Source organism: Tamandua tetradactyla, chromosome 15, assembly GCF_023851605.1.
Source record: "Tamandua tetradactyla isolate mTamTet1 chromosome 15, mTamTet1.pri, whole genome shotgun sequence".
NCBI classification, from domain to species: Eukaryota; Metazoa; Chordata; class Mammalia; order Pilosa; family Myrmecophagidae; genus Tamandua; species Tamandua tetradactyla.
In genome coordinates this window covers 44,799,880-44,870,761 of record NC_135341.1, presented here as the reverse complement: position 1 = coordinate 44,870,761, position 70,882 = coordinate 44,799,880, and the positions used below count along the sequence as shown (strand labels likewise).

Here is a 70,882-nt window from a genome sequence, read left to right as displayed (position 1 = left end):
AATGAAAAAAATAAAAAGCAAAAGCGCCAAAATTGAAATCACTCTTGATTTCAAATCTCATTCTCTAATGGTTCATGTTTAAAATATATATATCTATTCATTTTTTTTTGGATAAATTTATCAAAGATCAAAAAGAAAAAAAAACTCTAGATTTTAAACGGCAAGATCAAGCTATATATACATTACAGTGGATTTCTTTTCAAACTGACCATGTTTGAGTTTTAAGCAAATAAAATATCAGTTAACATAAAACTCAATCATAAAGAGTTGAGATTTTTCCTTTACGAATAAAAAAGAATTGAAATTCTTTTATGCCAAAAAAGAAAAAAGGGAAATGAACTGCTGATACATGCTACAATTCGGATGGACCTTGAAAACATTATTCCAAGTAAAAGAAGCCAGTTCCAAAGGATCACAAATTGTATGATTCCATTTATGTGAAATGTCCAAAACAGGCAAATCAGTAGAGACAGAAAGTAGATTACTGACTGCCAAGGGCTGGGGGATTGGAGGGGAGTTGGGGAATGACTGCTCATGGGAATGAGGTTTCTCTTTAAGGTAAAGAAAATGTTCTAAAATCGATTGGGATAATGGCTGCACAGATCTGTGCCTATACTAAAAACCATCGAATTGTATGTTTTTAATAACTGAATTGTAGGGTACATGAACCATATCTCAATAAAGTTGTTATCTTAAGAGAAAGTTCTGCTGGGCTTCTCTGAAAGCACAGCCTTTGACCCAAGCAGGCCTGTGTCGAATACATGTACTAAGTTGTATGGCTGTAGGCAAGTTATTTATCCTTGCTAAACCTCCATTACCTCATCAATAAAATGGGAACATAAACACCTACTGCACAGACTGGTGGTGAGGATGGGATAAGATATCATTATTGGACAATAAACTTAAGAACGCTTATTAGAGCACAGGCTAGGCTCTCAATACGTGGATGCTGACTGCAGTGTTAATAGCAGTCATAGAAGATGTGTCTCGCATGGTCTCAAAGATCTTTTCATTCATTCTTTCTTCATTTAATGAATACATGCCATGGGCCCATCTTGTATCTGACAATTTCGAAGTGCTGAGGATACAGAACAATCAGACAAAATCCCTGCTCTTGCAGAGTTTACATTCTACTGGGGAGAGAAATAATAAACAAACAGAAAAGACCATGGGGAGAGACAGGGACCTCCTGTCTTCCTTTCCAGTGAAGCCCACTTTTATAGTTTATTTGGTTTTTAAATAATGTTTTGTTTGAATGCACTATCCTCAAGACTAAAAAAAAGTGTATGTCTGAAAGCCTCTGTCCATTCTATTCCCAAGAAATTCCAGGCCCACCTTGGGACAAATGTAGCATCTCTGGTGCAAATGTTCTTTGAGTGATCCCAGTTTGAACCTGATGACCTGACTTAAAACATGCTTTCTTCTCAAGCCCTTCAAAATTGAATTGCTAAAGCTTTCAGTGAAAGTTTATGCTTCCTAGCAAATGCAATTCCAACGAGTCATCAAGATTCGTGTCGCTTATAGGGCCTCATGTCTTTCTGATTCAATTTGGATCTTCTGAAAATGGCTTGATTAAATTTGGATCTTCTGAAAATGTCAGTGGCTTTGATTAAGGAAGTGTGAATTCATGCAAGTTTGCCAGGTTTAGGACGCTTCTCTTCATCACACGTTCACTTTCTTCTGTGACTAAGGCCCATGTCTTACCCAAATGGATACATTTTTAGCCTGAAACTGAGGAAAACACTTGACGGAATGAAATTCCCATTTCTCTTTGCGTCGCAGATTCGCTGTGCTGCGTAGGTCACGTCATGCCCGGATCCCCTGTGTCTCCGGAACGCATCTGCAGAGAGGAAGCTTTGCGCGCTCCAAGCTCATTCAGCAGCCATGCTGAGTTAGGAAGACAAGCGGACCTTGCAGCAATATCTGCTGAGGGTTTGCTTGGCTGTAACGAGGCATTTCTCAGTATTCAAAAGTCTCTGCAGCCTCTTCTCAAGCCCGATCACACGGCAGATGGATGGGCTGGGATTCTCTGATGCTGCGGGTCTGGCATCAGCTGTCAGAGCAGACACAACGACAGTGCCCTCCGGGGAAGCAGCGCAAAGAGCTGATTGCTGTATTTCCTGGCAGGTGATGAGGGAGGGTGATGTGAATGGGTCAGGTACGCCTGTCCTTTATTAGCCTGACACTGGTAACAAACACCACGCCCGTGGCCACGGAAATGAACCAGAGGATGGGGGTTGGGGCCAGGAATGATGACGGAGGTGGGGGAGAGTTAAATGAGAGCCTCCGTGTGGCGCTGGAAACGCTTGGAAATGTCAGCGGCACTTCCTCGCGCATCTGGGTTTTTCCTGAGCCCCAGCGGCTAAGCCTCCCACCACCCCTGCGGCAGGGAAGGGTCCGCACAGCGGGAATGGGAGGCCAAGACAGCGAAAATCTGGATCGTCTGTTAAATTTCAAAAGTCGATTTTGAGCTCTAAGCACCAGGAGGCCGGGAGTGAAATCTAAAACACTTTGTAAATCTGTAGACCTTGTAATAAGTCAGAGCCAGTTTGCCCTGCCCTGGAAGAGAGGAAGATTTCCAGGGCAGAGAAAGGGAGAGCAGGAGTCATGGGGGCAGCAAGAGAAGTGGGCACTGGGGGGTTTCCCTGAAAACAGCTCTGCTCCTGGACCCTCAGGCCAGACAGATCCGGCGTGGGGGTGGGGCTGGGGGGATGAAGAAGACAACAGAGACCCAGATGGCTGTCGGGTGCTAAGGGGGAAGGTCCCACGCCTAGGATTGCCAGATAAAATACAATATTTGGGGGCATACTTATACAAAAAAAATCATTAATGTCTATCTGAAATTCCAATTTAACTGAGGGTCCTGTCTTTTTATTTGCTAAATCTGACAAGGGCGCGGGGTGGGGGTGGAGGCCTAAAAAGTTTCCTCATCCCGCCCAGGATGAAGAAGCCAAAGACAAGGAAGGGCTGCAGGACAGAAGGGGTCTGGGACAGCACCCGGGCATCCCCACCCCATGACCTGGAGCAGGAGAAGGAAAATGTTTGCTCTGCATGCAAGAGAGCCCAGAGTCACTTCTGCTCGAGGTTAGAGTCAGAACAAGGAAGACCCAGCCCCACCTGCAGGGAGCATTCCCTGGGGGTGGGGAAGTGGCAGTCCTCTCACAGTCTACCTGTGCAGACTGACATCACCCAGACTGGAGTTCACACACACACAGCATGTGGCTCTGCACAAAAACAATAAAAGCCCATGCTCACTGAGCGCTCACTGTGTGCCAGGGACCATTTGCAGAGTGTGCTTAAAGTTTTCTAAATACACGATACTTCCCTTTGTCAGTTCTTATAATTCTTGCAACAAATGCAAGAGGTAGGTATGTTTATCTCTGTTTTCCTGATGAAGATACAGAGACAAAGAATTTAGGTAACTATCCCAGGGTCACCCAGCTGACAGATGGCAGAACTGGGACATGAGCCCTGCGCTATTTGGCTCCAGAACTTGCACTTTTAACCTCCTTACTCTACAACTCTTAGCACTTGGGGTTAGGTGTGACTCCAAATAATAGTAAATTCCATTAGCAATGGCTGAAACACACTGGTTTACTTTAGCATGCTTAAAAAAAAGAGAGTCTAGGGTGGGCAGGCCAGTACTGGAGTGTCAGCTCCACAAAGCTCCTTTCAGACTTTCCTCTGCCATCTCTAGGTTGCTTTCAAACTTGTAGTCCAAGAGGGCTGCTGGAGCCTCAGCCATCACATCTGCATTCCAAGCAACAGGGAGGAACTGGAGAGGGAAGGGTCGGTTCCCTCCCTTCCAAACGCGTCCACAAAGTCACATATATTACCTCTTATGTGGTCTCATCTTGCTGCAAGAGGAGCTGGGGCAAGTAATCTTTTGGTTGATCAGCAATGTGCCCAGCTACAATTATGAAAACAAGGAGAAGATGACTATTGAGGCACAATAGCAGTCTCTCCTACACTATTTCTGGAATTTTAAAGTCCCTGGAATCTTATGAGCCGTGAGTAGATTTCCCTGCTGCCCAAATCCCTCTCTCAGGCTCCTTTGAGGATGGAGCCAACAAAGTAGTGAGGTAGCTTCTCAAGCTGTCTGCAAAGAGCTGGCGAGTCTAGAGGCTGCGGTATAAAAAGTCCCCAGTGAACCTTCCTCACCCAGACACCTGGCACCACCCTTCACCATAAAGCAAACACAACCATAAGTTAGTTTTGTGTTTTCTAAGACCTCATATAAATGGAATCATTGAGTATGAAATCTTTCATGTCTGTGTTCTTTCACTCAGCATCATATCTTACAGACATGATCTTCCAGATTCATCCACGTAGTGTGTATCAGGAGCTCATTTCTTCTCACTGCATTTCAACCATTATATGAATATACCACCATTTGTTTAGCCATTCACCTGTTGACAGACATCTAGTCTATTTCCAGTTTTAAGCTATTGTGAATAAAGCTCCTATGAATATTCTTACACAAGACTTCTTGTAGACATAGCTTTTCATCGCTCTTGGTTAAATACCTAGGAGTGAAATTGCTGAATTATAGGATGGGTGGACATTTACCTTTTTATGAAACTGCAAACAATTCAGCAAAATCATTGCGGCATTTTACACATCCGCCAGCAATATATGAGTGTGCTCATTTTGCTGTCTTCCATACTCCACTTAGCAAGCATGGGACGCTCCAGCCTGGGGAGCTGTGGGCTGGGGCCTTCTGCAAGGCAACCACGGGGAGGGTTAGGTTGAGGATCCGCAGGGAGGAGGCCCATGCAGCTGGCCCTGAGACGTGAGGCCCGCTCTGGGCAGCGACATTCCCCAGACCATGGAGACGGCCAGCCCAGTACAGAAGATGCTCAGGACTCACCTGCCCTCCTGCCCAGCAGCATTGGCCTGTCAGCGATGCAGGGATCTGGGAAGGGGGAGAGGAGATGAGTTTTATACACTCAGGATGGGCACCAAAGGGGAGTAATGATCCAGCAATGCCTCTATCACCATACCAAGAAGCCAAGCGGCATGGGCCCCCTCATCTTGAATGGAAGTAATTTCCCGGGGTGGTGGAAGCTGTTTCTCTGAAGAATGGATGGAGAAAGCCATTAGCCACTTGCAGAAGACTCTCCCAACAGAATGTTTGGTCAGCAGGTCATAAACTTTGGAAAGTTGGCAAGGAGTTGGGGTGTCTGGATAAAGAAAAAATCATGAAACTTCTCTCTGTATTTCTTCTCATTTTTCCAGCTTCCATTTTCCTCCCAAAATACTTGTTTTCAGCCACAGGCCATAGGTCATGGGATCAGTGTGGAAATCAATTATAACACACTGGTGCTGGAGGTGTACAGCCAGTAGTTAGGTGAGAGGGGCTCTGCAGACAGCCTGCCTTTGTTCAAATTCCACCTCTGCCTGATATAAGCTCTGTGGCCTTGAGCAAGTTACTGAGCCTCAAATGAGGGTGATAATAGGACAAGCTTCACAGGCTTTTCTGGAAAGTACATGAATTAATATAACTGAAGACCTTAGAGCAGTCCTGAAATATAGTAACCCCTTGATAAAGTATAATTCTGTGAGTTTGGAGCTGAGCATGAAAGCTGCCTCAGCAACACAATTTCTTCTGACTCTGGGACTTCATCAGTGACACAACTACCATTGGATAGGAGAAGAAAATGAGGCACAAATCCAGCATGGTGACTAAGGCGTGGAGCAGCTAAGTATCAGAGCAGGGATTCCCAGCTCACTGGATGGCTCCAAAGCTGGGGTTCCATTCCTTCCACTCTCGCCTTACCTCAAGTAAAACTGGACCGAAAGCGGTCCTAAGAAGGCCTTAGTGCATGGCGCCACTGCCACCTGGTGGCCACACTGCTACATGGCCTGTGTCTAGGGATGCCACTGAAGACACAGACAAATACAAAGATGTCCTTGGATTGGAGCACCCACCCAGGTGCAACCCGACCAATAGAATACGGAAGGTTCCCAAAGCCTCTCTGGACACATTGTCCTCAGAAGGCTTAGAATTCCCATGATTTGAGTTGATCGTTGAAAAGGCACTTTGACGTAAAGGCTTGCCAGGGTCTGTATGATGCGTTACCATACATCAGTGTGTGAGCTGGCCAGATTGGGCCCCCTCTGGTGCAGGAGAAGGAAAGGTTGAGGGAATGGGACATAGGACAGGTGAGTTTTGATGCAGAAAACTTGAAGCATGGGGCATGCCCCAGGGGTGTCAGATTTGGGTGGGACGCTGAAAGAAGAACCCCTTCCTGTAATTCTTCCCCACTTGGCCTTTCTCTGCTGGCTTCCCGACTTGGGTGGAGGAATGTGGGTGAAATTCCTTAACCAGGAGTCCCAAGTCCTCCAAGCTTCGGGCCCTCTGTCAGTGTCCTGCCTCACGACTCGCCCTGGCCCGCCTCACACCCCCAGGCACTTCCACACTTTTGGTGGCTAGTTATTACTTAGGCTGCTCCCCTCAAATCTACTTCCTGACAATCCCTTCACCCCCTACCACTCAGATCCTTACAATGCCTCCTCCGAGGACACCTTGCACACTGCATTCTAGGTGAATACAGGACCCCACGATTTCCAATACAATTCGTTCCTCTGGGAGTACAACAGCCAGCTGCTGTCACTGCCACCCACGCTAGACCAAGTGTGCAGCCTCCTTCGTGACCGTGGCCTGCAGTGGGCTCCAGATCAAGCGCAGCTCACCGGAGACTCCCGGCCTTGAAGGACAGAATTGGTATATGAGTTGTAAGATCAGGTGAACTAGATTAGCGTCCCCAGTCCTAAACTATGTCTATGGTTGGTGTCAGGTCCGGTTTGCCAGGGTGGGGGCTCACATTCCAAAGCTGACCATTCTCTGGAAAATCACCTGCTGCCACTATCCATGCAGCCCTCTCCCACTGCTGACCCACGGAAATGTGCAAAAGGCCAGGCCGGGAGGCAGAATAACTCTGTAACGGATTTACATTCCAAAGGGCCCTGGAACAGATCACACCCTTGCTTAGCCCCTCCCCTTCCTTCCTCTGCTTCCTCCTCTCCTTCACAGGTTTTACCTGAGAGCACTACCCTCACAAATCACCCAACCAGGGGTGATTCTAGGGAACCCACCCAAGGCAGCCGTGTTCCACCACATGGTCTAGAAAGCAAAGGAAGCCGTTCCGTGGGGAGAGAGGAATGAGGCAATGAAGCAGGGAGAAGTAGGAGAGGAAATGTGAACAGATGTTGCCAGTGGCCAAGTCCCCTTATCCAGGTCATTCCAAGGCATTGCTTCAGCCCTGCCTTTAGGCCCCATGAGACACGTAATGACCTTATAATTAATCCCAACTTCTTGCTTAAGAAAATTCATCTTCAGTTTCCATTACTTGCAGGGAATTCAACTTTTGCTGATATGGCGCCTCCTCCTGGTGTGCCCTTCTCCTCCCTACTATCTGCCAGGTTTATACCTACTCGTGTTCTAGCACAACTTCAGTACCACCTCCTCCTTGAAGCCTGCCTTGATAACCTCCTCCCCACCCCTAGAGTGTGCTGTCACATCCAGAGTCTCTTTAACACTGCCCTGCGATTTTTGGTTGATAATTTTAGAAGTTCTTTGAGTTTCTATGGAAAACCCACTTCATCACTAGAACTGAAAAATGTGTGCTTCAGTGGAAAACCATGCATCGTTTAGAGCATACGGGCCTGGGTTATATAATTCTGATCTAATTCTAAGTCAGCCCTTGGAGCTGTCACAACTCTGTAAATTGTAGATAACTGATAGTAATGCAAAAGAAATTTTGTCCAAAGACATGTAAATAAATTCTGTGCAGTGACGGTACAATCCTCCCCGTGGAAATCAGTTTTTTTTTTTTTTCTATTTGAACATTCATTTCAATATTCCTGATCTATGAATGTATCTGTTCTTTAGATTCTCCTTTGAAGTGGTTGCGGCACTTTTACTACTTTTTCCACTAATGAACTAAACAGAAGCCTTACCATGTTCATTTTTTTTAACTTTTTAAAATTGTATGATGTAACATATATACAAAGCAAAGAAAGAAAAAAGCAATAATTTTCAAAGTGCTCTTCAACACGTAAGTTATAGGACAGATTTCAGAGTTTGTCATGACCATGTTAATTTTTATATCTGAATAAAAGCCATGAATTCACTGTTGTTGTTTTTTCTTTTTTTTTTTTTTTTTAATTTTCCTTTGACAGCCATGGGGGTAATCTCTGCTCTTAATAATCATAATAATGGCTTCATGAACTAAACGCTGGGTTATGGGCTTTACATTCATGGCCTCGTTTATAATGGAGATGTCGTCAGTTTTGTTCACTACTAGATTCCCCAGCTCCTAAAAGAGACACTAAGATATAGCCAGTGCTCAAAAAACTGTTTGTAACAAAATTAATAAATCTCCTCGACAATGGCAGACAAAGCTGTTATTGCTGTGAGGAAGCTGAGGCACACGGCTGGTAGACAGTAGAGTGAGAACATGATCCTTTGGGTCCTTCACCAAAACTGAGACAGAAAAAAAAAAAATCCCATTTAATTTCCTTTGGCAGAAGTATGGAGACTGTTCCAAGAGAGTTCCCAGCAGACTTCTCCTCACTTCTCATTGGTCCAGATTTTTTCACGTCACTTCTGAACCAATCTCCGACAAGGGGAATGAGGTAAAGCTTAAGCTTTCAGGGCCAGCCCTTGTCTTGACAATGGCATCAGACCCCTGGGGAGGGGTCTGACAAAACAGGTGAGTTCTCAGCCCACAGAGTCAGCTCCAGGCAGTTTTGCAGTTGTTCTCTGCAAAAGGACCCTCTGAACTCATCAGTTTAGAATCTGCTTTATTTTTGTCTTTTTAAATTAACTTTTTACTTTGTCATATTTTTATTGATGCATAATTTGTATGAATAAATATATATTATATTTTAAGTGTATAATATAATACGTTTTGCTCGATGTATGCACACATGTAACCACCATCCCAACAGATATTTATATCAATCACCCCAGAAGTGCCCCTGTGCAACTTCCTGGTCAAGACTCCATCCCCACCTCCTGGCCCACCCAGGGGCAGTCATTGATCTGATTTCTATCAGCACAGACTAGGTTTGCTTGTTCTAGAACTTCACATAAATGAAATCATGTAGTATGCACTCTTTTGTCTGAACTATTTTTCTTAACATGCTATTTGGGGGGATTCAGCCATGTTTTTGCATGTATCAGTAGTTTGTTCTTTTTTACTGCTAAGTAGAAAAGGTTGTCGATAAGATGAGATAGAAGCCTGGAACTGGCTGATCTCTGGAGAGGCTAGCCCCTCTGCATTTCAGGACTTATCTGGTCCAGGGACCCATCTGGAGGTTGTAGGTTTCTGGAAAGGTACATTAGTGCATGGGATCTTTGTAGAATCTTATATAATGCCCTAGGTGTTCTTTAGGATTGGCTGGAATGGTTTTGGTTGGCAAGTTATGATAGGTAGTAATGTCTAACTGAAGCTTGCATAACAGTGACCTCCAGGGTAGCCTCTCAGCTCTATTTGAACTCTCTCAGCCACTGATACCTTAATGTCAGTTCCAATAAGGGACTCTTGGCATGACTGTACTTCCAGTTTTGGAAGTCAACATCACTATTTTTATGGTCATCATTTGGGTACCAGGAAACTGTTTTTACACTGGACATAGGGTAAGTGCTGGGAGCTGAGCATCTCCACTAGTGAATTCCATTTCATCCACTGTGGTGGCCAGGGGGTGATTGCTTTCCCAAGGGAACTTCAACAGGGAAAGAGCACCTAGCACACCTTTCACCTGCACAGGGTGCCAAGCCCTCCCCTCCACTCCCAGCTGCAGTGGAAGTGCTGTCAGCCCCAGTGCTCCTGCTTATTCTATTTTTAATGTTGAAATAATCAACACAATGAAGATTATGCTTTTCATGTACACTGATGTTTAATTTTATTATTTAGAAAGAAATTTACATTTGAAATTAATTCTTGTATGGAAATCTTTTCTATGTCCACCAGTAAAATCAGTTGGTTATTCAATACATAAATATGTTTTACAATGTAACAACTTTTAAATATCCCCTTTTATCCCTGAAGTGTCCCCGTTTAGAAGAATTAGCCCACAAGCCTGAGAATTGAAGGCAAAGTTGTCCTTGAGATAGTTTAAGTCAAATATTCAGCTAAGGGTGGTAGAGATGGCTTCAGAGCAGCCTCAGCCTCCCTTCAGTCACCATTCATACACCAGCCCTTCAACCCATATGCTGAACATGAGAGCCCTGAGTTCCAGACAAGATATACCCCATTAATGAGCAAGGGTCTGCCCTCCCACCACAAATTGCAAAAGACTCAACCCAACAAATAACCAGAAGAATTTTGGTTCTTCCAAGCAGAGGTTCACCCTTCCTCTTCTTTCCTTCTGTCTCCTCCCTCTCTCCTCCTTCCCTTAAATCCCCTCCTTTCACAGAAGAGGAAACTGAGATCCAGAAAGGGAAGAGAGCGAATCAAAGTCCTTGTCAGGAGAGCCACAGATCCAGAGAGTTGTTCCTATAAATCCCAGAGTGATTTGAACAGTGAATAAAAAAGTATTTGCAAAGTTCCCTTGAGGGAATGGTGAGAAAAGGGGAAAATTCCCCCTTTCCCATTTGGAGAATCCCTGATTTTCGCAAGCAGTGGGAACAACCAAATCAATAGGCCGAGCCCTCAATCTTGGGTGTTGTTCATATGAAACTTAACCCTGCAAAGGATAGGCTAAGCCTACTTAAAATTAGGTCTCAGAGTCACCCCTAGGACAACCTCTTTTGTTGCTCAGAGGTGGCCTCTCTCTCTCAGCCAACATGACAAACAAACTCACTGCCCTCCCCCTGTGTACATGGGACATGACTCCCAGGGGTGTAAACCTCCCTGGCAATGTGGGACAGAAATCCTAGACTGAGCTGGGACTCAGCATCAAGGGATTGAGAAAACTTTCTTGACTGAAAGGGGGAAGAGAGAAAAGAGATGAAATAAAGTATCAGTGGCTGAGAGATTCCAAACAGAGTCAAGAGGTTATCCTGGAGGTTATTCTTATGCATTTTATAGATATCACCTTTTTAGTTTAAGGTGTAATGGAGAGTCTAGAGGGAAGTGCCTGAAAATGTAGAGCTGTGTTCTAGCAGCCATGTTTCTTGAAGATGAATGTATAATGATATCGCTTTCACAATATGACTATGTGATTGTGCAACAAAAAAAACTAAAATTGTGGAATTGTAACCCATGTCAAACTCTGAAATATGTTCTACAACTAATTGTGGTGCTGTGCCTTGAAATTTATAGCTTTTTTGTACATATGTTATTTTTTCACAAAATAAAAGAAGGAAAAAAGGTCAATTATGATGATAAAAATATATTTAAGCTCTCTAGCCTATATTCCAGAACAGCTAGAAGGAAAAATCTGAGATGATAGTATAGTAGCCCATGACGAACCCTGGGATCTGTCCTATAACTACTTGTTGAACAGTGCTTTGAAAACTATTGCTTTTTTATTTCTTTGCTTTGTATATATGTTATACTACACAATAAAAAAGTTAAAAAAAAAAAAAAAAAAGAGGGAGAGAGAGAGAAGCACAGAGCCAGGACCCAAGCCTCCCCGCTGGTTTCAGGTGAGTCCCTGCTCTGGGAAGGGAGGCAGGAATCTTGGACTCAGGATAGGCCTGCCCTGGCTTCCAACAGCCTTCTCCCTCCAGCTTGGAGGGGAGCCGCCCTGGCCACCTGTACTCCAGCCCACACAGTGCCAGCCTGGGCCCCAGGAGTGTGGGGCCTGGTCTGAGGGTCCCTGCCCCTGCAGTGCTGTGCCCCTGCGGAAAAGATCTCCCACCATGGAAATACCCCTTTCTAAGGATCCCAATCTCCTACTCAAAAAAAAAAATCACTCACTATGTTTCCCACTCAAGTACCCTAATAAAGTGGGTGAGAAGTTTAATATGAGTCGGTGTCTTGGTTTGGATTCACCAGAAGCAGAGCCTGAGATAGGGTTTGTTGAGAGAAGGGCTGACTAGAGGAGAGGAGTGACAGAAGCGGGATGGGGGAGAGGTGAGGGCTGAGCTAGGATGCGGGTCTCCATTGCGCTCTGGAGCACGCACTGCACCACGAGGTCCCGGGTAGAGGCAAGCAGCCAGCCTCCAGCCTTTTTTATAACGTCTGTAGCCAGCAGCCTTTGGCCCTGAGCTGCCATGGGGTGGGAAGGCGTAACCCCATGAGGGAGGTGGCTCCCGTTAATATAGGGCAGTCCTGCCGGGAAGAGGGAAGCTGTGAGCTGTTAGCAGCCACACTCAGAGGAACAGAGGTGGGAGTGCCACCCGGGGAGGGGGTGGGGGCGGGCCACCGCACCCTCCTTTGCAGTTGATTTTCAAGGCCCCTTGTCCCTCAGATCATCAGATCTCTGGATTAGGGTAAGATTAAGGCCAAGGTTGCTCACTGCTGGTCATCTCGCACAGCCATGTGGCCTTGCCCACCTGGGGACCAGCCACCTCCTCAGTTTCAGGAACCCCTAACCTCCTCTTCTCAGACCGCAGGAATTCGCACAGGAAGTCTGGTCACCAAGTCTCACTCTGGCCTTCAGAAGAGAGCCTCTCTCTTCCTGGACAATCCAGTTGCATCCTGTTTCCTCCAGGGGTCTGGTTGGAGACGGCAGCCAGTCCCTCCCGCTCCCACCCCGGAATACAAAGAGGCTGTTGACTCCTCCCTGGCCAGGAGAGGTACTGAGACCTGGGAGGGCAGGTTTGCCTCCTCTCCCTTCCTGATGGGTCTTTGGCACCAAGAAACAACGGTTTATCCCCTGACACGCCTCAATCGCTCCTGCCGCTTCCAGCCGGTTCTCTCTGACTCCCAGTGAGAGCAGTTAGTTATGCAACTCGGGCTGTGTGTGTGTTCGGTGGGTGATGCTGGACGTCAGAATAGCTGCCCGGCTGGGGCTGAATGAGTGCCCATTGTCCAGTGAGGACGGTACAGGCCTTGAGAGGAGGACAGGAGCTGGGTCCCCTCTGGTAAGAGAGACTGCGCTGCACGCTCACCAGGGCAGGAGGTGGTGGCACTCCAACAGCTCAGCCACCCTCCAGGGCAGCGAGGTTTTGTGGGGCCCCAAGTCCATCTTGGGGCACAAGTGATAGCTCTTTCTTAACCAGACATGGGATTACCTGGAACACACCCTACAGTGACTTCGGCAGGCAGCACGGAGAGCCTTCTTGTGGGAGACAGGGACAGGTGGGTGTGTCCAGGGCCCCTGTACCTGCACAGAGGCCATCAGAAGTGGGCAGAGAGCCCCAAGGTCCTACCTGGCTGTGTGGGCTGGGGAATCATCTGGGCCCTCTGGGGGTTTGAGCGTCCTCAGGAGTGGGCGGTCTCTCGGCTGCACAGCTCAGGGACGGCCCCTTGGCTCTAGCAGGTATGTCCCCCTGCTCTGTCCTCTGTGGTAGCATATTAACCCCCTCTTCTGAACTGCAAGGTGCCTTCCTGGGGCCTGAAGCCTCCAACCCTCCTCCAAACATAGATCCTTACAAATTCCAGAAGGTGACTGTGCTCCTCAGTCCCGGGGCTACCCGGATCACTCAGCAGCACCTCACCTTCCAAGGATGATGCAGAAACGGAAAGCACCCACAGGGCCTGAAGACTGTGACATCACTGAGCAGGGGTGGAGGCAAGGGCTGGGCTCTCTCCAGGGGCTCTGCACGGCCCTGAGGGAACAGTATGCCCTGACTCACTGTGGGACCTTCCTCAGGTCTCGTCCCCTCTTCTGGCCTCAGTTTCCTCATCAATACAATGGACATGCACACACACATACAGCCCAGAACTGGCCCAGACCCTCCTTAACATCCATTCTGTTCTGTTTCCTGCCCTGGCAGAGGGTACGTTACAGGTCACTGCTCTGCCGACACTCTGCTTACTCTCACGCCACCAGAAAAACCGAGCCCAGCTGCCCCTTTCTCAGGAGGAATTCCTATAATTCTGCCATTAAAGTGTGGGACCAAGCACAAACGCCAGCCTCTCCTAGGAAGGCGTGCTCCAGTAGGAATGGTGCACTCATTTTTCTATGCCAAAAGAGGGAGTGGGATTGAGCAGCCCCTAAATTCCCTCCTTTCTCCCAGATGAACAAAGAGGCTTTACTGAATATGAAAAATACACCCCTGCTGTCAGCTGACACCTCCAGCCCCTGGTGTACTTAGCAACTGTCTTATTTAATGGGGGAGAAGTCAGCGTAGTAATAGCTCTGAGCTCACAGCCGGTTCCGAAAAGGTGTGTGCAAGTCTCTGAAAACAAATTGTACGTTCTCATTGACTGAGCTGAAAAAAAGACCAGCCCTCTCTAGCATGTTCTCAGAGCTGTATTCTCATGCCCAGCCCAGGACCAAGGCCTGACCCTGCCTCAGACTCTGCCCTGAACTTGTACAGTCCAGGACCCCAAAGGAAGTCCAGACACAGTGAGAAAGAAGCATTTACGCAAATAATGGTACTGCAGGGGCTGATGGGACAAGTGCCACATTTATGTACAGATGAAAATGATGGGCCTTGAGGGAGAGCTTCTTGGAAGGGTGCTTCAGATTGAATTGTGTCCCCCAAAAAGACATGTTCATGTGCTGACCCCCGGTCCTGTGAATGTGAACTTATTTATAAATAGGATCTTTGAAAATGCCATTGGTTAAGATGAGGCCAAACTGGATTGGGAGAGGGAAGGGCTCATCCAATGTGACTGGTGTCCTTATAAGGAGAGGGCATTTGGACACAAACAGAAAGAGACAGCCAGAAAGACAATAGCCGTATGAGAGAAATAGAGTATGAGTTATGCCAGGGATTGCCGCAAACCTCTGCCAGACCTCCTCAGACTGCAGAGAAAAGATGTCTTTGCCGACATCTACAGATTTTGGATTTCTATCCTGTAGAAAAAGAGATACATTCCTCTCGTTTTAGGCTCTGTAGCTGTGGTGCTTGTTTCAGCAGCCCTGGCAAGCTAAGATGAAGGGAAAAACACGACGGGCTGGGCTGTCTTATTCATTCTGTTGCCCCGGGACCAAGCTCAAGGGCTGGCACAGAATAGCTGCTCAGGAAACACTGGGAAGGACGGAGAATGTTGGGGCTTGAAATACAGGAAGAAAGCTTCCCAGATCAAAGCTGCAATATAGCAGAAATAGATTTAGGGCCTATGGCCCCAGCACCCTTGCTTCCTGGTGTTGGCACATTTGTATGATCCCCTCTCCTTGAGGGTGGGCCGGGCCTGTGACGGCTGTGCTTGGCTATGTACGTAGTTACATAAGATTGTGGTGCCCATCTTGCTGGCTTTGAAGAAGCAGGTGGCCATGTAGGGGAGTCCCACATGGAGGTGACGGCCGGTGGCCTCCAGGAGCTGAGAGAGGCCTCAGACAACAGCCAGCAAGAAAATGAGGCCCTTAGTTCTACAACCACAATGAGTTTAATTCCGTCAATCTCCATGTGAGCCTGGAAGCCCATCGCTCCCCATCCAGCCTCAGAGGAGACTGCAGCCCTGGATGACATCAATGACGCCCTTGTGAGACCCTGAGCAGAGGACTCAGTTGAGCTGTGCTCAGGCTCCTGGCTCCCAAGACACTGAGCTAATAAATGTGTGCTATTTTAAGCCACCAAATCCATGGTAATTTGTCAAGCATCAATAGATAACTAATGCAGGACCATACTGGAAAATCTTCATGGAAATTCAGGTCATCGAGATAGCTGAAGGTGGCTCTCAGGTGACAAAATATTGGGTAGCAGTGGCGTTGGAAGCAGAGTGCAAGTCAGACACAATGGTTATTTTTTTACCAAGCATGTACTTTGTGCCATTAAGAGTGCTAAGTGCTTTACAGATATTGTCATGGTTAGGGACAGGTGTCAACTTGGCCAAGTTATGGTACCTGTTCATCTGATTGGGCAAGCGCTGGCCTGTCTGTTGCAATGAGGACATTTCATAGGATTAGGTCATGATCACGTCAGCTACATCCACAGCTGATTCCATTTGTAATCAGCCAAAAGGGAGTGTCTTCTGCAATTAGTGATGCTAAATGCAATCATGGGAAGCCTTTTAAGGAGGACTCAGAGGAGACAGGTGCCATTCCTGCTTTGGCTGGTGAGCCTCTCCTGTGGAGTTCATCCAGGCCATCCATCAGAGTCATCGGCTTCGCAGCCTGCCCTGTGGATTTTGGACTCTGCATTCCTACGGTCACGTGAGACACTTTCATAAACTTTATATTTGCAAGTGTTCCCTGTTGATTCTGTTTCTCTAGAGAACCCTAACTAATACAGATATGAATTTATTTAATCTTCATAAATTCTAGGATTTAGGGGCTCTTATGATCCCCATTTTACAGATGAGGAGATTGAGGCGCAGAGAAGTTAAGCACTTTGCCCAGGATCACATAGCTGATAAGAGGTAAAGCTGGAACTCAAGCCAAAAAGCCTAAACGCTCCATTTAAGCCACACCCCTTTAAGAATGAGGGAGCTGGGAGGTCGGTTTGAGGAACTGCATTCTTCAGAACAATGGGAGCCCTTGAAGGCGGTGGACAGGGCAGTGATGAATCCACTGTGTGTTTTGGAAACACACCCGCCCCCCCAACCACCCCCCCAACAGGACAGTGAGAGAGTGGAGAGCCAAGCTGTGGGGAGACTTGTAGGATGTGGGAACTTGGGCAGGTGCAGGACACGGGGCGGAGAGGGCCTTGGGGGATACCCAGAGCCTGGCACATGGGGATGAGCTGGGGGTCTGGAGGACTGAAGGTGGATTTGAGCTGCTGATAAAGCCACTGAGGCCAGCAGACATCTCCGGGGTCAGGGCTGGATTGAAATGAGCTGTGAGCCCTGAGGCTTGCTGCCTTCCCAGTTCTGCTCTGCACGTCCAAAGCCTGTTCCTCCCTCTCCCAGGGTGCAGTGGGGCCAGGGGAGACGGAGCCCCCAGTCCACAGCCCCAGCTAATCCCTGGGCACTTGGCCAGGACTCTCTTGCCAGAGCCTTCTGAGCAATGCCCTCAAAGGTGAATGTTACTCCCTGACCACAGCGGCCAGGGTATGTATCACCCAAGAAGCCACCATGGAGTTCAGACACCTGCCTTTCCAGGGCATAGCACCCTCCAGCCCATGAGGATCAGGCTTGCCCATGGCCCCATCGAGCCCATCTCTGCCACGTCCACAGCCCCCGCCAGAAAGTAAACAAAACTTGGGGTGAGCCAGAATCAGGGAAAACACAGCAATAAGTTTGTTTTATCTGGTGATTTATAAACCTTCAAAACATCTGGGGCGCTGAGCCTCAAAGCAGCTGATCCCACACTAGCTAATGAGAGAAGTAGCTTCCAGCTGGAGCTCCTGGCACTGGCACTTCTGGGTCAAGCTGCCCCCGAAGCCAAGATGCACACTGATGGCTGAACCAAGGTGCACACTGATGGCTGAGCCCACTCTGCAGGTGGCCCTGTAGGGAGGAAATGCCCCTGGGACTCAGCCAGCGGAGCAGCCCTGCTTCCCTGCCTGGCTTAAATCTCCTCTCCCGTGCCAGGGCTCCACCCATCTCCTTACCAGCCTCCACTTGGACACCTCATTTGCAGTTCCTTACTCTTTCTGTGCCTCCTCCTGGGAATGCCCTTGCTCTCCTCCCCAATCCTGCAAATTCCATCAACTTTCACAGGTCAGCATCTCCATGACACCTTTGTGAATCCCAACAGAAATTTTTTTGCCCTTCTCTAAGTGCTCCCCACACTTTTTGCACTCCCTCTGATGGCCCTGATAAGATTTTGCCTCATATAGTCTTAGTATTTCTGCCTAAGCACTCTGATTCAGAGCTGGGTCTGGTTCATCTTTGCACAGTCTCCCATCCAGGCTACTGAGCTCCATTCAAGGACCCCCAAAATACAGGCCCTGAGAGTGTGTGCTGGAGTAGGGGGCAACCCTGCAGGTAGTGCACAAGGGGATATTTTTAAACAAATTAGCAGTTATTTTCTCCCTTTGTTCTCAAACAGCCTGTGGATTTGTACCCGTATCTGGGAAGAGGATGGGAGGACATTCTACCTACATCCCCTTCATACCTGCCTCTCCCTGCTCCCAACACACCTGTAACTTTTCAGTGCAAGCACCTGCAATTTCCTGCGCAGAGGGTTTGAAGGCCTCAAGATAAAGGCTCCAAAGTCTGGATGTGCTGGGGAGGTACCATATCTGGGGGTAGCTTTCAACCCATGACAGAGGGCAGTGATGGATAAATACCCCACAGTCCTCAACCTGCAGAGGTGACAACTCTGAAGTCTGCTCTACAGTCTCCCAGAGGTCCCCAGCAAAAATAAGCTCCAGCTGCCCACAGCAGTAAACTGATTACTAACCATGCTGTATTGACTGCCTTCCCTTCCCTATTTCACCTCCTAATATTCCTACTAGTGTTTGCTGCAATCACCTCCCAAGTAAATTACTTGTGCTCAAATCCTGCACTCAGAGTTTATTTCTACAGGATTCCCACAGTGGGCAATGGGTTAGAAAGCAAAGAAACACCTGTGAATCCTCCTTGCTCACATAACATGACACCAGATGCCTCTGAGGACAATTCAAGGCTCACGGGGAAGTACTGACAGCAATAAAAGCTTATGAAACTCAAGAGCAAAGTGGTCTGGGCCCACTCCCCAGACAGAGCCCAGGGAGGCAGAAAGAACCCAGAGAGGGGATGGTCACGTGGGTGGTCCTGCAGAAAGGCCCCCCCAGGGATCCAGTCCCCCAAAGCAAAGCCAGAAGCCTCAGGCAGGTTCCTGACACCACAGACACAGCCAGGAAACAGCAGAGAGCCCCTAGCCCCAGGCTGCCACGGGAACCCCTCAATGCCCGCTTCCATAGCAACCACCCATCCTGCAAAAAAAAAGCAATAAACCTAGAATGACTGAAATTTCATTTTCTGCCCCTGCAACAGAGTAGAGGCTTAAAATCAGAAATAATTCGGTTACAGAACAGAAAGTACAGTTTCTTATACACTTGAGTTTAAGGACCCAGCAGTAGATACTGAATTAGTATCCCTTCCTCTTCTGGGTCCTCCGCAGGCCATCTAGTTCCCCTCAGGGTGCTGTAGAGTCAACATTGGAAAGGAAGCCCCATGTTAGCCCCAGGCCTTTCTACCTGGAAGACCCTACCCCTAATCCACAGGGTGAAGTCTGGCATCCAATGAGGCACCTTCTATATAGCTCGCCTTCTTTTGGGTCTTCTACGGTGCAGAGCTTCCCCGGAATCATCTCCAAGCCAGCCAGACCCTGCCAAGGAACAGTCAGAAGCCAAACCTCCCCATTCATCGAAAAGCCTCTTTAGAGGCAGTTGGGGAAAGGGTTTCCAGGCACTCCTCAAGAGATGACCAATACCTTCCAGCCCATTCTCCTCCCCGGCCCACCCCTCCCCTTTCCCGGGAGCCTTCGGGGTCATGATGTCTTAAGGCGGGAGATGGAAAGCCTGCACCAGCCACACCAAATGACAGGTCCCCCATCATCCCTGTCCTCGCTGGCTCAATAGCACCCATCCTAGGCAGCAGGCGAGCCTCCAGCCAGAGCCATGGGGCCAGAGAAGGCAGCAGAACTTGGTTGAGGTCCTTCTAGAACAGAGGATCTCACCCCATAGTCCACTGACCCCAACGGGATATGCAAACAGAAACCAGGATGTCCATGAATTTGGAAGGGGGAAAAATGACATTTTATTTTCAATAACTGAAGTTTAGCATCTTCTTCCACTATGAAAATAGGCAACAAAACACAGTGATATCAACAGGAACTATGGCTTTGTCTCCAAGAGAAAGCCTGGATATTTGTATCCCAAGTTACCGTTGGTAGAGATGTCTTGAAATATTTTTCACACTCAATACTTCTTTAAATCATGAAGTTACTCAACTGACCACTAAATTTTGTTATTTGACACACAAATAAAAAAATACGTGTACAGCTGTGACATAAATTTGTTTTTAGTATTTTGATAGTTGTATTTCATTTGATTTCCCTTATGATCCTTTTTAAAATTGTATTGTTTATGGATTTAAAATATCCCCCCGAGAAAGGTCCATAGACTTCACCAAGCTGCCAGAGAGACTGTAACAGAGAAAGGTCTGGACCCCTGCCATGCAGAGACCCCCAGGGAAGAGGCTGGGGTGGCCTCCCATTAGGAAGGGTCCTCATTCATTCCTTGCAGACGTGGGCCAGGAGTGTGTAGCAAAGACTGTCTGGGCCAGGAGCTGGAAAACAGCAAGAGCCTAGCAAAGGGTTTATTCCATCTCTTTTACTTTCTACTTAGTGTTTTTACCTTATATTGTTGGCTTCGCCTTCCGAACCTTTCCATTATGCTCCTCATGGAGCTCAGTCAGTAGGAGCAGTTTCTGGCAGGGTGGAATGGAAAGCCAGAGCCCTCAAGGCACCAACCTTTATTCCCTGGACCTGGGGCTGGACTGGCAACCAGGGACCCATGGGGGCAGCCCTTAGACTATCAGCCAGGGGTCCACGAGTGCTAGAGCACAAGTTCTGGGGGGTTCCTGGAGGCGGCTATTGCTGGTTGCCACTCAGGGTTGGTGAAACAGGGCTGAGCAGTGAACTCTGGAACACAAACTAAAATGAACCCTCAGCACCTGCCCTGGGCAGTCAGTGGTTAGCAGGAGACCCTTAGACTTCCAAGTCCTAGCCCGTCCTCAGGCAGTTCAGGTAGAGGGTGAGCAACACAGGCAAGCTATCTCTGTCAGAGCTGCTACGAGGTTCCCTAGTCTGTCTTCAGCTTCCTCTGCAGTGTAGCCGATGCTTCGGGGGTCCCTTGTCAGATTAGAGGCCTGGCTGTGGTGGACAGGTCCATGCAGGCTCTTAGCATCCCACCTCAAAAGCACATAGGGCCCTCCCTTTGTCTGCCTCAGAACTATCTCCAGGTCGCTGGCTGGGGGCAGGGTGGCACAGCCAAGGAAGGGCAGAGAAGTTAATTTCCCGAGCCGTGGGAAAATGCCCAACTTTGTGCCCTCAGCATGGACCATTCTGGGAGCTTTCTGAGGACTTGCTGAGTCAACACCCACCCCCCATCCCCCAGAACAGAGTAGACTCCCGGTTCCCTTCCTCCAGCCCCTTGGGGTCTCTTCCCAAATAAAATACTGGAACCCAAGTCCCTTCCCAGGCTCTACTTTCAGGGAAATTCAAACTAAGGCACATAGTGATAGGATTTTTAGTTAGGCATGTCGACTGCCTCCAAGTAAAGGCTACATTTCCCACCCTTTTGAGCTGGGTACGACAAGTGGGATATGAAACAAGATGACTAAATCTTCCAGGCTGCGTAGTTAAAGGAAGGACATACCCTTTCCTTCCCCTTTACCTCTTTCCACCGAATGAAATGCAAAAGCGGTGTGAGCCAACTTGTACCGAGTGACTAAGGCTCTTCACCTCCTGATAGCCATGCCTACATGGAATCAGGAGTGGCCTGTGCCCAACAGAATATGGTAGAAGGGCTAGTATGTGACTTCCAAGGCTGGTTATACAAGGCATTGTAGTTCCATCTTGGTCTCCTGGCACCCTCACACTGGGAGAAGCCAGCTACCACGTCATGAGGACACTCAAGCTGTTCCGTGGAAAGAAAATGAGGCCACCTGCCAATAGCCAGGTGAGTGAGCCACCTTGGAAATGGGGCTGTGAGTGAGCATTCTGGTGTTTGCAGCCCCAGCTGACTCACGAAAGACCCCACCCCTAAATGGCTGCTCCCAAATTCCTGACCCACAGAAACTGTGAGTGGTATTAAATGATTTATTCAAGCTACTAAATTTTAAGTTAATTGATAAAAGGTAACGTCCAGAGATGGCAGAGCAGTAAGATGGAAGGGACCTTTATATCATAGTGCAAGCTTCCACACCAGCGCTGACTTCTATGTGAAAAAGAAAGAAACTTCTATCTTATTTAAGCCACTGTTCCTTTGGTCTCAGCCACTGTGCTGGTTTGAAGTTGTCATGTACCCCAGAAAAAAGTCATGCTCTTTTTCATCTTTTTATAGTCATTTGTACTTTTTTGAAATAATTATTGATCTACAGAAAGCTACAAAGGTAGTAAAGAGAGGTCCCAGGTACCTTTCGCCCAGTTTCCCACAATGGTTTCATCTTATGTAATTATAGTAAACTATCAAAATGAAGAATTTGGCATTGGTCTATGATTTCCCTCTTGCTACCCCTTTATAGTAACACCCACCCCTCCCACCTCCAACATTCTTAGCCCCTGGCAGCCAATGACAAAATCTCTATAATTTGGTCATTTTGAGAATGTTATATAAATGGAATCATGCAGGATTGACCTTTAGAGATTGGCTTTTGTTTTTCACTCAGCATAATTCCCTTGAGAATCATCCAAGTTCCTGTATGTATCAATAGTTAGTTCCTTTTTATTCTTGAAATATTATATGATGTGGATGTACCAGTTTAACCATTCACTTATTGAGAGACATTTTGGTTGTTTCCAGTTTGTGACTATTAAAAAGAAAGTGGCCATGAAAAATCACATTTTTTGTGATTTGTGTGGACATAAGTTTTTAGATTTCGAGTCCAGGAGTGCAATTGTTGGGTCATATGGCACATGAATGCTTAGTTTTTCAACAAACTGCCAAACTATTTTCTAGAGTGGCTATACTTTTTTACATTCCTATCCAGAAATTTATGAGAGATTCAACTTTCTGCACATCCTCACCAGGATTGGTAGTGTCACTATTTCAGTAGTTCTAGTAGGTGTTTAGAAGGTATCTCAATGTGGTTTCAATGTGCATTGCCCTAATAACTAATAATTTTGAATATCTTTTCATGCACTTGTTTGCTATTGGTGAAAAATTTTTTACTCTTTTGTAATTGGATTTTTTTTTAATTATCAAGTTTTGAAAATCTTTATATATTCAAAGTATTAGTCCTTTGTCAGATGCTTGTTTGCAGATATTTTTTCCTAATCTGTAGCTTGTCTTTTCATCCTCTTTTTTAAAAAATTTATTTATTAATTAAAAAAATTAACAAACCAAATAAAACATTAACATATATAATCAGTAATTCACCATATCATCGCTTAGTTGCGTATTCATCATTTCTTAGACCATTTGCATTAATTCAGAAAAAAATAAAAAAACAATAGAAAAAGAAATAAAACGAAAACAGAAAAGAAAAAAAAATGATTATACCTACTATACCCCTTACCCCTTGCTTTCATTGATCACTAGCATTTCAAACTAAATCTATTTTAACATTTGTTCCCCCTATTATTTATTTTTATTCCATATGTTCTACTCGTTTGTTGACAAGTAGATAAAAGGAGCATCAGACACAAGGTTTTCACAATCACACAGTCACACTGTGAAAGCTATATCATTATATAATCATCCTCAAGAAACATGACTACTGGAACACAGCTCTACATTTTCAGGCAGTTCCCTCCAGCCTCTCCATTACATCTTGAATGACAAGGTGATATCTACTTAATGCGTAAGAATAACCTCCAGGATAACCTCTCGACTCTGTTTGGAATCTCTCAGCCATTGACACTTTGTCTCATTTCACTCTTCCTACTTTTGGTTGAGAACATCCTCTTTTTTTAAAACTTTGTTGTTGTTGTTGTGTAATATAGCATATACACAAAGCAAAGAAAGAAAAAAAGCAATGATTTTCAAAGCACTCTTCAACAAGTAGTTACAGAACAGATCCCAGAGTTTGTCATGGGCTACCATTCCATCACCTCAGATTTTTCCTTATAGCTGCTCCAAAATATAGGAGGCTACAAGGATTTTTTTATCACCACAATTGACTTTTTTTCTTTTTTGTGAAAACATAACATATATACAAAAAAAGCAATAAAGTTCAGACTACATCACAACAATTAGTTGTAGAACAGATTTCAGAGTTTGGTATGGGTTACAATTCTACAATTTTAGGTTTTTACTTCTAGCTGCTCTTAGACACTGGAGACTAAAAGAAATATCAATATAAAGATTCAGCAATCATACTCATTCATTAAACTCAACCTTCTCTGTATAACTCCACTATCACCTTTGATCTTTCTCCCACTCTTTAGGGGTATTTGGCTATGGCCATTCTAACTTTTTCATGTTGAGAGGGGCTGTCAATAATATTGGGTGAGGAAATGGAACTAGTTGATGTTCTGGACAGGCTGTCCCCCCTGCATTTCAGGGCTTATCTGGTCCAGGGACCCATCTGGAAGTTGTAGGTTTCTGGAAAGTTACCCTAGCACATGGAACCTTTGTAGAATTTTATGTAATGCCCTAGGTATTCTTTAGGATTGACTGGAATGCTTTGGTTTGGGTTTGGCAAGTTATGATAGGTAAGAAGGTCTAACTGAGGCTTGCGTAAGAGCAACCTCCAGAGTAGCCTTTCAACTCTATTTGAACTCTCTCTGCCACTGATACCTTATTAGTTACACTTCTTTTCCCCTTTTTGGTCAGGAAGGCATTGTTGATCCCATGGTACCAGGGCCAGACTCATCCTAGGAGTCATTTCCCAAGCCACCAGGGAGACTTTCACCCCTGGGTGTTCATGTCCCAAGTAGAAGGGAGGGCAATGAATTTGCTTGCAGAGTTGGACTTAGAGAGAATAAAAGACCATGTTCTTTTAATCCATTCCTGTGGGTGCAGATGTACTGTGAGTAGGACTTTTGATTAGGTTGCTTCAATTGAGATGTGACCCGCTCAATTCAAGGCAGGTCTGAAGTCCTTTATGAGGCGAAAAGACAGAAAAAGACCAGAGAGCGCAGAGAGAAGCACCCAGAGAAGTTTGGAGAGGGCTGAGAGAGAGAGAAGCCCCAAAGGAGCTAAGAGAGAGTCACAGAAGCTCAGAGAAGAGGCCACTGGAACCAGGAGCTGAAAGCAACAAAACCCAAAAGCAAAGGATCAGCAGACACCAGCCATGTGCCTTGCTATCTGAGAGAGGAACCCTGGATGCCTGCACCTTTCTTCAGAGAAGGTATTTTCCTCTTGATGTTTTAATCAAGCCTTAGAACTGTAAACTATAAGTTAATAAATTCTCATTGTAAAAACCAACCCATTCCTGGTACATTGCATTCAGGCAGCATTAGCAAATTGAAACAGTCACACATCACTGAAATTATATTCTAACTAATACAGTATTTAAAATTTCCTCCTCTACACCTCTTGTCCTGACATCATTCACACAGAAATCATCACCCCCAAAATAAATAAGGAAAGAAAGTAAAAGAGAGGGAAGAAAGAGGAAGAGATGGAGGGAGGGAGGGAGGAAGGCAGGGAGGGAGGGAGGAAAGAAAGAAGAATGGAAGAAAGGAAGAGAAAGAGGAGACCTGCATTATCATGGTGATCATGCAGACTGCCTTCCTTTCACAGAAGCTCAGGCTCTCTTCTGAATGGAAAGCAGGTGAGATTGGATTAGAGGAGAGCCAGCTCAAGACTCCTCACTGGAAATAGCAGCAAATCCTGGCTGGACTGATGGGAAGACCTGTGGAAACTCTCTGGGCTGGTTTAAAAGGATGCATGTACCCTAGAGAAGCCATGTTTTAATCCTAATCCCATTTTGTAAAGGCAGCCACTTCTTCTAATCCCTATTCAGCATTGCATGTTTGAAACTGTAATTAGATCATCTCCCTGGAGATGTGATTTAATCAAGAGTGGTTGCTAAACTGGATTAGCTGGAGGTGTGTCTTCATCCATTTGGGTCGGCCTTGATTAGTCTCTGAAGTCCTATAAAAGAGGAAACATTTTGGAGAATGAGAGAGATTCGGAGAGAGCAGAGAATGCTGTAGCACCAGGAAGCAGAGTCTGCCAGCCAGCAACCTTTGGAGATGAAGAAGGAGAACACCTTCTGGGGAGCTTCATGAAACAGGAAACCAGGAGAAGAAGCTAGCAGATGATGCCATGTGCCCTTTCAGATGAGAGAGGAACCCTGACCATATTCACCATGTGCCTTTCCAGATGAGAGAGAAACTCTGACTGTGTTCGCCATGTGCCCTTCCACTTGAGAAAGAAACCCTGAACTTCATTGGCCTTCTTGAACCAAGGTATCTTTCCCTGGATGCCTTAGATTGGACATTTCTATAGACTTGCTTTAATTGGGACATTTTCTCGGCCTTAGAACTGTAATCTAGCAACTTATTAAATTCCCCTTTTTAAAAGCCATTCTGTTTCTGGTATATTGTATTCCGATATTTGTATTTGTATTTGTTGTTTTGTATTTGTATTTGGTATTTGTTGCAGCTAGAAAACTAGAACATGCCCTAACTCTACCTCACAGAGAATCTTACTAAGGAAAAAGAAAAAGCACCAGGCCCAGGAGAAGAATCCACAGGTCAGGAGCAGAGGCTGCCATGAAGATTCAAAGGAAAAGCTGCCCTCTTCCATAGCCCTGAAAGAGCCACAGACACTTTCCCACTGCCCCCTAGCATGGACTCTTCCACGCTGCTGTCCCTGAACAAATTGGAAGTAGGAAGGGGACATACTATAACTCTTTCCACTTCAAGTGACCCATAGCCAGCATACAATGACTTAGCAGAGAAGGCGCTCACAGCTCCAGCACTGAGAAGTTGATGAGAAGGTGGTCTTTAGGTGCTGCTGTTGGGTTCAGGGACTCAAACACTGACATCAGAAATCTGTCTCTGACCACCTATTGGGACAGATTTCCTGAGTATTGGCTCAATCTTGGGCAGGTAAATTTGGCCACAAGCAGCAGCAGGCTTAGGTCTTCCTGCCATAACAGTGGAAAAGCATGCTTTGTTTTGTTTTTTTCCCACAGTCCTAGCGAAAGTTCCAGGGCTGATGCTCACGGGCCAGGCCTGGGACAAGTACCCATCTCTGGAGCCAGAGGGAGGATGAGCCCCACCCAGCCACTGAACCACATGGACTATGGATCCCCCCCAGCCATCGAGGTGGTGTTACCAAAGGGGTGCAGATGTGTTCTTGTGGGTGTGCTTTTCACACTGACATCAGAGGACTAAGGAAGTGACTCTGACCATTGAGGAGTGGCCAGCACATGCCAGGCTAGAGCCAAGGGGAGGCCAAGACCCCAACCTTGTTCTGACTTGATTAAGAGATCCTCAGACTGAAACTCTCCCATGAATTGGCCCTTTCTCTAGACCAGCAATGGACACTTTCAGGGCAGGGCATCTGAAAGCAAGAGTGCGACCCTCCTTGTGGTCCTCTGCAGGTGCCCATTTACCCTCAGATGTGGTTTTGGCTCTAGCCTGCAAGGCCTCCGCCCTCTGTCCCCTCCCCACCCCTTCACCGTAAGGCACACACACAGTCCTCCTCTGCCACCAGTTTAAGACCTCCCTTCCCTTCAGAACACAGCTCTGTGCCCTCTTCCAGTCCCCTCTGAGTTCTTTCTCTGCTTCATAGCACTGGGAGCAGTGTGTCATACCACTCAGCAACTTCCACTCAACCCTGCCTCATCCCTGTAGGGGATGCTGGTATCCATGGTGGCTCCCAGGGCAGGACCCAAGTATCCTCCCTGTCCCGCTCCCAGCTCCTCCCTCTTTGGAACAGAGGACAGAAAGACTTCAAGAGGGAATAAATAAGCTCATATTTGGAGCTACTATGAGGCAAGAGAAGCCAACTTCCAATCTAGGGTGGCTTCCTAGAGGTGGTGGCAGGTATCAGAGTTTACTTGGAAACAGAACTGCTGCCCAGGCTGTCAGGGCTCCTGCTTCTGTCTTTCTGGGTCCTGTGCCATCCCCAGAAAGAAGCCATAGGGCAGGGAGAGCTAGCAAGGATTCTGGCCTGGGAAGAATCCAGGTTAGGGAGGAAATAGGAATGGCTTACACACTAAGGCTATTTTTACCCAGACTTGTGCAAACAGAGTTATGGGCGGGTCCAGCCCGTTCCAGCCCCTTGCCAGGAAAAGTCAGGTAAGGAGAGCCCACAGGGTTGGGAGTCTGAGGGGAGGAATGGGTAAAGGAAGGGAAGGCGTAAGAATTGCTCCCAGGTCTCCCCTTCATCCCAAAATGTAAGGTACTAGCTCTCATCTCAGGAATTTGGACCCAGAGAAGGTGCCCTGCAGCTCACCTGCTGGAAGCCAGCCCACCCTCCCCCACATCCAGAGTGATCCTCACCCCTCCCCCATGCTGGATGGTAGCTAGGTCTGGAGTTGGGGTTGGAGGTCAGGCTGGAGTTAGGGGTCAGGGTGGGCTGGACTGAGGCCAGGGATCAGGATCAGGGGTCAGTCTGAACAGAGGCCATGATTAGGGACACAGCACTGGTGTGGAGGTCCATGATCAGGTTAGGGGTCTTCTGAGGGTCAGGGTTCATCCTTGGGTCAGAGGTCAGGCCTGGCCAAGGACTACTATCAAAGAGAGGTCCAATCCGGGAAGGCCTCCTAGAGGAGTTTTGTTTCTATTGCTTACCCAACCTTCACTGACACCCTCTCTGGGCCCATCATCCCCAGCAGAGACCCCAGAGGCTTCCCAGAGTGGAAAACGGGCGTGAGTCCAAGCCCCGAGGCAGGACAAAAGCTCCCCTGGCAGATGTGGGGAGGAAGGCTTTCTTGGCAAAGGGGACAGCCCTGGACAAGGCACAGATGCATGAAAGAGTACAGTGTGTGTGGCGAGTTCTGCAGGGCAGAGCCTAGGCTTGGGTGGGGCTGGGAGGGAGCCTCCTGCCCAGGTGAGGGCAGGCCCTGGAGGGGTGTCCCTCAGAGCTGAGCGCGAAGGCAGCTGCAGAAACCCGGAGTCCACGGAAGGGCAGCATGAACTCCGGGCTTTAGGAATAGTCATTCACTCATTCCACAAATATGAATAGAGAGAGGACCTACTGTGTGCCAGGCATCCTTCTGGGGACTTGAAATACTCTGAGGGGAAAGAAACCTATTGTCCTGGGGGAGCGTATATTCTTTAAGGGGAGGTAGACAACAAATGAAATTGTATAAATTTGCAAGTAGTTAAATGATGTGAATATGTAGAGGATGGTAACAGCTCTGGGGGGAGGGAGTTGGAGAGGATGAGGGGCCTCAGGAGCCTGAGGGGGGTGCAGTTTGCAGTATTAACTAGGGGGAGAGCAAGGGGAAGTGCATTCCAGGCAGAGGGAACAGCCAGTGCAAAGACCCTCAAATGGGAGGACGCTTGGCAAGTTCTGGGAAAAGCCAGGAGGCCAGCGCTGCTGGGGTGGGAGGAGATGAGAGGGGAGGAAAAGGGGAGGTGATGGGGGAGTCCCTCGGGCCCTGAAAGGACCTAGTCCTTTATTCTCAGTGAGCAAAACTGTGGACAAAGAAGAGACATGAGCTCACTCAGGTTTTAAAACAATCAACTTAGAGACCTATGTTAAATAACACCACAGAGGTGCAATCAGTGAACTCAGACAGTGGGGAGTCGTGTTCTGGACCCAAGACCCAGTTTCTTCAAAAGAGAACTTGCGGGCGGGCCGCGGTGGCTCAGCGGGCAAGAGTGCTTGCCTGCCGTGCCGGAGGACCCCGGTTCGATTCCCGGCCCCAGCCCATGTAAAAAACAAACAAACAAACAAAATATAATAAAACAAGAAAATGTTTAAAAATGTTTCCCTTTCTTCCATCCTTCCTTCCTTCTCTGTCTTTCCTTCCCTTCCTCCCTCTCTCTAAAAAAAAAAAAAAAAGAGAACTTGCAAGGAAGGGAGAGGCGTGGGCGGAGAGAGGGAGGAGCCAGTACAGTACATTCTAATGCGTGACACGGGTTAAATTTTACCTGGGCCTTATGATCCTGGAAAAAGTGAAGGTTAAGAAATCCCCATGCTCCATGCCCCCCACCCTCTGCATTCCAGAAAACAGCTTATGGCAAAAAAGCCTCCTCCCCCAGATGACTTAGACAGGACTCAGGGATGCCTCCTTGTTTATCTACAACAAGCCAGGCCCAGCCTCTCCAAGTTCCCATTCTTTGCCTCATAAATGACCAGCTGAACTGCTTGTCCCCACTGCTCAGTTGGAACAAAATGCTTGTTAACCCAACTTTGGTAAAATGTCTCTCCTTCCTCCAGGCCGCTGAAATTTAAGTGCACCTCCCAGAAAATAGGCTGCATCAGGGTAAAATATTCTCAGATCTGCTGTCTGATCTCACCAACCTTTTATCCTGCCTCCCTATCCCCCATTATTTCCTCTCCATAACAGAAAAACCCTTTTTTCTTTGGAGACACCTGTGGACCTGCTGATTAGCGCCTTCCCCTATGGCAATGGTCCAACCCCCACCCGCCACCACAGTCGCTCATTTCTCCCTTGCAATAAGTCCCCCTTACCAAGTTCAGCTTTGTTTTTCATTTGACATGTGTGAACCTTATTTAAGCAAACAACTGGTAAATAAACAAATAAATAGAAGCATTTATAACTCAAGGAGTGAAAATTAAGTAATAGCTGAATATTTCATTCTATTAAGAAATTTGAGGGGTTTTTTTTTTAGGCATGAAATAGTATTGTGTGATCGTGGCATTGTGGTTGTATCATCTTTTAGAGGTGCATACTAAAATAGTTTCAGATAAAATGATAGTTCTCCGACTTGATTCCAAATTATTGTGGTTGGGCTGGGAGCACAAAGGAAGTAGACTAAGTGATGTGTGCATGGGAGCTCATTTTTATTTTTATCTACTAGGTGTGTTTTGAAGCTCTTCTTTATTGTCTGAATAATAATACTCAGCCCAGCTGCTAAGATTGGAAAACAGGGACCCGGGGGAAGCCAGAGATTGTGAGGAAGTGATGGTGGAGGGCAGGTGAGGGGTGGGAGAAGACGACTCCCAGGAGCCCCAAGACAGGAGGAAAGTGAAAGGAGGAAGGGGACAGAGATGGGCTTACAAGAAGAGGCTTCCTCCTCCTCCTCGCCCCCCACCCCCACCCCCAGCCTTCAGTTTCATCTCTCATGTACCCATCACTTAGAGGTCAGAGCACCGGGCTGGGGCTCTGATAATAATCACAATAGAAAAGATGATAATAAGAAGCATTTCAAATGGTTGGTGGCCTGTGGGCACAGTCAGGCCATTAGAGACCCCAAAGGCTATTTTGCTGGACACCTGTGTCTGGAGTGGGGTGCCGAGGAGGAACCAGAGCTAGGTTTTTCCAATCCAGCCCAATCTCCTGCTCTGTCTGCTCAGTCTTGAAGCGACACGCTTGTCGCCTGTCCCCAGATACCTCCCTTCAGTCCAGGGAGTCACACAGTGGCTGCTGCAAAAGCCCCAGGACAGAGCCCAGGTCCTGTGGGGAAAAAAAGTTGCTGGATGCCCTAACTTCTGCCCTGCAAGGACCAGGGTAGGCATTTCCCAGGGCTGTGCTGTGCTCTACATTCTCTGCCCATGGGTGCCCAGACTTTGTCCTTTTTCAGGGACATCTGGTTTATCAAGAGCAGCCTCAATGCATCCAGCCAGGAGTCTCTCTTCCAGTCTCAGACCTGCCTCTGCAGACTCATTCCCTGAGCCCAGGTGTCCTCACCTCGCCAGGCAGTGGCTGGCAGTGCCCTGGCTGAAGCACGCTGGCAAATTACAGACCCATTCCGATCCTGAAGGCATGGCCTGTCTCACTTGATTCAGCTCAGGATGTGAGATGACTTTGTAGTTCATTGACCTTGTCGTTTATTGATTTTCACCTCTCTGCTCATGTATGAACATTACTTCATGTATTAATTTATAAATTTATTTATTGGCTTAATACCTTTAAATTATTTAAAAGAAGTTAAATATTTTTTTATTTGTGCTCTCTTTTCTTTTAAAGTTTTTCTTTATTTGTGCTCTCCTTACCTTATTTTAATATCAGCATTATAGTACCTCATATACTATGTTGGGAAACAAACCATCTTCTTCACTGCTCTGGAGCAGTTTAATCATAACATAGGAATTCATCGGTTCATAAAGGTTTGTAGAGTTCTCTCATAAAACAATTTGGGCCTGGTATCTTTTTAGGGGTAAATTTAACTATTTATATTTCTCTGGCAAAGATTCCATTGCACCTAGGTGTTCAAATAATATATTGACATAAAGTTGTATCTGGTATTCTTTTATAGTTTTTGACTCCTCTATTCCTGGAACTTGGCCCCTTTTTGTGTATGTTTCTGCTTCCAATCTTAGTCAGGCTTGATTAAACATAAACTTAAACCTTTGTTTATGTTTCAGTCTGTTCAAGGGGCCAATTTATTTCATTTATTGATTCCATATTTTATTTCTATTTCATTATCTAGCATTTCATTCTGTCCTTATATTTAGTAATTCCTTCTTTTTGGGGGGTGGTGGTGGCGTTATCTTGTTTTTCTAGTCAATGTAAGTGCAAATTTATTTCACTAATTTCATTTGTTTCTTGTTTCTAATATAGATAACGAAAGCTACACATTTTCCTCTAATTACTATAGTGTCCATATCACTGAGGTCTTAATTGTCCATTATTATTCATTATTTATCAATTTGTAGCTTGAATTTTAATTTCTTCAATAGGAGAATTACTTAAAAGCATATTTTTGGTGTTTTTAAAAAATCAATTCTGCTATGTGTGTGAAAGATTTCCAAAAGTACAGGAAAAAATAATAATAAAATCAACCCCAACACATCCATGACCCAGTTTTATTAGACTTTAACATAATGCCACCTCTGCTGCAGACGCTTTTTGAATGTTCAATTCAATTGCAGACATGCTTTGTATCCCTCCTCTGGTTGGCAGAATTCTAGGATGACACCCAAGACGCTGGCCCTGAGGTGCACACCCTGTATAATCCCCTCCTCTTAAGTGTGGGTCCGCCTGACCTAATCAGGAGAGCCCTTTTCTAAGACAGTCTAGAGGGCAGAGAAAGTAGAAGTCAGAGAGGATTGAAGCTTCAGTAGAGTCTCTTTTGCTGTTCTAGGAAAAAGCAAGCATCTTGTTGTGAACTGCCTGTAGAGAGGGTGACGTAGCCAGAACCTGAGGGAATCCTCTAGGAATTTAGGGTGACACACATCCCAACAGCCAGCAAAAAAAATGGAGACTTCAGTTCCACAGCTGCAAGGAACTGAATTCTGCTGACCATCTGAATGAACTTGGAAGCACCCTGAACTCCGAATGAGATCACTGTGCTGACCAACACCCTGATTTCATCAGAAGGCCCAGCTGACTTATAACCTATGTTGGTTTGAAAGGATGTATGTACCCTAGAAAAGCCATGTTTTAATCCTAATCCCATTTTGTAAAGGCAGCCATTTTTTCTAATCCCTATTCAGCACTGTATGGTTGAAACTGTATTTAGATCATCTCCCTGGACATGTGACTCAATCAAGAATGGTTGTTAAACTGGATTAGGTGGAGACGTGTCTCCACCCATTCTTAGGTGGGTCTTGATTACTTTACTGGAATCCTATAAAAAGAGGAAACATTTTGGAGAAAGAACAAGATTCAGAGACAGCAGAGAAGACCAACAGAGAATGCTGCAGAACCACGAAGCAGAGAGTCCACTGGCCAGCGACATTTGGAGATGAAGAAGGAAAATGCCTCCCAGGGAGCTGGAGAGGGAGCCAGCAGATGATGCCATGTTCGCCATGTGCCCTTCCAGCTGAGAGAAAAACCCTAACTCTTCGCCATGTGCCTTTCCACTTGAGAGAGAAACCCTGAACTTCATCGGCCTTCTCAGATCAAGGTATCATTCCCTGGATGCCTGAGATTGGACATTTCTATAGACTTGCTTTAATTGGGACATTTTCTTGGCCTTAGAACTGTAAACTAGCAACTTATGAAATTCCCCTTTTTTTTTATTCAAAATAAAAAATACAAATGAAATAATTTAATGAGAATACTGAAATCATATACAAATAGTTAAAGCTTGAATATTGACAAAACCTCATTATTAACCCAGGATAAACAAGAAAAAGCCACAACTCATTTACAAGATATTTAATACAACTAATTTAATACACAGTTGGACTTTACTTTTCTAAGTTAAACCATGCACCATAGTTAATAGTACAATTTATAAAAAACATGCTATCATCTATTGTTTAACAATTGTGCCCTATCTTTCACTAGCTAAAACAAGGGTTTAATAACACTTGGTATATAGGAATCTTGCATGCATGATTGTTCTGTGAACCCACAACATCTCTAATAAAGAAACCAAGGTCTACATTCTTATACAATAAGGTAAATGATCTATTCAAGGCAGAGGAAATCAAGATTCTGGATCTTTTTTTTTTTTTTTTTGGTTTAAAAAAACAAAAATTTATTGGCTTATAGTTTTAGAGGCCAGAAGTTCCAATAAAAGAATTAGAAAGGCTGTGCTTTCTCCAAGAACTGTGGTGATAGCTAAGATCTCCACACAACTTAATCATAGGCCCAACCATGAAATTCCCCTTTTTTAAAAGCCTTTCCAGTTTTGGTATATTGTGTTCCAGCAACTAGCAAACTAAAACATAACCAGACTTTTGACCTACAAAAAAAATGTGGGATAATAAACGAGTGTTGTTTGAAGTCACCAAGTTTGTGGTAATCTGTTACATAGTAATATAAAATCAATACCCCTCCCTTATTCCATCTTCCTTCCTTCCTCCCCAGAGGTAACCATTAACATGACTTGGGTGTTTATCATTCCTCTGTATGTTTTTATATTTTTGCTACATATTTATGCATCCATAAAAGTTTCATAGTATTGTTTGCAGATTTTAAGCTCTGTAAGTAACACTGTACTGTACATATCATTCTGCAATCTGCTTCAGTTGTTCAACACCATTGTTTTGAGACAGATTTCTCTGTAGAGAGATGTGACTCCAGTTCATTTATTTTGACTGGGGAATGAAATTCCTGAGAGAAAGGTGTTCAATTCCTCCACTGTGACTACAGATTTGACAATTCCTCCTTTTTACTTTATGTATTTCAAAACTATATCATTAAATGCACAGATGTTTGTGAGTATCATTTATTTTATTCTATCAAATGTTCTGTTGAACTATTCCTATTGGTGCCTTTCATTGTTGTTCACCTTAAATTCTCCTTCATTCACATCAACTGTGATGATTGATGTTTGGAACTATTCCTGATAACTGATTTTACATTTTTATTGATATTCTTGTTTCTAACCCCCACCCCACAAACACACTACCTCTTATTGGATTGGTGGGATTTTCTTTGTTTCATTTTCCCCTCCCTAAGGTTGTTTGGGAGTTACGTAGAGTCTTCCATTTTTCCAGTGGATACTATTAAACTTTTAGTCCGTGCTCTACTATTCAATTGCATTGATAATGTTACTTATATTCCATGCCTATCCTGTCCCCACTGCATTATCTCCATTTTCCAGAATCTCCACCCAAGGTTAGCTACCCTTTTTGTAGGAATGTAGGGCTGGATGTGGGGGAATTGAGCTTGATTACTTTGAAAGCCGCTGTGAAGTTAGCCTGAGGGCTTTCTAGGGTGGGGAGTGCTCCCACAATCCCCACAAGAGTCCGAGGCCCTAGAGCTGAAAGCCAGCCTGGTGCTGTCCATGGTGCTGGCACCCTCTCTGCAGCCCATCCCCTTTCTGTCCCTGACTACCCAGAACCATGCCCCAAACTCCACTCCCTCCCAGCACAAACTGGCCAGGTCCTGCCTTTCGACCCCAGCCAGAAGCAGATGTGACTGCACCTACTCATGCCCATACACAAGGACACACACTCACATGCTCATACACACATACACTTACGCACACACACAGATGCTGCAATAAGCATTCGACAAAAAAAAAAAAAACTAAGGGTGCTGTTGGACAGTAAACAGCAGGGAAGGGTCTGCCACTCTACAGTCTCCAAGAGTCACTGCATCATGACCCCTGTGCTAAGCTGCATGACAACAGACTGCTGAGTCCCTGGACTGAATGAGCCCTGGAATTTTGAGGACAGTAGTTCTTTGTCAAGTCATCCCTCACTAAACCAGACGAGGAGCTCCCAAAAGCATGAACCACATCTACTTTTCCCTTGTCCTCCGGAGCAGGAGCTCACCCCTGCCCTTCAATCCCAAGGAGCCATTCTCCATGCCTCAGTTTCCCTTTTTGGTAGCCATAGATTGCATCACTTGGATCTCCCTTCAAGAAAGAACTTGCTGTTCAGCTATGAGTGCAGTGAGCTGACAGCCTCTAACTTAAATGCCTTCGGGATCCACCACAGCACTTGAGCAGAAGCCATGCTCTTCCTAGACAGGACCCAAGCACCAACTGAATTAAAGGTGTAGGTCCCATCAACTGTGATGTCTGAAAGAACGAGCTTGCCTGCATCCAGAAAGCAATGTAGACAGCTCTAGAGGAGAAATCTTGGAACAGTGACCCCTAATCTATGTTGTTTCCTCACCTTGCCTTGGCCTAGCTCCCATCATGTAGGCTGAGACTATGCTGAGGCTATCATCACCATTGCACCAAGGCACTTTGCCATTCTGAAATTCTGAGCTAGGAGTGTTGAAAGCAGTGATTGCATGACTGTAGGAGGTTGCATGAAGAAATGGGATGGGGGTGAGTGGTTCTGATGATGGCACCCATCCCCGGGATTAGGCAGACAGCCAGGGACAGGCTCTGAATGAGTAACTGCAGATTCTCTCCCCACTGTTCCATCATCACCAGGAATGGCAGGTAACTCTGCCTCTCTCTTTCCCCCCACCTCCTGCACCTTCGGCACCCCTGTCATTCCTGGAATCTGGAAGGTGGAGTTTGTGCCAGAGATGGGGAAGAAGTTCAAGAGATCCCCGAGGGGAGACCTCAGAACCAAATGTCCGAGAGGGAGTCTATGCAAGAGGGACGTGGGATAACAGAGAACAGGGGATGGCTGTGGCCCACTCCCCAAGCCTGGACAGGTTGAGTAAAGGCAGACTCCAGAGGGACTCAAGGTTTGGGAGCTTCCAAGTCACTGCTTCCAACCTCCTTGTGTAAACTGTCCCCTCTCACTGCATCCCCTACATCTGACAGTGTCCCCCCTCCTAGAAGCCTTCCCAGATCACCCAGGTGAGAAAATCATTTCCTCATAAGACCCTACATGATTCCCCAACAGTGGATCCCTGGCTGACCCCCAGTGCCTGGGAGCACAGGACAAGGCATGTAGGGACAGTACTTGAGACAAGGTCAAATTTAGCGTTACTTGAATTTTTGTAAGTTTTTATTTTTGCTTGTTTTTGATATTTTCTTCTTGCTGCTTCTTTCACTTCTGCATGTTTTTTGTGCCCTTTGATAGGTAAGGAAGGGAATGTCCCCCAGGGGAACAATTCTGAAATAACAAAGAAATGGTTTTCATTGCAAAGAATCTGCAGGGAAACTATTCTTTCTGACTCATCCTCTCCCTTCCTGCAAACCAGAGGCGCGGACTGCAAGGGTGTGGGGAGACCTTGGCAGCCACTCTCGCTGCCTCGATCCTGACTGAGGAGGGGGTTGATGTGGACCATCCTTCAGAACAAGAGGAAGGTCAGACCTTTACTGGCTGGGAGCCCTAAAATTTCCTCCCTCTTTTTCGCCCCTTTCCAGAGGTCACCTGCCTGACAGTGGGCTTGGCAAAGTGGGGTCCTGCTTCCTCCTCTTCCCCAGTCCTCACCCCTCTTAATGCACTCACAAGTAGTAAAGATCACAGTACCAAGAGAGCAGGAGAACTTCAACAGACTGAGGGACTGAAAATTCTGCAATTGACTAAATTGTGTGTGTGTGTGTGTGTGTGTGTGTGTGTGTGTGTGTGTGTTAAGGATCGGATGGGCAAGAATTTATGAGAACCAATGCTGTTCACATCCAGGGGCTCCCAGGCCCCCTGCTAGCAAAGGTAACTCCCCAGACTTAGGACATGACTCCACTGCCCTGCTAAGGAAACTGATGCCTGAAAAGGGGATACCTACAGGATCACAAGGGGAGGCAAGAACTCCTGAACCTAACTGTGGTCCACCAAGGTGGGGTGGCCAAGGAATTGGCAACTATTCACACGCTCCCTCCACTGTGGAGACTGAGTCCAAATCCCAGAAAGTCTGGAGCGAGGCTCCTCCAGAATTCCCTTATGGAGGGAAAAGAAGTGTCCTGCCTCATTGTATATACTGGAATGGGGTGGAAATTGCTAGGAGGGGGCAAAAGCTCCTCCCACGTTCCCCTGCATCAGGAGCGTGGGGCTCTTATCCATCTCTCTACTCCCAGTGCACAGCATAGGGTCTGGTACACAGCCAGCGATCAATAAATGTGTGCAAGGAAAGAAGGAAGGAAGAACGACCACCTGCAAGGGCCCTCACATCCAGCTATACGAGGCTCTCTCCGCTCTCAAGAAACGAAACACAGGCCCCCACCCCCCTATAACGTTCACTCACCTGCCCACCCCATTCCCGCCGGCACCACAGCCAACCCAGCTTCCTCGGGCCAGCTCCGGCCCTCGGAAAAGGCTAGGCAATCACCTGCTCATGGTCCTAAAAAGGTGCTCTCCCGGGCGCGGCGCCTAGGAACCTGCGCCCCATTCTAGGAATGAATAAACCGAACTCTGCGGACGAGGGTCAGAGGAAGTCTGGCTGTTGTCAACCAGCGACCGAGGCACCCAGCCTTGAAAGCGCGGAGCCAAAGACCAGCGACCGAATCCCGGCTCCTCTCTGGCTCTCAGTCCCCTCGACAGTAAAACAGAAGAGAAGGAATGAGGATATCTCTGGCCCCTTTTAGATCCAAAGCAGTCTGCGGCCCGCGCGCCGGGAACAGACCTTCCCTCCCCGCGCGGGGGCGCCGGAACCTCGGCCCAGCCCCTCCGGTGGGAGATGCCCGGGCCCAGACGCAGGAAGGCGCGAACATGCCATCCTCCTCCCACGGTAGCTGGAGATACTGCCCTTGCGGAGCGCGCCGCGCTAGGGCTCCAGGGCTCCAGGGTGGCACGGAGGAACCCTGAATCGAGCCACAGCCATGCCCTTTCTTCCCCCAACCCGGCCTCTTCCGGCGCGACCTATGAGTTGGGGCTATAGAAATTGGATCATTCAACGCGCTACACCTAGAGCGGGTTGCAGACGGCAGCCTGGGGAGATAAGAAGGACACTTCCTAACTGGTAATCCAGTCTGTGCGCACTAGTCCCCCGCCCCGAGGCGCAGAACTGGGAAGTGGGGAGGAACGTGGGGAGGTCTCCTGGAGGTGGCGGCCCCGAAGCTACGCGTGAAGAGCGCCCTGGGGTGGGGCTGAGGGGGCGTGCGGGGATGGGAGGCCACGTGCAGGCGCTTGGGAACATCGTGAGCCAAGCAGAGAAGGACGGAGCGTGTTGGGGACTAGACTTCCTTAAAATAAGTCCCCAGGGGTCGAAGGACTGCAAATGCCTCAACGCCGAGGGCTCGCGGGGTGGCGTTGGCGGAGCCACGCGGGGAGTCCCTACTAGCCAGGGCTCCCCCCAGCCCCTCCCCACACCTGCACGGCGGCCCCGCCTCCGCCGGTCCATTGGCCAGACCCGCCGTCCGTCAGACGAGCCCCCGAGCCCCGCCCCTAGCCCCGCGGGCGCCTCTTAGCGCTGGGGCCACCGCGGCAGCGCCACACTGCCAGGCTCCCGGCCATTGCCCGCTCCGCGCGCCGCCCTCCCGCCGCGGGGTCAGGGTGGACCATGCTCCCGCTGAGCCCGCCGCCCGTGCACTGGCTGTGCTTACTAGCCGGCGTCCTCGCCTGCGCCCTGGGCCCCGCGGTGAGTGCCCGCTCCATCGCCTGAGGCGGGGCAGCTGGGGTGGGGTTGGGGGACGGCGGGAGCCGGGCGGTGTGTGGGGGCGTCTGTGTAAGGGGAGTATGGGGCACAGAGCACGCCGTCTCGCCCGCCCTTCCCACACCCAGGATTGAATCTAGCCCCGAGGGGGTGGGATCTGGTTCGAGCCCAGTCTTTCCCAGTAGTCCCGACTGGAGGCCGCTTGGCATAGTGACTGGAGGACCCCAGGGGGAAGAGAGCGGGTCCCAGACTTGCCTTTCGTGCAGTGACTGCGGGTGTGTGTAGGGTGGGGAGGTCCGTGGATACCGGGTCAGAGACTGGTGGGTTGAGAGGGAGGGTCTGGTAGATGGTGGGAAGGAGGCTGTGAGTGTGGTCCTTGTGTGCTGTGCCCATCTGGAGGTGTCTGCGGGGGGTTCTGTGTACATATGGGGGTGTTTTCTCAGCAGCATACCCAGCACTGGGCCCTCCAGGAACTGGGAAGGTAAAGGACAGGCAGGCCCCTCCTTGCGGTCTTCCACTGAGCAGAGCAGGAAAGTTCTTCCCAAGGCGGAAGGTGATGGGCAGTGAGGGTTCCCCGGGCACTGGTGCTAAGAGCAGGAGTCGGGCATGTGCAGCTGGAGACCTGCACAGAGAGCCTCCAGCAAACAAACTCTGGCCTCCCTCTTCTTCCTCTCCACATAAGCGTGTATATATGCACCCAGTACATGTGTGCCCAGGTGCCCCAAGTGTGGGTGTGCCCATGTGTGTGTGTCTGTGGGTGTCTCACCTGTACTACTCACCTGACAATGAACAGGAGCCTGCCCCCACTACCATTGATAGCCCTGAGACCCACCTCCTGAGCACTGAAAGCCTGACCAAATGCTGGCCCTGGGGCTGCAGCTCTGGATGAGCCAAGGATCTTGGACCACAATTGATGTGCCCTGCCCCCATCCCTGGAGCCGTCTCAGCCCAGGGGCAGAGTGGGTTCAGTGGGACCTCCCCTCATGCCCGGCCAAATCTGCCCCCAGTGCCCAGGCCTAGATTCTCTCAATGTCCTCCCCTGTCTTTCCACATCTTATCCCTTCAGAGTCAAGCTCCATCTCCTCCTCCAGGCGGTCTTCTCTGATTGCTCCAGACCACTCTGCTCTCCCCTCTGATTCCAGCCCTCCTCACCTCCCAGCCTGAGCTAATGTGACCACCCAAGGATCAGGGCCTCTCAGCTTCCTATGTCCCCCACAGCCCACAGCCCCAGCAGGGGTGGGTTCACAGCGGGAGGTGAGGGGACTCAGTTAGGACTGGATGAGAGTAGGCTGGAGGTGAGGAGCCTAATTTCCCTCTCTACTCCTCCCTCCTTTCCCACAAGCCACCCCTCATTCCCTCACGGGATGGACACCAGGCATCCTGCTCCAGCCCGACTCTGGGGGGTGGGGGTGGGAGGGCAGGCTGGCAGCTGATGTTACAGAGTCATAAAATGGCAGCTTCAAAGTTCAGGTTGAAGGCCCAAGGCTTTATCACCTCTGTTTATGGTGCCCTGACCTCAGCTTGGAAAGGGAAAATCTCTGAACAGGGAAGCAAAAATAGGAAAGAAAATGTCCAGTGTTTCAGAGGAGAAAATCTGCCCCAAAGCCACACCCCTGACCTTCTGCTGCCCCTGCCCCCTGCACAGCAGGCACATGGGCTCCTCACTTAGTAGCAGAGCTGCCCGGAGCAATGCCCAGTCATGGGTGTGTTGGATGGGGAATCGGGGGTGGGGAGAAGGTCACAGGGGAGGAGCAGACCCAGGCAGGCCCTGTCCTGGAAAGACAGGTAGGCTGGTAAGGGGAAAACCCAAACCCAGTGCCCCAGAAGGAACAGCCCTGGTGGCTGTGGGGTGCAGCGTCCCAGGACCGGGGGCTGGGAGTGCTGAGAGGAGCAGTCAGAGAGGGCTTCCTGGAACAGGCAGGACAGTGCCTTGAAGAATTTGACCAAACTGGACCAACCTTCCACCTCAGACCACAAAACAGCCTCTGTTGGCAGGACAGTGGACCTCATTCCAGAAGAATAAAGAAGTCCTCAATTACCAGAGGCTGGGATGGCCCAAGGAGTAGAGGAGGCTTGGCACATCCCAGTTCCTCTCAGAGGAGGATGGTGGTTGGTCACCTGCTCCTGTAGACTTGACCTTGCCACAGGCACCCTAGCCCTGCCACCTGCTTCCAACCTACCCAGGGCTCCTGGGCCCTCTTGGCCCCCAGCAGGCTGCCCTGTGGGCTTTAGGAAGCATGCTTCAGCTGGGTGGGCCAGACTACTTTCTCCTTGAGTGAAGTGACAACTTCACTTAACCCTGTCCAGGGCTCATGAGGGACCCATGCTGAAGAGGAGGAGCCTCTTGTTAGGGTTTCCCACCACCCCCCCCATCCTGGCCTCCTGAGACTCAGCCTTCCCTGATGTTTCTAGGGTTTCCATGGGGAGCTGGGCTGGGTTGGGTTGGGGATCATTCCCCTCCATGCCAACAGCCAATTGACCTTGGAAATGTCTTTAATCTCCATGGATTGCCTCAGCTTCCTCATCATGAAAGGGAGGGTGAGAACCCTAGGCCCAATGGAGAAAAAGGAAGAGAAGGCTGGACTAGAGCCCTGGGACATAATCTCGCCCTTAGGCCTCAGCGTCTCTGTAAAATGGGGTTGGTCAGGGAGATGAAAGTGGCCTGAAAACTGTGTGCAACAGGTTGTCCCCCCTTGGTTCCCAGCTTGAGAGTCCTATGGACCCCTGGGCAACCCTTCCTTGTCCCTGGCTGCCCAGGGGTCCCTAGGGCAGGTAGGAGCCCTGGGGATGTTCAAGGTGTCCCTATGAGATGGCCTGGGTGCTCTCAGGGAGGGCTGGGTGGAGGGTGATGGCCTTCTCACACAGTGGGCAGCCTCAGTGCCAATCTCACCTGGGCTGGGACGCCAGCGTGTGGCCTCTAGCCTGACCTGCTCCCGGTCCTTCCCAGGGCCCTGCATTGAGGCCCCTCTGGCCCCAGATGCAAGAATAGGGCCAGGTCCAAATGCAGCCTCCCACCCCCACCCTTTCTCCCAACCCCTTCTGCTCAGCCTCCCAGCCCTTGGCTTCCCCTGCTGGACCTCCGAACACAAAACAGCTCTCATTACACCTAGGAAAATTATGTACAAACTCTCTAGCACACCTTAGAAGTATATCAATGGAAGAAAACAAACACAGTTTCATCTCTCTCTACTGTGTGTCCGTGTGTGTGTGTGTATGTGTATATATAAACATCTATTATGAAAAATTTCAAACATATACAAAAGTAGTGAGATAGCAAACGAACATCCAAATACCTTAATTCCTCGGTTTAACCATTGTAAACATTTGCAATTTTGCGATTAATATTTCTATCATCTGCTTTGCGGGCTAGAGAGCATGACATCTTACCTCAATTTATTTCAAGATGCGTCTCTAAAACCAAAGGACATTTTCCTGCATAACTATGATACAGTCGTCACACCTGACAAAATTAACAGTGATCCCTCTACCTAATATTCAAATATCCCCATATGTTCCCCAAATGCCATTTAACTCAGCCTTGTCCGAATCAGCCTTTAATCAAACATCACAAGATGGGTGGTGATATCAGAGGCTGTTTGATCTCATTGCAAGGGACTTTCACATCTGTGTCGTGATTTTATACGGCAAGCCGGCAGGCTGAGTGAGGAGAAAAGCGGGGTGCCTCAACACACAAGCATTGAGCTAGGGTTTCCTGAATGAAGCCCTTTTCCTATGACTCTGCTCTCATGTGAGATGAGGCTTCATATCTCCCAGGGGGCGCTTCCCAACTGTCTAACTTTAAAACAGGTTCTTCCTGCACAGCAAGTAACCCGACGAGGGAAAGAGGTCCCAGCCAACCTTGTGGCAAGGGTTTCAGCTTTATGGTTTGCTGTGCCCAGCCCTCTCCACGTGGCCTCAACACCAATATCTCCCACAGACCCTGCATTTGTAAGCTGAGTCCTCTATCTCCAGGGGTGCCCAGATGACCTTCAGGGGGCAGAGGATTTAAACTGAATGCTTACCCTTGCTGCCCCATCCTCACTGCCACTTCAAGATTTCATGCCCTAAAAGAAACTTTCCAAGCAAAGCCTTTTCAGGTGACCAGGCTTAACCCCAGGCTGAAAGTCTTTGCTTGAGATTGGCTAATAATAAGAGCTCACTGATAGACAGAACCTGTACGGGATATCCTAGTACCACTTTGAACTGAGGAAAATTCTTTCTTGCCCCAATCCTAAATTCGCATCTTTATGCCAACACCACCACCCTACCGCGTACACATACCAGTTCTCATCCTGCCCTCCCATTCCCAGGGCAGAGCTCAGCCTCCCACTAAGAGAGGAGTGCTAGGAGGTATGGTTGGCAAATCTAGATTTGCAGAAAAGGGAGGCTTCACACTATTGGGGAAGGGATGCAAAAATACAGGGAGGGAATAAAAACCAAACTGCAGCAGGGACAAGGGGGACTGTCAGCCTTGAAACCCCTCCTCTGGTGGGCAGGACTAACACTTGTCAGAGGGTAGAACATTTCAGACTGCCCAGGCTTGTACGGGATATCAAGGTTGCGGCTGGATCGGGGTTTGGGTGTAGACACAAGGCCGGATTGACTTTGATCATAGCAGTAACTGCTAACCCTTCTTCAAAAGTCCCCAAGTGCCAGACAGGTGTCTGTTACATGACATCCCCACCCCGACATGACCCTGGAAGTCAATGCAGTTGTCCCCATTTTACAGAGTTTGGGCAACTTGCCCAAGGCCACCCAGACAAGAAGTGGCAGTCTGATTCCAGAACCGTGTGGTCTTATTTAGGCTTTCCAGCTTCATTGAGAGCTACTTCTTCCAGAGGGGCTGCAACATGCTACGTGCTGCCCTGAGGCCTTAGAGATGTGGTTGGTTGTTGGTTTGGTTTTTTAATTAGCAAAATGCACAAATCCGAAGTGGCAGCTCAGTGCATTTTCACATGCGTACTACCATTCAGATCAAGCTATAACACATCCCTGTCATCCCAGCAGGCTCTCTTGTGCCACTTCCCCATAAGATTACTTTGGCTTCATTTAGTGCCCTCTGCAATCTGGGAGCCTGTTTCTCCTCTCATCTGTGACTTCCGGATTCCATGATCTACCTCCCTGCCCCTGTCCTACCTTGTCTCCTGTTAACCCTTCTGTACTCTCCCTTGCCTCCTCCACTACAAGAACTCCATCCCCTTACCAACTCAAAACAAAAAGCTAAAATGCAGGGAGCAGCCTAGAAAATGGGTCTTATACTATAGGCCTTTGATCAGACCCCTTTCCCTCTGGGTCCTTAGTTTTCCCTCGTGAAAGAGTTTCTTGGCTACCCTGTGAATTCAGTGGGGAGAGGAGGCTTAAATAAATTGAGAGGTATGACAGAGTTTCTGTAAGGACCTGAATAATGGGGAGAGGTGGTAAATTGTACCACCCCTGAGTCCCCCACCCTTTACTATCCACTTCTATGCCTCCTCCAACCATCCCAGGCAGGGAGAAAAAAGAGCCTTCTTTTTTCACAAACCTCAGGAGCACAAATCATCCACAGTAGCTGTTTGGCAGGCAGGAAGTTTTTTTTCCTGTCTTACCTAATCCAGCCTGCTGCATTGTTAACACCCCTCTCAGAAACTAGCTGCTGCTCAGAGGGATTCATGTTCCCAAGCCAGGCTACCATAGTTCCCAGGCCCTGGAATGAGGCTGGAGTTTCTGATTCTGGGCTGGTAGCTGTGCCCACGGGCTTCACATCTCAGGGGTGAGTGTGGCCCACAATGCCTGAGCTGAGCTCACCCCATGCTTCAGAGCCCCAGCAACTAATGACTATAATTCCTAGCATCTTTACCAACCCCAGCTTTTGCCCCAGATCTTGGGAAACCCCACATGGAAAGGAGAAAGGAGGGCTTTCTCCCAAGCTCCTCACCGATTCCTGCCCTGGGCTGAGCTCCAGGCAGTGCATTTTACCTCAGAGGTTTAAGTCAGCCTGACCCTAAAGTCAGGGTGAGGCCGGGGGGTTCAGGGCCACAACACCTCTAGAACAGGAGTTCCTGTTCTAGGAAGAAGGAAATCAGGCAAGAGGAAGAGGTCCATAGCATCTCCCCAATCCTGCTCCTCTCCTGCCCCCTGCCTGGGTGTCGTCTGGGGGTGACTGATAGCAGGTTGGCAGGGGAATCCCAAGTCGTTGGTTGGGGGCAGGAATTAGCTATGTCTTGTTAATTTCACCTGCTTTGTGGGGCCCGTCCTCTGTCCCTGCTGCTCCTGCCTTGACCCAGGCTTCATCAGTTTCTGCCTGACTGTACAGTAGCTTTCAACCCCAATGCCTTCAACCTGTCCTCCATAAGACCTCAAGGGATCTTTTAAAATGTTTATTCCCCATTCTCACTCCCTTGCTTCAAATCTTTGATGGTCCTGCATGACTTAGGGATCAAAGCCCACACTTTTAAGCCCTTACCAATTCCACTCTTGTCTACATCTCCTGACTTGTCTTCTGACTCTCCCAGCACTCCATGCTGCAACCACATCAGCCTTCTTGAAAACCTGGAATATATTAGTATTTTCATGCCTCTGCTTCTGCACACACTGCTCCTACTTTCTGGAATGCTCTTACTCCATCTCTGTCAATCTCTTACACATCCTCCAAGACCCACCTCTATTACCACATTCTCCATGAAGGCACACCACAGCCATATTCCACCCTATAATCCTTCCCTGGGCTCAGCAGAACACTTGGCTATATTCAGCCAGGGAATTTTCTAACTCTGTTTCTGGAGTCCAGAGGAATAAAGAGGATGTTTAGAATAAGGAAATTAGTCAAAGAGGAAGTCCAAAGTCTGCCTGAATTCCTCCGTGATAAGGGTTGGAGAGAACTGCCCTGGCCCATTCCCCAAAGGGCAATGGTTGACCAGATGGCCCAAGCCAAGGCCATGGAGAGGGATGGATGCAGTCCAGACCAGTAATCAGAGATTTGGGTCCCATCTGAACTTGCCTTGAGAATGTGCATTTACTGGTGACCTCTGGTCCCTACTGACTCTCTCTCCGTCTCCATTTCCTCTACCCTTCTCCTATTGAGGCCCAGCACTCAAATTGTGGTGAGGACAGATCTCATTTCCAGACCAACCCCACTTTATTCAGAGATACCCCAAGTTACCCCCATAGACCCCTGTATCCACCCCTCTTTCCTCTTCAAAGAGCCTCACAGGAAGGGCTTTGTGGCTGTGCTGGTCGGAGAGGAAAGTCGACTGAAGAAGTTTACCCAACACCCTTCCGCCCTCAGAGAATGGCAGGGAGGAGCTTCTAGGAATGTCCGTTTTGACTGAAAAATAAATATCTCTTGGCAAACCACACTGCCACAGCCCTGTCTTGGAGGGCCCAGCCAGTGATGACATCTGTTTGTCCTCGGAGCACAAGACTGTTGTCTTTTGGTTGCAGGGAGAGACAACTCAACTGGTTCAACCCATAATGATAAGATGTTGGTTCTTGTTGCTGGAAGCAGGGCTGATTTCAGACACAACTGCATTTAGGAGCTCAGATAATATCAAGAGGACCCAGTTTTCCTCTATAACTCTCTTCTGCCTTCTGTTGTGTGGCCTTCACCGTTGTATTCCACTTAGCAACAGGAGGGCAGTGGTAGTTTCAGCCCCTGAATCCTTTGAGGTTCAGTGCAGTGGGAAAGGGCAAATTCACTTGCCTAATTGCTTAATCCAAAGACCCAGGAGTCTCCTAGCTCTGAGTAGCCTGGCTTGGGCCATGTGCCCTGTAGCCAGGAATGCACTGATTGACTTAAGTCTTGGTCACACACATGTCAAATCCCTGGAAGGGAGTTCATCAGAGCCCTATGAACCGGAAGTGGGGAAGGAAGTGTTTTCCAGATTAAATGACGACATTTTACCACCCAAGGAGGTAAGGGATACTGGGAGGCAGAAACAACAGATGTCCACTTCCATCTGTCCTGCTTTGACATTGCAGTATGATGGAAGGTAAGAATGGGCAGGAGAAATAGATGGGGCTGGAAGGGAGTGAGGAGGCAAGGCAGACTCTTGTTGGTTAGTGGGGCTGGAAGTTACTCCTGGGGAGAAGCGTGCCTCACAACAATCAAGATAGACCAATGACAGGCCACACAGTGGGTGCCGTCCAGCCCTCCGGTTCTTCTTCCAGAGGCCACCTCTGATATCTGGCTACCCCTCTTCCCACACCTGAGTAGGATAAACCACATATATCTTAAGACAGAGCATCTCAAATCTATTTTCAACCTGAGGGGGGGGGAGGGAAAACACATTACCCCAAAGAGGAACCACAGGCGCAAGCTTCCTTTTAGTCTCATATCTCATCTTTTAAAGTCATACAAATACCACATCCTGCTGCATAATAGATCAGTGTTGCTTTCAAAACAACCACACTTTAAATTACTTACCAGCTAATGTCTTTATCCCAACTGGCTAATAAAGTCAAAGATGGAGCCCCATGTTCACTGGGTAGTTTCCAGGCCCAAGGTATGTGAGACAGTCTGGAAGGCATCCTGGACAAGGAGACCTTCCCTTGGAGACCTGAGCTAGGTCAGCCATTGCGCTTAGCTTCAGATGGGAAAGTTGGACTATGGGTCACCTTTGTAACAATGAATCTCCACCAAAGGTTCCAACAAGGGGTGAGAGAGCTATTGAGGTAGAAGGGATTCAGCTGTGTGGCCTCTTGGACACTGAATTGTTCAGGCCCAGCTTAGACTACAGTCATGACCAGCACTGAACTTTAAGGAGGGGCCCTCTAATCTCTGTCCAGGACTGCATCACCCACAAAAAGACATATTTGTTACAGCCACACCACTGTTGGGGGACCCACCAAGAAGGCTTGAGGACAATGAACAATGATTCTGCATCAGATCCAGGCCAGGATCAGGGTTCAGTTTGGGACTACAATTAGGATTCGGTCTAGGGCTGGCACTGAGGCTCAGTCTAGAGCTCAGAATCCCTCCAGGATGAGAACAAGTTCATTCCAATGACTGGGCCCTGCTTGCTCCTGGAGTCTGTAGGTGAGAGGCTGACGGGTCCCCTTTTTGTCTTTAGGATAGCTGGGTAGCTGGGCTGCAGCGAGAGGAATGCATCTATCTTCAGATGCTCAAGATGGAGCACAAACAGTGCCTAGAAGAGGCCCACCTGGAGAATGAGACAGCAGGTGAGGCCGCCTCAGCCAAGCACAGCGGGAAGAGAGGAGCTGCAGTCCCCTAGGGAGCCCCATTTCTCCTCACATCATGAGATCATCTCCAAGTCACATTCACATTTTTTGTGTTGGAACCACCTGGGGAGGGACAGGGTGGGTACTATGAAGCCATTGGGTCATGAGGAGAGGATGCAAATGGAAGAAAGAAGGGGCTAACAGCATCATATTCTCATCAACCCACACCAGGTTCCCCATTAGCTGAGGGGATATACTAAATTGGCGTGAAATGAAAGGTGAATGAGGCCACCTTTGCCTTTTGGGGTCCCTGCTCCTCTTCTCCAGGAAAAGTGAAGATGGTGCCCATGGATATCTGGCTGCACAGGGTGGGAAGGTCCAGGGTGCTGTGTGGCCCATGTGGTCACTGGGGGAGAGGCTGGGGCAGTTCATGGGGTGAGGGTTGGAGGGTTCCTGGGCTGGTTTCTCAGCTCTTCAGCTTAGCTGGGGCTGAGACAGGGAGAAGTGGCCCCCAGAACAACACACTCAGATTAGACCATTGTATTGTCCTGCATCTCAGAGGCAGAGCAGGGGACATTTGTTGACAGTGTGTGACCCCAAGGGGACCACATGGAAACTCAAAGCCATCTTGGCAGTCCAAAGCAAGCAGGGACACCAAACTTGTCTGCAAAGATCTGGAATATTTATCACAGTGGGGGAAATAGCTCCTTTATCCCAACTCGAAGCTCTACCAACCACCACAACTCCCAAAGGACTAGTAATGACACCGCACGCACAGGTGGTGAAGTACACACAGGTACACACACTGGCTTCCCCATCCCAGCTGACCCCCAGCAGGCCAGATGAACTGTCAACTCATTTTCCTGCTAATTAGACAAGCTACAGCCAGACCCAGATGCTGCGCACATGGGCTGCAGCTCTTCCCCGACAGGGGTCTGGGAGAGCCCTGACCTGGCCAGTGTGTAGGGTGGAGCAGGGTACCCTGAGGTTGAGGCTTCCTGGCTGCCCAGACCCATTGTGGCCCTCAACCCAGAGGACACTTACCCTTTTCACACACCCCGTCCTGTGTCCAAGAACCTTACTCTTCAGCCCTGGAGTGAGAACAAGAGTTACAGAGGGCTTACCTTGCAAGATGGCCCTTTGAGCCAGACTTGGAGGGATGAAGAGAGTTTAGAGAGCTGGGAAGGTAGAGGACTCTGCAGCAGGCTGCATGTAGAGAATAGGGGGTGGGTGTCAGGTTCGGACTCATTAAGAGGGAGGGAGGAGCTGACACATTGCCCTCCCAGGTCATTTCCCCAAGGCTGAGCTCAAAGTGATGCAACAGACCTGCTCTTCCCCAGGAGCATCTTCACACCTTGCCCGCTCCCCGCCCCCCCCCCCACCTTTATAAGACTGCGTTATGTCACCTCTTCTGGTTCTGTCTTCCTGGCCCTGCTACCCAGTCTCTCTGCCCCGTGCCTCATACATACGTGGGTATAGCCTCATGGATGGGCTTTGCCTCCCCCAGGTCTCAAGGAGGGATGACCCCCCTGAGACTGAGGCCTGGGTCAAGGGTCGATTGGGCCTGCCTGCTGCCCATGCACCCCACCCCACCCCACCAGGGCAGGGAGGCAGGACTGGGCTGTAGACAGGCCTCAGCAGACCCCAACAGCAGGTGAGGCCCAGACCCCAGACTCTAGGCTCCACTGCAGGGCCTCCCAGGCCCTGGTGACCCCAGTGAGGTCATTGCTGGCACAGGGTGCCTACCTGTCTGGGGTGAACACCCTGTCTCTGGAGAAAAGGTATGAGGCTATGGGCTATGGATCTGCCCGTCCCCTGGCATGGGGCTCTGTGTGTGTTCATGTGCTCCCAGTCCATGTCTGTCTGGGGCCTTGTGCGTATGTCTGGGATCTGCAGCTCCATGTCTGACTCTGGGTGTCTTTGTGATCATTGTGTGTCTGCTTAAGACTGGACATGCCTAGACTTGGTGTGCTGTGTCTCTGTGTGTCAGCATGTGTGTGTGTCAGTGTGAGTGTCTATATCTGGGGTGGGAGTGTGTCTGTCTATGTTTGGTATGCCCAGACATGTCTGCTGTATGCATATATGTCTCCATAGGTTGGGTGTGTCTCTCTGGGCCTGTGTTTGCTTGTGTCTGTGGTCTTTCCATGTCCAGGTAAGTATACAGGTATATATGTGTGCATGTGTGTCAGACTCCATGTGTCTGGGAGCTTTTGTCAGTATGTACATCTCTGTGTTCCTACACCTTGATAAGACAACACAGCAGAGCTCCCCTCTCCAGCTGCCTCACCACCTCCCACCCCAGGCTCAAAGTTGGGCTTTCCTATTGGGGTTGCAGCCCCCAATGGGCACACCCAGCCAGGCCGGACCCTGTGTCTCTGTGGGCCTGGTGACATGTGTGATGGAGGTATGGGACATTCCTGGGGCAGACACACAGGGAATACTCCCAGGGACCAGCCCAGGACAACAAACTTCCAGGTGCCAAGCACTTTCATGGCTGGCTTCCTTTTCTTGGCCTCTTCCTGCCTCCTGCAAAAAGCTTCCCTAACTGTGTCCCCATTGGCCTCTCTTCTCTCCTGCACTGCCCTGCTTGCTGCTCTGTTCTCAAACACCAGTTCACAGCCCAGCCTTGGATGAGTTGAGGTCCCTCAAGGCCAAGTGTGGTCTCCCCAAAAATAGGGCTGGGTCTCCCTCTCCTCTGTCCCACCTCTGATAAAGGTCTAGCACATGACCAGAGACCCAGCCCCAAATCCACTCCCCAACCTATGCCAGCAGCTGGGGACTCAGAGAGTGGCCAAGTCTGATGGGACCCAAACCTAATAACCAGCCTACAAAGTACGGAATGCCCAGAACTTTCAGAGATTGGTAAACAAAATCCAGTGGCAGCAAAATTCCTAGAGAAAGGAGACAGAGCCCTTCAGACCAAGGAGAAATGGGAAGAGTTTGCTGGAGAGAGAGCACATGAACAAGCTATACCATTCAACAGTGATGTGACTTTGGGCTACTTACCTGACCATTCTGTGCCTCAGTTTCCTCCTCTGTAACATAGAGGGGTTAAATAAGTTATTCCTTTCAAGTGCTTAGAACAGCACCTGGCACATACAAGGGTTCTACAAGTGCCTGCTGATCTTATTAACAAGGCCTTGAACCTCAAGCAGACTTTGGCCTGAAAGGCCCCTAGGTGGCCTCCATGGAGGCTGCACAGGAACGGAGGAGAGACTGGCAGCCAGAGAGAAACTGCAAAAGCCCACAGGACCCGTTGGGGTGAAAGGAGGGAGGCTGTGTGCTCTAGCTGGCTCCTAAGTAGCAGATGTCCTCCTTGGCATTGCAGTCCCAAAAGATGCTTCTCCACCCTACTAGTCCACTTCACACCCAGAGACCAGCAGCTCTTCCTCCAGTGGGGACATCCCTCCACCTTCTCTTCCCAGGCCCCCTTCTTGGGAACTCGGGAACCTTCGGACCTGGGCTGGGCTGAGCTGGGCTGGGCTGAGCTGGCGTTGACTTTGGCTCAGGGGTTGGGTTTCCTGAGCAAACCTATGGGACTCGCAGGATTGCAAAAAGATCATTTAACCTCCCTCAGTGCAGGGGCCCCAGATTATCCCTGGTACTTCAGGGGCACCTGGACCCTGAATGGTCAAAACCATGGCATTTGCATCCACCTATCAAAAGCAGACCCATTAGAGACATACCACACACCCACGGCAGGCCACTGCAGGGGTAATAGCTATACAGAGGGGAATGCAACCTGCGATGCAGGCTTTTCTCTGAACTCACCCCCTAACCCCCCAAATCACAGTTCACAATTTAACTGGACTGGGGGGTATCTGTGGCTTCATGAGTTTTGTGAAGATTCCCAAAGAATTAGCTCAACCCCAATACACTCATTACCCTATGGAACCCAATACTCCTTTTTTTCTAACAAATATTTTCTAATACCTCCTTTACTATCCTAAAATAAAATTCAGGGTAACACACATATATTTTAAAAATACATGTTTAACTGTAATGTAAAAGAAAAACAAAAAGGAAAGTAACATAATAAAATACTATGTACATGTTCGGGCATGACTGCACTAGAAGATAAGATGCAGTCTGAAGGCTGTGCCTATAAATATGACTACTGGGAATGTGAGAGTTATAAATCAGACTGAGATATACAGTGGGTTGCATCGATGACTCAGTTATCAAGGGCAGCATTGCAACTGGTAACATGCCTTTCCAAAACATTGAACTGTTTGTAAAGTTGAGAACAAAAACAAGGTAGGCTTCTCTCCCTTTACTTCCTTTAGTAGCATTCCTGGAAAACCCTGTGTTTGTTAAACCTGTGCAATAAGTACTTTGCATTTACAGGTAAAATGGAGTAAGAGTCTAGGCTCTGGTCATTACACAAGAATTTCACCTACACACATGCCCAGTGACTCACTGGAAAGTCATGTGGAACCCTGGACAATTCATCATTGCTCAGAACCATCCAGGATGCCTGCCTCGTATCCCTGGCACCCACCCACCAAATGCCAGATGAGGCCTCCCAGCCACTGCAACAAACAAAGCCCTACCACTGTTGAAAACACTCTCAGGGGTGGCCCATTTCTCTCTGAGGACAATGGAGCCAGAGCCATGCCTTGCCTCTCAGGCTGGGCCCTTACAGGGCTGAATGGAGTTCTTCTTCCTCCTTAGACTGGTGGCTCCTTGGGGTGAGATACTGGGGGAGAAAAAGGAAGAGAGTGGGTGCCCCAGGACTGGAAGCACCTGGTAAGTGTCCTCTGCTTCCACCCCGCAGGCTGTGGCAAGATGTGGGACAATCTCACCTGCTGGCCTGCTACCCCTCGAGGCCAGGTGGTCGTGTTGGCCTGTCCCCTCATCTTCACACTCTTCTCTCCCAGTCAAGGTAAGAGCCGTGGGTCGAAGGGAGAGCGCTGGGGTGGCATGAGTGGGGCCAGCTACACTGGGAATTCACCCCTCAAGAAAATGGAAAAGCAAAGGAAAGTGGTCAAAGGGGCTGGAGCAAGCAGGAGGGACTCCCTGGCAGAGGAGGCAATATCAATTGGGGTTTTGAAGGAGTCATGGGATTTGATTAGCTCTTCACAAAAAGATAAGCATGTGGGAAGGGCTTACTAAATATTTGCCCAGCAATTGTTAACTGATTGACTGACAAGTACTTAATTAAATTATGGCCCCCACATTCTAGTTGTCTTGGGCTGGTTATGGTTCAGGCATTCGCTGCGTGGAGCCAGCCTCTGCAGAACTGCCACCTGGCTTTGCTTACTCACCTCATGTTCTGCTTAAATGGATGTTTAGACATAAGGCAGAAAAGGTGAAGTCTGTTTAGGAAGTGGGCTTTCCTGCTATTGAATAATTAAAGAGGCTTACAGCATATATTATCATTCTTTCATTCAGTGAATATTTAGCAAGTATCCAGCAGTAAACCAGCCTTACTGTTTGTGCTAGGCAAAACACAGTAGGGAGGGCAGACGGGAAACAAAACAGCCAGGCTGTCTGCCTTCAGGGAGCTAACTTTCTAGATGGGGAGACATTTAGTAAGAAAACAAACAAATGCATCATAAATGGTGGAAGAGATGATGCTTCATCTGCCATCTAAAGACCTGGGGTGGTGTTCTAGTTTGCCAGCTGCCAGAATGCAACACACCAGAGACGGATTGGCTTTTAATAAAAGGGGATTTATTTTGTTAGTTCTTCAGAGGAAAGGCAGCCAACTTTCCACTGAGGTTCTTTCTTACTTGGAAAGCACAGGATGGTCTCTGCTGGTCTTCTCTCCAGGCCCCTGGGTTCCAACAACTTTCCCCGGGGTGACTTCTTTCTGCATCTCCAAAGGCCTGGGCTGAGCTGTAAGTGCTGAGGTGAGGAATACTGAGCTGCTAGGCTGTGCTACGTTGCGTTCTTTCATTTAAGCACCAGCCAGTTAAGTCAAACGTCACTCCTAGCCGACTGCAGATGTAATTAGCAACAGATGAGGTTCACATACAATTGGCTTATGTCTGCAGCAACAAGACTAGGTATGCTCACCTGGCCAAGTAGACAACTGAATCTAACGAACACAGGTGGGAAGAGGCCTCCAGCCAAAGATGACATGGGAAAGATAACTGACAGAGGGAATCAATAGCCTGTGGTTTAGGCATTCAAGAAAAACTCCAAGAAGGCAGAGGCCATGGCAGATTGCTCAGGGAAAGGAGGTAAGGAATGAGAGATCGGTGCCTAGGCCAGACCATGTAGGGGGGCCTTGAGGACCCTACGTTCAGTGAGAAGCCACTGGAGGGAAAAGGTCTCAAGGAAAGGAACTTACACAATCTGATTTAGATTTTGCACTGATAGCTCTGGTTTCTGTGAGAAGAAAGAATTCAGAAAGTGCAAACAGGAAGACCTAATCACAAGGCAGGCAAGAGACGGTAACGGTTTCCTCTAGGGCAAAGGAGAGAAGTGGGGTACTTGCCTATGGAGTGAGCATGAGGAGCCAGCAAAGGGGAGGGAGGAATTGAGCCCCCAACCAGGCCTTGATTTGATAAGCTCTGGGGGAGGGGGAAGGACTGAGGGGGAACAGAGCCTCGGTAAGGATTCATAAGATGAGCAGCAAGTGAGTGGAAAGACTCTTGCATGGCTTTTCCTCTCTGAACCTCAGTTTCCTTGTTTGTAAAGTGATGGGAGGTGGACTGAAAGGGGATGGACCAGGCCAGTTTTGCCCCCCAGTGCTCAGTGTTGTGACCTCAGCCATGATGGAAAAATCTTGATGCCTTCTCTACACAGGCTGGTTAAAATACCTGGATCAGAAGCAGGGGGTTGGAGGGGGTTGGGGGGGAGGTGGCTGCCCTCCCCAAGGAGCTGGAAACAGTACCATATTCAAGGGAACCCAGCACCTGGGCGGGTTGGAGATGACTTCCTCAGGCAGGTCTTGTAGAGTGTCCCATCACCGGTGCCTGGCAAAGAGCCTTCTCTGGGATTCCTGGAAGGGCCTGCTAATTGGGTTCCTCCCTGATAGCTCTTCCTTCTGTCCGTGCTGAAATGTGTTAAGGTGCCTCCTTCATTTGCAAACCTGGATTCCAGCTCACCATCTGGCTAACCCTTGAGAAAGAGGGATGCTCTCACCAAAGTAAGGCCGCATCAGATTGGGCTCCCTCTGGACCAACCCTGACCACTCTATCACTAGGATGTTGGAGTCACAGTAGAGCCAGTAGGAGCCCTTAGGGCGCCTTTGTGTAGACAAGAAAAAGACGCTTCTTCCTCTGGTGGAGTCCACCCTTCACTGTAACCTATCCAGTGGCAAGCTGAGTATAAGTTGGGTCTTCTTAGCCCCCATCACCCATCATTAGGCACCTTTATACAGTGAACCAATTATACAGCCACACTTGAAAACCTATGTTCCTGAAAATGATACAGAGAAACAGGAGACTATGGGCCAGGGGGCTGAAAAGATGAAGGAAAGAGAATTTGTTCCATGGGCAACTAGATGAGGAAGATATGAGCAAGTGACTTCAAGTTCCAAAGAGGGAAGTTTGCAAGTGATGGAAGGCCAGGGCAGGATGTCAATCCCAGTTCCTACCCCTCTTGGTAATGGGACTGGGGAAAGATTGTCCTCCCTGGACACCAGAGGGGTTGGCAGGGACCTGGGAAAACTGAAAAGCTTATAGAAGATAAAGACTCATAGAAGGTTAGAAAGAAGTCATGTACCCAAGCTGGGTAAAATACCTGAGTCAGAATAAAGGGGGAGGAGATCTTGACAGGCAAGAGATGTTCATCAGGTTACTAAAATGTTCCTAGTGGTCTGTTCCTTTAATTCGTGGCCTGTATATCTTTATCTGGAGTGTATTTACCTTCACATATTCTATAGGCTTTTTTTTTAAGAATAGAAAATAAGATAAGTATTTTGTTTGGGACAATTCAACATATATAACATGTCTGCTGGATCTATGGGATCCCTCTGCCACCTGAATCATGAAGCCATAAATAAGAAAGTTTGATGCTAACCTTAGAAGTTTGCCATCTGCCATCTCAGGGTGGGGTATAGGTTGGGGAGGGCAGGAAAGCAGGGAGATCCATCAGCTCCTCCCTAATCCAGGGGAGATGAGACCATAGCCCAACCTAGGAAGGTATTGTTGAGGAAGAAGAGGCTGGGACAGGACTGGTGACTGATGGGGAGGGATGGAAGGGAGGAGAAAAATGGCTCCCCCATTTCTGGCTCCAGTTACTGAGGGGCTGCCTTTCAGGAGATGGAGAGCCCTGGGGAGGAGCTGCCAGGGGACTGTGACTGCTTTCTGATACATAAAGAATGGGAGGAGACTGGGAGAATGTGGGGCCTTCCCTCCTAGCACAGGGTTAAAGTCCCTTGCTCTCCTACATCCCTGTCTACACACAAAAGACTGGGGAGAGACTCTTGGCTGCCTCTCAGCATCCCATGGTGATTGCCTTTGAGATCTCCTCAAGAGTAGTTCTTCTGAGGCCCGGGCCAGGGTCCAAGGGATCTTCAAAGAGTCCACCCAGCTCTGAAGATGAACCCTTCAGCCACTGTTTGGAGCTCAGAAAGGTCTGTAATCAGGCTGATCCAGGCCTGCAACCCAGGTCTGCTGCTTCCTTCCTGTGCAACCATGGATAAGCCATTTAACTTCAATTAGCCTTGGGATCCCCATTTCTTAGTAGGACTGATGATAACCCCTGGTCTCTAGCCTTAATGCATTAATGGCATGTGAAGCTGCTGTGTGGACACTGATGAGTTACCCAGGCTCACTAGTATAATTCATGATACCAGGATTTGTCGTTGGGCCTGGCCTCATTGAGTCCTAATCACTCTGGTGAGTGGGGAGCCCAAAGTCCAAGGCTTGTTTTTTGCCTTGCTTCCATTTTCCACTTATCCCAGCCCTGTACAGGAACAGGTCTCCAAAAGGAGCACATCCTGGGTTGGGAGTAAGGATGGCGTGGAGGAAAGGGAAAGGAGGGGGGAGGTGAGCATGGCCTCAGGGCCCACAGTAAATCCCTCAGCACTAGATAGGGCCTGGGATTTGGCAGGGTGGTGATGGTGGGGTGAGAGGCAGGAGGGTTGAAGGCTATCCTAGCCAGACCAACCTCTGGTTGCAATGATAGAAGCCAACTGGGCTGAGTAGGAGGGCAGCTAGAGATTTTTCTCCTGTCTTGGGAGCCTCTTGCAACAGTGTGGATGGGAAGTAAGGGCAGAAAAGAGGCTTCCAAGGCAGGAAGCTGACCCAGCCCAATGCCCCTTCCTCAGCAAAGCTATTCTGCCCTGCCCAGGAGCTATGTAATGGTAGGAGACCCAGCCCAGGGTCAAATTTCTGTATGGTTTCTTCCTAGATGTCCCTTCCCTTCCCGCAAGCTATCCCTCAGTTCCTCACCCATAAAGTGGGGTAGCCAGGAGGATTTACAGAAATAATGAATGTGGAATCACCTGGTTTATTCCAGGCCCATGGCAAAGTTTGGAAACAACTAAATACATATAGCCAGTCACTCTCCCTGAGCTCACAGGACAGCTTGATCTCCTCCTCTGACCCTGCATCTGGACACTGGAAACAAGTCCTCAGTGCAGATGAGGACCAAGGTTATCTGGGAAGACTCTGGGAACCTGCCCTATCCTGCAACACAATTCTCCTCTCTGTGTGACCTTGGGCAAGTGACCAACCTCTTGGAGTCTCTGCTTCTTTACTGTGAAATAGAGTTACCTTCTTCTTTGGATGGTTGAGAGGATGAAATAAGATCATGCACATAAAGTGCACACAGCATTGACACATGAAAAGTTCTCAAAACTTGTCATGAGGGAGCTGCTACTGCTAACAATGGCAGTGTTGGTGATTATGGTGGTGAGGAAGCCGCTGATGGTAAAGGTAGTCAAGAAAGTGATGCTGCTGCTGCTGCTGCTGCTGCTGCTGCTGCTGACGGGGACAATGATGGTGTTGGTGATGATGGTGCTGGTGGAATGATGATGCGAATGATGCTAGTAGTGGTAAGATGATGATGATGGTGGTGGTGATGATAGTAATGATGGTAACGATGGTGATGATGATAAGTGTGGATTCTGATGGTGATGGCAGTACCAGTGAGAAAGGAGGAAGAGAGCAGGGACCTCAGGACCCATCTCGGCTCCCACCCCACCCCATATAAAGCCTGCAGGTCTCTCTCCCGGCATAAGTTCCACAAACCAGAACAGGTGCCTCTGCTCCCCCTCTTCCTCACTTCACCCCATCCTCTTTCCCCTCCCTACATCTTTCTTCCCTCCCCTTTCCCTACTCCTTCCTTTCTTTTCCTCTCATCCTCCTCTCCCTCTCTCACCTTTTCCTTCCCCCTTCCTCCCTTTCTCCTCCTTCCCTTCCTCCTTCCTTGTCCTGTCTGCCCCTCTCTCCCCCTACTTCTTTCCCATCCCCTTCCCTCCTCCTACCTCTTCTCCTCTCTCACCTCCTCCTCCACCCTCTCTTCCTTCCTTTTCTCTCCCCTCCCTTCCCAATTAGCCTGGTTGGCTAGCTTTCTTTTGGACTTAAGTGCCTCTTTTGTGAGTCCCAAGATAATGGGAGGGAAATTCTCTGGGTTACTCATTGTCTATTCAACCCCTTCCCTCCCTCTCAAGGGAGAGAGTACCTCCCCAGGGCTGGAGAGTGGGGACTCTTGGTAGCACTCCTCACCTCACATGCCCTCTGCATAGTCCTGTCCCTTTGTGAAGCTCTGCTACAAAACCACGGACCCCCCAGGCTCCATGGATGGCGGGACTCTAGCTGCCTGGGAGCCCCAGCTCCCACTTGCTGCCCAAGATCCTGCAATGCAGTATTCCTTGGTACCTCTCTCCCATGCCTTGGCCTGGTTATGTTTCCCTACCAGGAACCCCCTTATACTTCCCCCACTTATGAAGATTTCAGTTCTGTGCCGTTATCGGGTGCCCTCCAACCTCCACAAATACCCACATCATTGGTCCCCCTCCAGCAGCACCTCTGCAACCCATGAGTGGGGGTGAGGGTTGGCAACCAAGACCCACAGGCCACAGGTCTGATGACCAAAAAGGGCTGGGCAGGTCTGTGCCCCACACCACAACCAAAGGGCTGCTCTCTGTACCCCCAGAACAAAGAAATCCACCCACTACACCAGCTCCCAAGCACCCTTGTGGCCCTGGCTCTCTGACACCAGGGTCCAGCCTCCATCTATGACAAGGGTCAGTATTCAGCAAGTGGCAATGGTCAGTGATCATTCTATAACAAAGATCCGGTGTAAGTTAGTGTGACAAGGATTAGAGTTTATATTGTACCTGGGGTCAGATTTAACCCATGACAAGGATTCCTCTGTCACCTGTGTCAGAGGGTCCCCCAATGGCTCAGAAGGGACTTCTCCCTACCCCAGGTTCCTCCATGATGTTCTGTCTGTCTGGATCAGGGCAGCTGGAGCCCGGGAGCACAAGGGGTGGGTGGAAGTGGAGCAAGTTCTCTGCCTTGTGCCCAGACAGAGACAGCAGGGCCTCCACAGACCACTCTAGGGATGGGCCCTGTTTCCAACCCGACGTCTCTCTCTTCTCCTTGCCCCTGCCTTCCTTCCACCCAGGCCTCAACGTGAGCCGCAGCTGCACCGACGAGGGCTGGACACAGCTGGAGCCTGGCCCCTATCCTGTTGCCTGTGGCTTTGATAGCAAGGCATTGAGTTTGGACGAGGTGGGCCTCGGCGCACCCCCATCCCACCCCCTGAGCACCTTGGCCTCCTGGGCTCCTTTCACCCACTCCATTAAGGGCTGAGCTGCTGTCTGTATGGGAACCAGACCTCCTGGGATCTGCCCTCCCCAAGCCTCCTCCCTCTCCAAACCTACATTTCTGGGGGGTCATCTTCTGGCTGCCTACCGACAGGGTGTATGAGGGGCTTTGTGAGTATAGCATGCAAGAGAAGGTCCCCAGAGCAGCAAATGCTGAAGCAGCACCCCGCCCCCACCCCCCAGGCTGGGCCACCCTACTGCTTTATGAGAGACTTGCTTCAGGCCTGGAGGTGGCAGGGGAAGCTGGAGAATAATTGGAGCCCTCAGCTAGAAACACCCTCACTTCTCTGGTGGGGGAATGCATGTGTTTATGTCTGTCTATCTGAGATGGTATCTGCCCCACCCCTGAGACACCTTTTCAGATGAGGCTTCCACTCCTCCCAATGGGACAGCAATTGTCTCAGAGGCTTTTGAAACCCACCCGAGCCTCAGGCCCTAATTCCCCTAATCCCTCTTAACCACTTGCTGTCAGGCAGGATACAGGAGGTGGGAGGGAGGGAGGGGCCTTGTCCAGTCCCCGAGGAGACCATCAGGAAAGAGGACCAAACAAGAAGCCCTTGAGGCACAGCTCTGCCCTGCCCTTAACTTGCTAAACCCAGCCCCTGACAGCTGCAAAAGGGAAATTAGCCCCATAGTAGGTCTTTAACATCCCACATTTCCTACGTGCCTCCATGGCCACGCAGCATGAAGGCCTCTTGTGGGAATCTGAAGGGCACGTGGTCTTGTTCCAATAGGGCGCTAAGCTCCAAGTTGGGCACAGAGGGTGCTGAATATATGATCGAAGAGTGAATGAATGAATGAACAAATAGAACAGGCGAGGTCTTCATGCTTTCCCTCACTGACATATCCTTTGTGAAGGAGCAGAGAGAAGCAGTTGAACTCAGCCCCCCATTCCAGCCTGGGAAGCAGTCCTGTACTGTCTGTGGAAACTTGGGGGTCGGGGGTCAAGGGACTAAAGGAGACCTTTCAGCTTCTCTGGAGATCCCTGGGTACTCTGCCTCCTCATCTGTCCAAAGTCGGGGCACCCAGGTGAACCCACCACCTACCCAAGGTCCTCACCCCCTCCCTCTAGCAGCAGCAGACAGTGTTCTACAGTTCTGTGAAGACTGGCTACACCATCGGCTACAGCCTGTCCCTTGCATCCCTTCTGGTGGCCATGGCCATCTTGATCCTGTTCAGGTGAGGCCCAGACCAGGCAACAGGCCTCAAAGGACACCTGGCAAGTGTTACTCCCAGCCCCTCTCTGCTGGTGCTGGCCAGGCAGCACACAGGCCCTGCCCCAGTCCCGCTGCCAGGCCAGCCTCTTCTGGAGGTGGCTGAAGGTGTTGCACCTGTCTCAGCCTAGTCTTCCACAGGGTCGGCCCTGCACAAGGGGTTGGAGCACCTGGAGGGAGGGGGGACCCGCACTTCGAGATGGGACACCCCCCCTCCCTTTTGGAGCAGGACCTATACTCGGAGCCTACAACCCTCCCTGCCCCACCCTTGCTCAAAGCCCAGGACGGCGTTGGTTGGGTGAGGGTCCAAGGCCCCTTCAGCCTCCCAGACCTGCCTGCCCTGTGCAGGAAGCTCCACTGCACGCGGAACTACATCCACATGCACCTCTTCATGTCCTTCATCCTGAGGGCCACAGCTGTCTTCATCAAAGACTTGGCCCTCTTCGACAGCGGGGAGTTGGACCACTGCTCTGAGGGCTCGGTGAGGACCCCAACCCAGCCTACCTCCCTCATTGTCACCTGAATCTCCTCTTCTTCCCCTAATTCTCTCTCTCTCTCTCTCTCTCTCTCTCTCTCTCTACATATATATATATATATGCAAGAATGACCAAATCCTACACCAGATCCCACCTGGCAGCTTCATTAACCCCACTCCCCCCAATGACAGGAGGCATCCTTGGACCATTAGGGAGCTCACAGACCTGCCCCTTCCAATGAGGAACGCCTCTCCTGAGGGGGAAGCAGGATACTTCATCATCAGAGCCCCACACTCTAACTTCCCATGTGACCTTGGGAATCTCTCTACCTCTGTTTACCCACCTTTGTAAGGATTTCCAAGATTCTTTCCACCTCTGTCCTCTGCATATCCAGGGCTCTGTTCACCATGCCTATCCCTCCTGCTCCCCTTCCCCTCTCCCTGCCATCTGGCATCATCCCCACACACACAGCCTTCCTCTCCTGCAGTTAGGCCAGTTCTGGGCCTTCCTATGGAAGGGAGCATCTAATGAGTTCATTACCGGTCACTAAAGTCCATCTCCAAGTACTTCTGAGCTCAGAGCCGCCTCACGGAGTGCCCCTAGACCCCAGTTCCTACCCCAATCTAGGACAGAGTGCTTGAGACCTCCCTGGTTCCCAGTCATTCCTTGTGTTTAGTGATTCCTTGCTTCATGATTCACCCCAGAGGCACTGCATATTTCAGGGGTCAGCAGTACCTTCTCCCCAAAGAATTACCCTATGCTAGTGGAATCTCAGGCATATCAACAAGGAGAAAACCCAGGGAGCTACCTTGGCCATTCCTAGGGCTCCTCAGAAGATCTGACCCTGGATCTGGGAGCTAAATCAGATATGAGCCACAGAGTCTATGGAGCAGCCTATAACCTCCAGAGCAATTTATTAACAATAATTGTGGAAACTGGCTTCCTGATTCATTAGCAGCTCTGTGAAGCTTTTCTAAGGCAACAAAAAAGCACAGATAATTGGCCTGGGAAAGAGCTGAGCTATTCTTGATGCAAAGCAAATGGGAGGAAGGCAGGGAAAGAACACATGCCTGTAGCTGGAAGGACTGAAGTGGGACCTGAGGAGAAACTTTCCAACCATTAGGAAGATAGGGCAGGCTACTTTCTGAGGAGGTCTCAAAGTCAAGTCTTCCAGAAGGAAGGGTAGGAACCTTTGTTTTGGGTTAAAGGACAAGTAGACGCTGGAGAGTTTCCTGGAAGAGGGTGGTTTAAGTCCTCGTTCATAGGCATCTTGGCTTGATCTGAAATGAAAATTGTGTCTGAGAGGGACAGAAGGTACTAAAAGTTCTTCCAATCCTGCCCAGATGTGCCACCCAGAACTGCTAGACTGTCCTACTCAGGGGGCTTTCTGACTCCTCCATTGTCCTGAGCCGCCTGGGGACCCACTTGCCCACTGGCTCCTCTGGCCCCTAGGAGGAATAGCCACCTCTTCCCTTGCCTCACTTTTCTGCTTACCCCTTCCTCCTCCTCTTCCCTGTGCTCAGCCCCATCTCTCCTCAATACTTTCTTCTGGGTTTCACTCCACAGTCCACACCCCACCCCCTATATATTCAGGAGACTCTTCCAAACTCAAGCAAGAGTTCTCCTACATGCCTCTTTCAGCTACCTTCTATCCTAATTGGCATAAGATGAATGAGTAGGTGTGTGGGGTGGGGATGGGGAGTAGGGGGTGATGGTTAAGTGGATGGGGGGAGAGGTGGGTGGCTGACTAAACGGGTACATGGACAACTGAGTAGGTAGAAGGGTAGATGGATAAGGTAAGGAAGGTTAAACATATGGGTTAAGGGTTAGGTGGGTAGGTAGGTGGATGTTGGGTGGATGAGTGGATTGATGGGTGAGAGGACAGATGAACAGATGAATGACTCTAGTGAGTAGGTTAATAGTGGGGGTCTATTAGGTGAATAGGTAGATAAATGGAGAGACAAATGGGTGGACTGATAGATAGGAAGATTGAATAGATGATGAATTAATGGTAAAAGGATTGATGGGTGAGTTGGTAGTAGATTTCTGTTGGGTGAGTGGATAGGTGGGTAGATAACTTCATAAATGAATAGGTGGATGGGTGGATGAGTGGATGGTAGGGAGGTGGATGGATAAATAAGTGGGAAAATGGATAGATGATGAATGGATAGAATAATAATTAAAATCACCAATGTATCCCAAAGCACCAGAAGATCTGAAATCAGGGATAATGGGAAAACCACTGGGTATATTTAAAAGGAGATAATGCAAAACAACAAAGAGCTTAAGTTGACTCTACTGCAACTGTTTGTGCCCCTGTCCTCACCCAAACAGAGGTATGGGCAGGAAGGGACCCCTACTAACCCAATGAGACCCTTCCTTGTATCTCTCCCTGCAGGTGGGCTGTAAGGCAGCCGTGGTCTTATTCCAGTACTGTGTTATGGCCAACTTCTTCTGGCTGTTGGTGGAGGGCCTCTACCTACACACCCTGCTCGCCGTCTCCTTCTTCTCCGAGCGAAAGTACTTCTGGGGGTACATACTCATCGGCTGGGGTATGGTACCTGGGAGGGCTACCAGTCTGGGGAATAAGGGGGAAGGGCCTGGGGAGCTCACTTTGGTGGGGGGAGGGGCGCATGGTCACATGTCCTGTCTGCAAGGCTCTTGGCCCAGGGCTGATAAAATTCCCCCAAACGTCTAACCCTGGGGCAGGTGCCTTTAGGCTACAGCTATACCTAGAGCTGATGTGTGGGACACACAGGTTCTGTAAACATCCTTCCAACCCCCTTCAGTCCCTGAAACACACAGGGCCACTGTTATTCTAAAGAAGCCTTTGGTGAAATTAGAAAAAGACTCCCTCTGGGTGGACACAGCCTCTCAGGCATAGCCCATCCCCGTCAGTGAAGCATCTTTGCACAGTGAACAACCTATGCAATCATAGGAGGCAGCCCTGGAAACCCACCCTTTTTCATCTCCCTCGCTCTGGCTATCACTTTCCTCTAAATTTCCCCCTTGTACCCTCTACCCTCTGCTCCCCGGACCCTCTCCTTTCTTTCTCTCTCTCTCTTGTGGCCCTGACAGGAGTACCCAGCACATTCACCACGGTGTGGACCATCGTCAGGATCCATTTGGAGAATGATGGGTGAGTGTCACCCGCCCCTCCCCCTGGCTGAAATCACTTGGGGCACATCCTGTGGATGGGATGATGAGGCCACACAGGCTTGGCAGGTGGAAAAACCAAAGCACTTAATCCAGAAAGGGAGAGCTGTGGCTGGAGGGTGATGTGGAAGGAGGGGGAGGTAAAAGACTCTGGGCCTGTGGTGTCTCAGGGGTTCGGAGGCAGAGCTGGGGACAACTGGGAGGATGCCTGTCCTGCTGACTTTCTCTGGCTGAGGACAACCTCTCTCATTCTCCCCCACCACGCAATGCCCAGGTGCTGGGACACCATTGGCTCCCCACTATGGTGGATCATAAAGGCCCCTATCATCGCCTCCATCTTGGTAAGGCTTCCTCCTGTCACTGAGAGATGGGGAAACTGAGGCCCAGGTCAGGGGGAACAACTTACCACAGGTGACACAGGAAATTAGTGTCTACATCAGAGACCATTCCCAACCCCAGCCCTGTCCCCGTCAGTTCTTCCTCTAGACAAGCAAAAAATGGACTGGTAGGTACAGTCCTCAAGGATGTGAAGAAGGATCAGAGGGAGCAGACCTAGAGCAGAAGTAAGCTGGAAGGGCAGCAGCAACCGGGAAAAAGGCCATCAGCCAAGACGTCTGGACATCCCAGCCTCCCCTCTCTGACCCCCCATCCATGGCCTCTACCCGCCAGGTGAACTTCATCCTGTTTATTTGCATCATCCGAATCCTGGTTCAGAAGCTACGTCCCCCTGATGTCAGGAAGAGTGACAGCAGCCCATACTCGTGAGTGTGAGCCCCGAGCTCTGGCTCCCCGGGCACTCCCGTACCAGATGATACCATACTCCCCTGCAGTTCCCCAACCCAGAACCTCCAGGATCACCAAAAAGCCACATTCTCTTACCCACCTCCACTCCCACAGCCTGGTTCAGCCCATGAGGGTACCCTGGCCCCATTTTACAGAGGAAGAAACTGACATGATCTTCCTCCCCGTAGAGGGTTTGGGAGCACATCCCCATGGGTGAGGAGTGGGGGACACCGAAGCCTTAACTGGAAAGGTGCGGGGGCCGTTCTCTGGGCTTTGGAGGGCTGGAGAGACAGGCAGATTCTCATGGGAGCTACAAGGCTTGTCGGCAGAGCTAAAGAAGCACAAAAATGGGGAAAGGGTGGGACTAGGGGTCTGCATTGATCATCAGAGCTGGGCAGACAAGACAGGCCTTGGGCAACACACAAAGGCCTTTCAGGCCTGGGACTCTGGGCCCCTGGTATCTCTTTGGAGGGTCTCTGCTGTGATTCAAAGATTCCTGGCTAGAATGTCACGAGCTGAGGGATTTAGGATTCTATTTTGGAATCCTGTGATTCTCTCTGATGAGAGTAAGACTTGTGTTCCTGGTGTGACAGCATTCTCTCCTGCCTGCTGTGTAGGCAGAGCTTCCCTTCCTGTTTAAGAAAGGAAGGCTTTCTTATGGGGGTCTGCAGTCTGTTGAAGGGCAGCAAGTCCAGCCTGGGCACCCTCATCCTCTCCTTGGCCTGGGGGCCCTTTCCTCCAACATACAACACTCCAATGTAAAACACTCAAAAGAGCCTGACTCTGAGGCAAAGGGAGTTGGTCATCGCCAGTTCTGCGTGGGTGAGATGGAAACGGAACAGCTGTTAGCAGGCAGAAAGGGGGAGGGGAGTAGGAGATGGAGCTCCCTATGGTAGGGGATGGGGGTGCTGTCAGCTCCCACTCTCCACCTCCCCATATGCCTTCAATTTAAAGAGAGTCACTATCTGTTAGCATCAGGTGCCTGAGATAGGTGTGCCACCAAGGAGGGCTGGGCAGTGCTCAGGATCTTGGCTTGACTGGGAACCAGGTCCAGGAGGGAGTAGAGGGCAAGGCCAGTTCCTCTGCTCCAGCCCTGCCCAGGGCTAGGCCTCCATGGGCTGACTGCCAGGACAGGAGAGATAGAAACAGAAACACCCCTCTCCCCCAGACTTCTCCCAGCCAGGGACTATGAGTTCACACTGCCTTGACCAGCTATAAGGTCAGGTGGCTTGGAGGCCGGAACCAGGATGAGCTCTGCTCCATGGGAAGGGGTGAGTCATTTGGAGTTAAAGTGGACCCTGCCAAGCACACAAGCCTGGTGAAGGAGGAGCTAGTGCTTCAGAGTATGCTGAGAGTATGTGGATTAGTGTGGGGGAGTGGGTGGGGAGGGGACGGTAGCAGTCCCAGAGAAGGTGGGGCCCCTGGAGAAGTGTACATAGCAGAAAAACCAAAGACAAGGACAGGACTGGTTGACCCTGGGTATCCAGATACAAACTTGGGTGCCCACCACCCTCCCAAGCAACCCTGGGCATATGTGGTCAGCACCCCAGTTAGAAAGGCTTCCTTCCCAGAAGTCCTTATTCTGAGTGGAGAATTGGTCTTTTGTGGATGCGCAGTACTTTATCGCACCCAAAGCACTTGCGAGTTTTCAGTGGACCCCTATTTCTGTAATTTGGCCATGTTGAGTATACATTTACCCCACTAGACTGAGGGGAAACTGAGAGTAGAAGAAAGGGATTCAGTATCTCCTGCTGCCTTAGAACATCTTCCCATTAGCTACCACAAAGCCTGAAATCCCACCACTGTACGTCATCCTCAGGATTCAGCACTGGCCTTTCCTCTCTCCTCCAGAGGGGTAAGAAGAGAGGAAGTTTCTTTCGCTCTCATGCTTCCCTCCAGGCTAGGAGGGCTGGTGGGGAGTGGTGGGAGGTCATGAGGGTAAATGCACTATAGGCACATGCAGCCCTAAGGTTTACCAGAGCAAACAGCCCATCTTCATATATCCTAGTCATTGTCTCCCCCTTCTGTGCCTACAGCCCCAGCTGCCCCTACACTAGACCCTATCATATCTGCACATGCCACATATCCACTGCCTGCCCCTCTCCTCTCCCCAGGAGGCTGGCCAAGTCTACACTCCTGCTGATCCCCTTGTTTGGGGTGCACTACATCATGTTCGCCTTCTTCCCTGACAACTTTAAGGCTGAAGTGAAAATGGTCTTCGAGCTCATTTTGGGTTCTTTCCAGGTATGAACTGTTGGCTTAAGGCTGCATTCTTCCCTGGCCTTTGACAGAATTCAGCCTGGGGTCTTGGCCACCCTGCTACTGGAGTCCAACCTGTTTGTTACTACAGGCACTGCCTGAGCACCTACTGTGTACCTAGCCCTATGCTTAACACAGGGGCTGGAGCAAGGAGTGGTATGGGACTGGGAGCTCCTGGGGTCTGCCTACCTCACCTTCCCCATCCTCTTTCTCCCCAGGGTTTTGTGGTGGCCGTCCTCTACTGCTTCCTCAATGGTGAGGTAAGCCCCTCCCAGATTTTGGGGGCCAGACAACAGAACTCAACAGGGTCCAGGGCCCAGAAACGCTGATGAGATATGTGCAGATCAGGGAGAATGGTTGTACCTTACTCCTCCAAGAGTGGTCCTCAGACCAGCAGCATCAGATTGATCTCATATTAAAAATGCAGATTTCTGCGCCCACTCCAGACTCCGACTCAGAATTTGCATTTTGACAAAACTTCTTGTGCACATCAGAGTTTGAGAAGCATCTAGTTAAATGGCTGTGTGCAGGGTGAGTGGGGAGGGGTGGGGGCAGCGAGTGAAGGTTGAACAACTGTGGAGCCCTGGCTACAAAACACAAAAATACATTTGGATGAGCTTAAGTGAGGCGGAGGGTGGAGATGGGAAGAAAGAATGGAAGACTACCTCCAGGCAGCATCCCCCTACTGGCCGGTACTGCATTCTCTGACGCTTTGATTCTAAGTCCAAGCAGATCCCAACTGGGCAACGCCCAAAACAGATTCGGATCTCCCAAATCAGACTCCCAATATAGGATATAATTGGCTGGCTCAACATCCTAAATAGGAGGCAGTCCAATCAGCAGCGGAGGAAGCTCCAGGAGGGGCGGGTCTAACTACACTCTACTCTCCCAGGTGCAGGCGGAGCTGCGGAGGAAATGGCGGCGCTGGCACCAACAGGGCGTCCTGGAGTCAGACCCTAAATACCAGCACCCATCGGGAAGCAGCACCGGCGCCACGTACAGTACGCAGGTCTCCATGCTGACCCGTGTCAGCCCCGGGGAGCGCCGCTCCTCCAGCTTCCAGGCCGAAGTCTCCCTGGTCTGATCTCTAGGAGCCCAGGGGCTTCATCCCGCCCCTCCCCCCCCACCCAACCTAGGCGGCACCTGGAGCAGAGGCCTGCCCGGAGCGGCCAGCACCATCCTGGGCTCAGAGGCAGCTCTGGCTCCGAAGTCACTGTTCGGACCCCCCTGGAGAATGCAGCTCTTCCGCCTGCCTGGGGAGAGTAGGGTGCATAGATGAGGGAGTGGTTTCTATGTGGCAGGAGATCTGAGAGCTCATTCCCGGGAAGAAAAATTTTTAACCAGACTCCTCCTCCAAAAGCCCCTTCTACCCATCAAGGGCAGGGAATTTGCATACTCTCATTCTGGCTCCGCCCCTTAATATCTCCTGAGCTATCCGAGCTGCCACTTCCTCAAGGTGAGTGAGTATGGTTGTAAGGAGACATGGAGGTTTGGTTTGGTGAGCACTGCTGTCTCCTAGGCCCCACTACTTTGGAGTTGGAGATCTCAAGGCGGGTCCCAAACCATAGCTGTGGCTTGAAAAATGCAACCTGAGGACTGAGGAACTCTAGAGCTTCTGGAAAGTGAGGAGATGGCTACCAATGCATGCGCTGTAAGCCTTGGTGGCTTCCACTGTCAAGCAGAGAGAATGGCACCAGCCCTCCCCATCCCTACGGGCTATGGTAACAGCAGGAATCAAGGTCTGTCTTGAGGGCCCTCCCATGATCTGACTCTGCTGTACCAGGCTCGGACCTGTGCATCCACAAGAACATTATCCCACATCAACTCGGCAAGGTGGAATTACTCTCCCTGTTTCATAGAATGGGAAACTAGAACTGACGGGAGTGGGTACCTCACCTCACCACATAGGCGGGATTTGAACTCAGATCTGTCTGATGGGAATGCACAGACTCTTAACTGCTGTTTGTAAACTGTAACAAGCTGGATCTTCTCAGTGGGTTGTCTGTATCACCACGGATATTATGGCCATCATTCCTGAATCCCCACCCTTGCCCCACGTTCCCTGGAGTGCGGCTGAGGAGTCCTCCAGCCCATGTTATCATCTAGACAAGAGCCACAGGTCGTGGCATCCTTTGTCTTCCCTTCACTCCTGTGGCCTCACTGTTGCTCAGGATCGAGCTTCCTACCCAACCCCAACCCCCAGCCAGAAGATCCCCTCAAGTCTGCAAATAGGCTTGTGTGACAATAAATGTTGGGTTGAATTCGCTTGGTTTTCCTGGTGTTTGATGTTACCACATGGCCCCAAATGGGGACCTGCTTCCAATTTGTGGCCATCTCCCTTCACCTCAAGGAGGGGGTGGTCCAAAACATCACAGAAGCCAGATACCACCCTCACCCCCACCCTGCTTTCAGGCGGGAATTCCACATTTCCATATATAGAACACACAATTCCAAGGACCTTCAGTTCACATCTTTTTTGGTAGTATCCTCTGTGCCTACACAGGGCTCCTTTCTTAATGCTGTGAAGTTGAACCAGGCCTTCATGTTCTCCACCCCCTAAATCCAGTCAAGAGATGGCAGACCTATTCTTGGATCAGTACAAAGCAGCTGGTATAGCTGTCT

At 49.3% G+C, this 70,882-nt stretch overlaps 1 protein-coding gene and 1 pseudogene across 6 annotated transcripts; both read left to right on the top strand.

The window, feature by feature from the left end:
- The window catches only part of LOC143656811 (nuclear ubiquitous casein and cyclin-dependent kinase substrate 1 pseudogene), a 9,525-nt pseudogene extending 2,810 nt beyond the window's left edge, over positions 1-6,715 (top strand).
- Positions 6,716-38,737: 32,022 nt separating this feature from the next.
- On the top strand, positions 38,738-70,523 carry VIPR1 (vasoactive intestinal peptide receptor 1). 6 transcript variants are annotated; one of them, XM_077129694.1, is made up of 13 exons: positions 38,738-38,849; positions 48,530-48,638; positions 53,416-53,523; positions 60,171-60,277; positions 61,448-61,551; positions 61,935-62,067; positions 64,461-64,614; positions 65,141-65,201; positions 65,493-65,559; positions 65,888-65,979; positions 68,116-68,245; positions 68,479-68,520; positions 69,153-70,523. In XM_077129694.1, exons 2-13 carry the CDS (start codon positions 48,578-48,580, stop codon positions 69,342-69,344), a joined length of 1,251 nt encoding a protein of 416 aa, XP_076985809.1. In that variant the 5' UTR covers positions 38,738-38,849; positions 48,530-48,577; the 3' UTR covers positions 69,345-70,523. The 6 variants fall into 6 exon arrangements, with proteins under 6 accessions (XP_076985809.1, XP_076985807.1, XP_076985806.1 ...); XM_077129692.1 differs by lacking the exon at positions 38,738-38,849 and adding an exon at positions 39,333-39,467; XM_077129691.1 differs by lacking the exon at positions 38,738-38,849 and adding an exon at positions 39,333-39,467 and having other exon boundaries at positions 61,445-61,551.
- The last annotated feature ends 359 nt before the right edge of the window (positions 70,524-70,882 follow it).

Bases quoted from the DNA above. Each gene is read 5' to 3' on its own strand.
- VIPR1 (XM_077129691.1), top strand. From the start codon at position 39,390: ATGCTCCCGCTGAGCCCGCCGCCCGTGCACTGGCTGTGCTTACTAGCC. The intron at 39,468-48,529 runs GTGAGTGCCCGC...TTTTGTCTTTAG, and splicing joins CCTGCGCCCTGGGCCCCGCG to GATAGCTGGGTAGCTGGGCT. The intron at 64,615-65,140 runs GTATGGTACCTG...TGGCCCTGACAG, and splicing joins GTACATACTCATCGGCTGGG to GAGTACCCAGCACATTCACC.